Below are 72,089 nucleotides of genomic sequence, written 5' to 3'. Positions count from 1 at the left end.
TCAGCAGAATTCCGATAACAATGGGAGAGTTGCAAAGCATTTTTAAACTTCAGTAGAATTCCGAGAACAATGGGAGAGTTCCAAAGAATTTTTAAACTTCAGTAGAATTTCGAGAACAATGGGAGTGTTCTACGGACTGATTTTAAAAACCAATAACAATCAGAGAACAATGGGAGAGCTGCAAAGCATTTTTAAACTTCATCAGAATTCCGAGTACAACGGAAGAGTTCCAAAGCATTTTTAAACTTCAGCAGAATTCGGAGAACAATGGAAGAGTTCCAAAGGATTTTTAAACTTCAGCAGAATTCCGAGAACAATGGAAGAGTTCCAAAACATTTTTAAACTTCAGCAGAATTCCGAGAATAATGGGAGAGTTCTATATACTATTTTTAAACTTCATCAGAATTCCGAGAGCAATAGGAGAGTTCCAAAGAATTTTTAAACTTCAGTAGCATTTCGAGAACAATGGGAGAGTTCTACAGACTGATTTTAAAAAACAATAACAACAATCCGAGAACAATGGGAGAGCTCCAAAGCATTTTTAAACTTCAGCAGAATTCCGAGAACAATGGAAGAGTTCCAAAGCACTTTTAAACTTCAGCAGAATTCCGAAAACAATGGAAGAGTTCCAAAGTATTTTTAAACTTCAGTAGAATTCCGAGAACAAAGGGAGAGTTCTACAGACTGATAGAAATAAACAATAACATTCCGAGAACAGTGGGAGAGTTGCAAAGCATTTTTAAACTTCAGCAGAATTCCAAGTACAATAGGAGAGTTCTACAGACTATTTTTAAATTTCAGCAGAATTGAGAACAATGGGAGAGTTGCAAAAAATTTTTAAACTTCAGTAGAATTTCGAGAACAATGGGAGTGTTCTACAGACAGATTTTAAAAAAACAATAACATTCCGAGAACTATGGGAGGGATCCAAAGCATTTTTAAACTTCAGCAGAATTCCGAGAACAATGGAAGAGTTATAAAGCATTTCTAAACTTCAGCAGAATTCCCAGAACAGTGGAAGTGTTCCAAAACATTTTTAAACTTCAGCAGAATTTCGCCAACAATGGGAGAGTACTACAGACTATTTTTAAATTTCAACAGAATTCCGAGTACAATGGAAGAGTTCGAAAGCATTTTTAAAATTCAGTAAAATTCCTAGAACAATGGGAGAGTTCTACAGACTGATTTAAAAAAGCAATAACATTCCGAGTACAAGGGGAGAGTCCCAAGCATTTTTAAACTTCAGTAGAATTCCGAGAACATTGGAAGAGTTCCAAACCATTTTTAAACTTCAGTAGAATTTCGAGTACAATGGGAGAGTTCTACAGACTGTTTTAAAAAAACAATAACATTCCGAGAACAATGGGAAGGTTCCAAAGCATTTTTTAACTTAAGCAGAATCCCGTGAACAATGGAAGAGTTCCAAAGCATTTTTAAACTTCAGTAGAATTCCAAGAACAATGGGAGAGTTCTACATACTGATTTAAAAAAAACAATAACATTCCGTGAACAATGGGAGAGTTCCAAAGCATTTTTTAACTTAAGCAGAATTCAGAGAACAATGGAAGAGTTCCAAAGCATTTTTAAACTTCAGCAGAATTCCGAGAACAATGGAAGAGTTCCAAATCATTTTTAAACTTCAGCAGAATTCCGAGAAAAATGGAAGAGTTCCAAAGCATTTTTAAACTTCAGTAGAATTCTGAGAACAATGGTAGAGTTCTACAGACTGATTTAAAAAACAGTTATATCAGAGAACAATGGGAGAGTTCCAAAGCATTTTTAAACTTCAGTAGAATTCCGAGAACAATGGAAGAGTTCCAAAGCATTTTTAAACTTCAGCAGGATTCCGAGAACAATGGAAGAGTTACAAAGCATTTTTAAACTTCAGTAGAATTCCGAGAACAATGGGAGATTTCTACAGACTGATGTAAAAAACAATAACATTCCAAGAACACTGGGAGAGTCTAAAAGCATTTTAAAACTTCAGCTGAATTCCAAGAACAATGGAACAGTTCCAAAACATTTCTAAGCTTCAGCAGAATTCCGAGAACAAAGGGAGAGTTCTACAGACTATTTTTAAACTTCAGCAGAATTCCGAGAACAATGGAAGAGTTCCAAAGCATTGTTAAACTTCAGTAGAATTTCGAGAACAATGGGAGAGTTCTACATACTGATTTTAAAAAACAATAACAACAATCCGAGAACAATGGGAGAGCTCCAAAGCATTTTTAAACTTCATCAGAATTCCGAGAACAATGGAAGAGTTCCAAAGCATTTTTAAACTTCAGCAGAATTCCGAGAACAATGGAAGAGTTCCAAAGCATTTTTAAACTTCAGTAGAATTATGAGAGCAATGGGAGAGTTCTACAAACTGATTTAAAAAACAGTTATATCAGAGAACAATGGGAGCGTTCCAAAGCATTTTTAAACTTCAGTAGAATTCGGAGAACAATGGAAGTGTTCCAAAGCATTTGCAAACTTCAGAATTTCGAGAACAATGGGAGAGTTCTACAGACTATTTTTAAACTTCAGCAGAATTCCGAGAGCAATGGAAGAGTTCCAAAGCATTTTTAAACTTCAGTAGAATTCCGAGAACAATGGGAGAGTTCTACAGACTGATTTTAAAAAAACAATAACATTCCGAGAGCAATGGGAGAGTTCCAAAGCATTTTTAAACTTCAGTAGAATTTCGAGAACAATGGGAGAGTTCTACATACTGATTTTAAAAAACAATAACAACAATCCGAGAACAATGGGAGAGCTCCAAAGCATTTTTAAACTTCATCAGAATTCCGAGAACAATGGAAGAGTTCCAAAGCATTTTTAATCTTCAGCAGAATTTTGAGTACAGTGGAAGAGTTCCAAAGCATTTTTAAACTTCGGTAGAATTCCGAGAACAATGCGAGAGTTCTACAGACTGATTTAAAAAAACAATAACACTACGAGAACAGTGGGAGAGTTCCAAAACATTTTTAAACTTCAGCAGAATTCCGAGAACACTGGGAGAGTTCTACAAACTATTTTTAAATTTCAGCAGAATTTGAGAACAATGGGAGAGTTGCAAAGAATTTTTAAACTTCAGTGGAATTCCTAGAACAATGCAAAAGTTCCAAAACCTTTTTAAACTTCAGCAGAATTCCAAGAACAATGGAGAGTTCCAAAGAATTTTTAAACTTCAGTAGAATTTCGAGAACAATGGAAGTGTTCTACAGACTGATTTTAAAAAGCAATAACAATCCGAGAACAATGGGAGAGCTCCAAAGCATTTTTAAACTTCAGTAGAATTCCGAGAATAATGGAAGAGTTCCAAAGCATTTTTAAACTTCAGTAGAATTCCGAGAACAATGGGAGAGTTCTACAGACTGATTTTAAAAAAACAATAACATTCCGAGAGCAATGGGAGAGTTCCAAAGCATTTTTAAACTTCAGTAGAATTTCGAGAACAATGGGAGAGTTCTACATACTGATTTTAAAAAACAATAACAACAATCCGAGAACAATGGGAGAGCTCCAACGCACTTTTAAACTTCATCAGAATTCCAAGAACAATGGAAGAGTTCCAAAGCATTTTTAATCTTCAGCAGAATTTTGAGTACAGTGGAAGAGTTCCAAAGCATTTTTAAACTTCAGTAGAATTCCGAGAACAATGGCAGAGTTCCAAACATTTTTAAACTTCAGCAGAATTCCGAGAACAATGGAAGAGTTCCAAAGCATTTTTAAACTTCAGCAGAATTCCGAGAACAATGGAAGAGTACCAATACATTTTTAATCTTCAGTAGAATTCCGAGAACAATGGGAGAGTTCTACAGACTGATTTAAAAAACAATAACATTCCGAGAACTGTGGGAGAGTTCCAAAGCATTTTAAAACTTCAGCAGAATTCTGAAAGCAATGGAAGAGTTCCAAAACATTTTTAAACTTCAGCAGAATTCCGAGATCAATGGGATAGTTCTACAGACTATTTTTAAACTTCAGCAGAATTCCAAGAGCAATGGGAGAGTTCCAAAGAATTTTTAAACTTCAGTAGAATTTTGAGAACAATGGGAGAGTTCTACAGACTGATTTTAAAAAACAATAACAATCCGAGAACAATGGGAGAGCTCCAAAGCATTTTTAAACTTCATCAGAATTCCGAGAACAATGGAAGAGTTCCAAAGCATTTTTGAACTTCAGCAGAATTCCGAAAACAATGGAAGAGTTCCAAAGCATTTTTAAACATCAGTAGAATTCCGAGTACAAGGGGAGAGTTCTACAGACTGATTTAAGAAAACAATAACATTGCGAGAACAGTGGGAGAGTTCCAAAGCATTTTTAAACTTCAGCAGTATTCCAAGAACAATGGGAGAGTTCTACAGACTATTTTTAAATTTCAGCAGAATTTTGAGAACAATGGGAGAGTTGCAAAGAATTTTTAAACTTCAGTAGAATTTCGAGAACAATGGAAGAGTTCTACAGACTGATTTTAAAAAACAATATCATTGCGAGAACAATGGGAGAGTTCCAAAGCATTATTAAACTTCAGCAGAATTCCGAGAACAATGGGAGAGTTCTACAGACAGATTTTAAAAAAACAATAACATTCCGAGAACAATAGAAGATTTCCAAAGCATTTTTAAACTTCAGCAGAATTCCAAGAACAATGGAAGAGTTCCAAAGCATTTTTAAACGTCAGTAGAATTCCGAGTACAATGGGAGAGTTCTACAGACTGATTTAAGAAAACAATAACATTCCTAAACTTCAGCAGAATTCCGAGAACAATGGGCGAGTTCTACAGACTATTTTTAAATTTCAGCAGAATTTCAAGAACAATGGGAGAGTTGCAAAGAATTTTTAAACTTCACTAGAATTTCGAGAATAATGGGAGAGTTCTACAGACTGATTTTAAAAAACATTATCATTCCGAGAACAATGGGAGAGTTGCAAAGCATTATTAAACTTCAGCAGAATTCCGAGAACGATGGAAGAATTCCAAAACATTTTTAAACTTCAGCAGAATTCCGAAAACAATGGGAGAGTTCTACAGACAGATTTTAAAAAAACAATAACATTCCGAGAACAATGGAAGAGTTCCAAAGCATTTTTAAACTTCAGCAGAATTCCGAGAACAATTGTAGAGTTCCAAACATTTTTAAACTTCATCACAATTCGAGAACAATGGCAAAGATATACAGACTGATTTAAAAAAACAATAACATTGCGAGAACAATTGGAGAGTTCCAAAGCATTTTTAAACTTCAGTAGTATTTCGAGAACAATGGGAGAGTTCTACAGACTGATTTTAAAAAAAATAACATTCCGAGAACAATGGGAAAGTTCCAAAGCATTTTTAAACTTCAGCAGAATTCCGAGAACAATAGAAGAGTTCCAAACATTTTTAAACTTCAGCAGAATTCCAAGAACAATGGGAGAGTTCCAAAGCATTTTTAAACTTCAGTAGAATTCCGAGAACATTTCGAGGGTTCTACAGACTGATTTAAAAAAACAATAACATTCCGAGAACAATGGGAGAGCTACAAAGCATTTTTAAACTTCAGCAGAAATAAGAGTACAATGGAAGTGTTCCAAAGCATTGGTATATTTCAGCAGAATTCTGAGAACAAATGAAGAGCTCCAAAGCATTTTTAAACTTCAGCAGAATTCCTAGAAAAATAGAAGAGTTCCAAAGCATTTTTAAACTTCACCAGAATTCTGAGAACAAAGGAGGAGTTCCAAAGCATTTTTAAGCTTCAGTAGAATTTCGAGAACAATGCGAGAGTTCTACAGACTGATTTTAAAAAAACAATAACATTCCGAGAACAATGGAAGAGTTCCAAAACATTTTTAAACTTCAGCAGAATTCCGAGAACAATGGGAGAGTTCTACAGACAGATTTTAAAAAAACAATAACATTCCGAGAACAATGGAAGAGTTCTAAAGCATTTTTAAACTTCAGCAGAATTCCGAGAACAATGGCAGAGTTCCAAACATTTTTAAACTTCAGCAGAATTCCGAGAACAATGGAAGAGTTCCAAAGCATTTTTAAACTTCAGCAGAATTCCGAGAACAATGGAAGAGTACCAAAGCATTTTTAAACTTCAATAGAATTCCGGGAACAATGGGAGAGTTCTACAGACTGATTAAAAAACAATAACATTCCGAGAACTATGGGAGAGTTCCAAAGCATTTTTAAACTTCAGCAGAATTCTGAGAACAATGGAAGAGTTCCAAAACATTTTTAAACTTCAGCAGAATTCCGAGATCAATGGGAGAGTTCTACAGACTATTTTTAAACTTCAGCAGAATTCTGAGAGCAATGGGAGAGTTCCAAACATTTTTAAACTTCAGCAGAATTCCGAGAACAATGGAAGAGTTCCACAGACAGATTTTAAAAAAACAATAACATTCCGAGAATAATGGAAGAGTTCCAAAGCATTTTTAAACTTCAGCAGAATTCCGAGAACAATGGCAGAGTTCGAAACATTTTTAAATTTCAGCAGAATTCCGAGAACAATGGAAGAGTTCCAAATCATTTTTAAACTTCAGCAGAATTCCGAGAACAATGGAAGAGTACCAATGCATTTTTAATCTTCAGTAGAATTAAGAGAACAATGGGAGAGTTCTACAGACTGATTTAAAAAACAATAACATTCCGAGAACTGTGGGAGAGTTCCAAAGCATTTTTAAACTTCAGCAGAATTCTGAGAACAATGGAAGAGTTCCAAAACATTTTTAAATTCAACAGAATTCTGAGATCAATGGGAGAGTTCTACAGACTATTTTTAAATTTCAGCAGAATTTCGAGAACAATGGGAGAGTTGCAAAGAATTTTTAAACTTCACTAGAATTTCGAGAAAAATGGGAGAGTTCTACAGACTGATTTTAAAAAACATTATCATTCCGAGAACAATGGGAGAGTTGCAAAGCATTATTAAACTTCAGCAGAATTCCGAGAACGATGGAAGAATTCCAAAACATTTTTAAACTTCAGCAGAATTCCGAAAACAATGGGAGAGTTCTACAGACAGATTTTAAAAAAACAATAACATTCCGAGAACAATGGAAGAGTTCCAAAGCATTTTTAAACTTCAGCAGAATTCCGAGAACAATTGTAGAGTTCCAAACATTTTTAAACTTCATCACAATTCCGAGAACAATGGAAGAGTTCCAAAGAATTTTTAAACTTCAGTAGAATTCTGAGAACAATGGCAAAGATATAGACTGATTTAAAAAAACAATAACATTGCGAGAACAATTGGAGAGTTCCAAAGCATTTTTAAACTTCAGTAGTATTTCGAGAACAATGGGAGAGTTCTACAGACTGATTTAAAAAAAAATAATATTCCGAGAACAATGGGAAAGTTCCAAAGCATTTTTAAACTTCAGCAGAATTCCGAGAACAATAGAAGAGTTCCAAACATTTTTAAACTTCAGCAGAATTCCAAGAACAATGGGAGAGTTCCAAAGCATTTTTAAACTTCAGTAGAATTCCGAGAACATTTCGAGGGTTCTACAGACTGATTTAAAAAAACAATAACATTCCGAGAACAATGGGAGAGCTACAAAGCATTTTTAAACTTCAGCAGAAATAAGAGTACAATGGAAGTGTTCCAAAGCATTGGTATATTTCAGCAGAATTCTGAGAACAATGGAAGAGCTCCAAAGCATTTTTAAACTTCAGCAGAATTCCTAGAAAAATAGAAGAGTTCCAAAGCATTTTTAAACTTCACCAGAATTCTGAGAACAAAGGAGGAGTTCCAAAGCATTTTTAAGCTTCAGTAGAATTTCGAGAACAATGCGAGAGTTCTACAGACTGATTTAAAAAAAACAATAACATTCGGAGAACAATGGGAGAGTTTCAAAGCATTTTTAAACTTTAGCAGAATTCCGAAAACAATGTGAGAGTTCTACAGACTGATTTAAAAAAACAATAACAATCTGAGAACAATGGGAGAGCTACAAAGCATTTTTAAACTTCAGCAGAATACTGAGAACAATGGAAGAGTTCCAAAGCATTTTTAAACTTCAGCAGAATACTGAGAACAATGGAAGAGTTCCAAAGCATTTTTAAACTTCAGCAGAATTCCGAGAACAATTGAAGAGTTCCAAAGCATTTTTAAACTTCAGTAGAATTCCGAGAACAAAAGGAGAGTTCTACAGAATGCTATAAAAAAAGAATAATATTCTGAGAACAATGGGAGAGTTCCAAAGCATTTTTAAACTTCAGCAGAATTCCGAGAACAATGGAAGAGTTCCAAAGAGTTTTTAAACTTCAGAAGAATTACGATAACAATGGGAGAGTTCTACACAGTGATTTAAAAAAACAATAACATTCCGAGAACAATGGGAGAGTTCCAAAGCATTTTTAAACTACAGAAGAAATCAGAGAACAATGGAAGAGTTCCAAAGCATTTTTAAACTTCAGTACAATTCCGAGAGCAATGGGAGAGTTCTACAGACTGATTTAAAAAAACAATAACATTCCGAGAACAATGGGAGAGTAACAAAGCATTTTTAAACTTCAGCAGAATTCTGAGAACAATGGGAGAGTTCCAAAGCATTTTTAAACTTCAGCAGAATTCCGAGAACAATGGGAGAGTTCCACAGACAGATTTTAAAAAAACAATAACATTTCGAGAACAATGGAAGAGTTTCAAAGCATTTTAAACTTCAGCAGAATTCCGAGAACAATGGGAGAGTTCCACAGACAGATTTTAAAAAAACAATAACATTCCGAGAACAATGGGAGAGTTCCAAAGCATTTTTAAACTTCAGCAGAATTCCGAGAACAATGGAAGAGTTCCAAAGCATTTTTAAACTTCAGCAGAATTCCGAGAACAATGGAAGAGTACCAAAGAATTTTTAATCTTCAGTAGAATTCCGAGAACAATGGGAGAGTTCTACAGACTGATTTAAGAAACAATAACATTCCGAGAACTGTGGGAGAGTTCCAAAACATTTTTAAACTTCAGCAGAATTCCGAGATCAATGGGAGAGTTCTACAGACTATTTTTAAACTTCAGCAGAATTACAAGAGCAATGGGAGAGTTCCAAAGAATTTTTAAACTTCAGTAGAACTTCGAGAACAATGGGAGAGTTCTACAGACTGATTTTAAAAAACAGTAACAACAATCCCAGAACAATGGGAGAGCTCCAAAGCATTTTTAAACTTCATCAGAATTCCGAGAACAATGGAAGAGTTCCAAAGCATTTTTAAACTTCAGTAGAATTCCGAGAACATTTCGAGGGTTCTACAGACTGATTTAAAAAAACAATAACATTCCGAGAACAATGGGAGAGCTACAAAGCATTTTTAAACTTCAGCAGAAATAAGAGTACAATGGAAGTGTTCCAAAGCATTGGTATATTTCAGCAGAATTCTGAGAACAATGGAAGAGCTCCAAAGCATTTTTAAACTTCAGCAGAATTCCTAGAAAAATAGAAGAGTTCCAAAGCATTTTTAAACTTCACCAGAATTCTGAGAACAAAGGAGGAGTTCCAAAGCATTTTTAAGCTTCAGTAGAATTTCGAGAACAATGCGAGAGTTCTACAGACTGATTTAAAAAAAACAATAACATTCGGAGAACAATGGGAGAGTTCCAAAGCATTTTTAAACTTTAGCAGAATTCCGAAAACAATGTGAGAGTTCTACAGACTGATTTAAAAAAACAATAACAATCTGAGAACAATGGGAGAGCTACAAAGCATTTTTAAACTTCAGCAAAATACTGAGAACAATGGAAGAGTTCCAAAGCATTTTTAAACTTCAGCAGAATACTGAGAACAATGGAAGAGTTCCAAAGCATTTTTAAACTTCAGCAGAATTCCGAGAACAATTGAAGAGTTCCAAAGCATTTTTAAACATCAGCGGAATTCCGAGAACAATGGAAGAGTTCCAAAACATTTTTAAACTTCAGTAGAATTCCGAGAACAAAAGGAGAGTTCTACAGAATGCTATAAAAAAAGAATAATATTCTGAGAACAATGGGAGAGTTCCAAAGCATTTTTAAACTTCAGCAGAATTCCGAGAACAATGGAAGAGTTCCAAAGAGTTTTTAAACTTCAGAAGAATTACGATAACAATGGGAGAGTTCAACACAGTGATTTAAAAAAACAATAACATTCCGAGAACAATGGGAGAGTTCCAAAGCATTTTTAAACTACAGAAGAAATCAGAGAACAATGGAAGAGTTCCAAAGCATTTTTAAACTTCAGTACAATTCCGAGAGCAATGGGAGAGTTCTACAGACTGATTTAAAAAAACAATAACATTCCGAGAACAATGGGAGAGTAACAAAGCATTTTTAAACTTCAGCAGAATTCTGAGAACAATGGGAGAGTTCCAAAGCATTTTTAAACTTCAGCAGAATTCCGAGAACAATGGGAGAGTTCCACAGACAGATTTTAAAAAAACAATAACATTTCGAGAACAATGGAAGAGTTTCAAAGCATTTTAAACTTCAGCAGAATTCCGAGAACAATGGGAGAGTTCCACAGACAGATTTTAAAAAAACAATAACATTCCGAGAACAATGGGAGAGTTCCAAAGCATTTTTAAACTTCAGCAGAATTCCGAGAACAATGGAAGAGTTCCAAAGCATTTTTAAACTTCAGCAGAATTCCGAGAACAATGGAAGAGTTCCAAAGAATTTTTAATCTTCAGTAGAATTCCGAGAACAATGGGAGAGTTCTACAGACTGATTTAAGAAACAATAACATTCCGAGAACTGTGGGAGAGTTCCAAAACATTTTTAAACTTCAGCAGAATTCCGAGATCAATGGGAGAGTTCTACAGACTATTTTTAAACTTCAGCAGAATTACAAGAGCAATGGGAGAGTTCCAAAGAATTTTTAAACTTCAGTAGAACTTCGAGAACAATGGGAGAGTTCTACAGACTGATTTTAAAAAACAGTAACAACAATCCCAGAACAATGGGAGAGCTCCAAAGCATTTTTAAACTTCATCAGAATTCCGAGAACAATGGAAGAGTTCCAAAGCATTTTTAAACTTCAGCAGAATTCCGAAAACAATGGGAGAGTTCTACAGGCAGATTTAAAAAAAACAATAACGTTCCTAGAACAATGGGAGAGTTCCAAAGCATTTTTAAACTTAAGCAGAATTTCAAGAACAATGGAAGAGTTCCAAGGCATTTTTAAACTTCAGCAGAATTCCGAGAACAATGGAAGAATTCCAAAGCATTTTTAAATGTCAGCAGAATTCCGAGAACAATAAAAGAGTACCAAAGCATTTTTAAACTTCATTGGAATTCTGAGAACAATGGGAGAGTTCTACAGACTGCCTTAAAAAAACAGTTATATCAGAGAACAGTGGGAGAGTTTCAAAGCATTTTTAACTTCAGCAGAATTCCGAGAACAATGGGAGAGTTGCAAAGCATTTTTAAACTTCAGTAGAATTCCGAGAACAATGGGAGAGTTCCAAAGAATTTTTAAACTTCAGTAGAATTTCGAGAACAATGGAAGAGTTCCAAAACATTTTTAAACTTCAGCAGAATTCCGAGAACAATGGGAGAGTTCTATATACTATTTTTAAACTTCATCAGAATTCCGAGAGCAATAGGAGAGTTCCAAAGAATTTTTAAACTTCAGTAGCATTTCGAGAACAATGGGAGAGTTCTACAGACTGATTTTAAAAAACAATAACAATCCGAGAACAATGGGAGAGCTGCAAAGCATTTTTAAACTTCATCAGAATTCCGAGTACAACGGAAGAGTTCCAAAGCATTTTTAAACTTCAGCAGAATTCGGAGAACAATGGAAGAGTTCCAAAGGATTTTTAAACTTCAGCAGAATTCCGAGAACAATGGAAGAGTTCCAAAACATTTTTAAACTTCAGCAGAATTCCGAGAACAATGGGAGAGTTCTATATACTATTTTTAAACTTCATCAGAATTCCGAGAGCAATAGGAGAGTTCCAAAGAATTTTTAAACTTCAGTAGCATTTCGAGAACAATGGGAGAGTTCTACAGACTGATTTTAAAAAACAATAACAACAATCCGAGAACAATGGGAGAGCTCCAAAGCATTTTTAAACTTCAGCAGAATTCCGAGAACAATGGAAGAGTTCCAAAGCACTTTTAAACTTCAGCAGAATTCCGAAAACAATGGAAGAGTTCCAAAGTATTTTTAAACTTCAGTAGAATTCCGAGAACAAAGGGAGAGTTCTACAGACTGATAGAAATAAACAATAACATTCCGAGAACAGTGGGAGAGTTGCAAAGCATTTTTAAACTTCAGCAGAATTCCAAGTACAATAGGAGAGTTCTACAGACTATTTTTAAATTTCAGCAGAATTGAGAACAATGGGAGAGTTGCAAAAAATTTTTAAACTTCAGTAGAATTTCGAGAACAATGGGAGTGTTCTACAGACAGATTTTAAAAAAACAATAACATTCCGAGAACTATGGGAGGGTTCCAAAGCATTTTTAAACTTCAGCAGAATTCCGAGAACAATGGAAGAGTTATAAAGCATTTCTAAACTTCAGCAGAATTCCCAGAACAGTGGAAGTGTTCCAAAACATTTTTAAACTTCAGCAGAATTTCGCCAACAATGGGAGAGTACTACAGACTATTTTTAAATTTCAACAGAATTCCGAGTACAATGGAAGAGTTCGAAAGCATTTTTAAAATTCAGTAAAATTCCTAGAACAATGGGAGAGTTCTACAGACTGATTTAAAAAAGCAATAACATTCCGAGTACAAGGGGAGAGTCCCAAGCATTTTTAAACTTCAGTAGAATTCCGAGAACATTGGAAGAGTTCCAAAGCATTTTTAAACTTCAGTAGAATTTCGAGTACAATGGGAGAGTTCTACAGACTGTTTTAAAAAAACAATAACATTCCGAGAACAATGGGAAGGTTCCAAAGCATTTTTTAACTTCAGCAGAATCCCGTGAACAATGGAAGAGTTCCAAAGCATTTTTAAACTTCAGTAGAATTCCAAGAACAATGGGAGAGTTCTACATACTGATTTAAAAAAAACAATAACATTCCGTGAACAATGGGAGAGTTCCAAAGCATTTTTTAACTTCAGCAGAATTCCGAGAACAATGGAAGAGTTCCAAAGCATTTTTAAACTTCAGAAGAATTCCGAGAACAATGGAAGAGTTCCAAATCATTTTTAAACTTCAGCAGAATTCCGAGAAAAATGGAAGAGTTCCAAAGCATTTTTAAACTTCAGTAGAATTCTGAGAACAATGGTAGAGTTCTACAGACTGATTTAAAAAACAGTTATATCAGAGAACAATGGGAGAGTTCCAAAGCATTTTTAAACTTCAGTAGAATTCCGAGAACAATGGAAGAGTTCCAAAGCATTTTTAAACTTCAGCAGGATTCCGAGAACAATGGAAGAGTTACAAAGCATTTTTAAACTTCAGTAGAATTCCGAGAACAATGGGAGATTTCTACAGACTGATGTAAAAAACAATAACATTCCAAGAACACTGGGAGAGTCCCAAAGCATTTTAAAACTTCAGCTCAATTCCAAGAACAATGGAACAGTTCCAAAACATTTCTAAGCTTCAGCAGAATTCCGAGAACAAAGGGAGAGTTCTACAGACTATTTTTAAACTTCAGCAGAATTCCGAGAACAATGGAAGAGTTCCAAAGCATTGTTAAACTTCAGTAGAATTTCGAGAACAATGGGAGAGTTCTACATACTGATTTTAAAAAACAATAACAACAATCCGAGAACAATGGGAGAGCTCCAAAGCATTTTTAAACTTCATCAGAATTCCGAGAACAATGGAAGAGTTCCAAAGCATTTTTAAACTTCAGCAGAATTCCGAGAACAATGGAAGAGTTCCAAAGCATTTTTAAACTTCAGTAGAATCATGAGAGCAATGGGAGAGTTCTACAAACTGATTTAAAAAACAGTTATATCAGAGAACAATGGGAGAGTTCTACAGACTATTTTTAAACTTCAGTAGAATTCCGAGAACAATGGGAGAGTTCTACAGACTGATTTTAAAAAAACAATAACATTCCGAGAGCAATGGGAGAGTTCCAAAGCATTTTTAAACTTCAGTAGAATTTCGAGAACAATGGGAGAGTTCTACATACTGATTTTAAAAAACAATAACAACAATCCGAGAACAATGGGAGAGCTCCAAAGCATTTTTAAACTTCAGTACAATTCCGAGAGCAATGGGAGAGTTCTACAGACTGATTTAAAAAAACAATAACATTCCGAGAACAATGGGAGAGTAACAAAGCATTTTTAAACTTCAGCAGAATTCTGAGAACAATGGGAGAGTTCCAAAGCATTTTTAAACTTCAGCAGAATTCCGAGAACAATGGGAGAGTTCCACAGACAGATTTTAAAAAAACAATAACATTTCGAGAACAATGGAAGAGTTTCAAAGCATTTTAAACTTCAGCAGAATTCCGAGAACAATGGGAGAGTTCCACAGACAGATTTTAAAAAAACAATAACATTCCGAGAACAATGGGAGAGTTCCAAAGCATTTTTAAACTTCAGCAGAATTCCGAGAACAATGGAAGAGTTCCAAAGCATTTTTAAACTTCAGCAGAATTCCGAGAACAATGGAAGAGTTCCAAAGAATTTTTAATCTTCAGTAGAATTCCGAGAACAATGGGAGAGTTCTACAGACTGATTTAAGAAACAATAACATTCCGAGAACTGTGGGAGAGTTCCAAAACATTTTTAAACTTCAGCAGAATTCCGAGATCAATGGGAGAGTTCTACAGACTATTTTTAAACTTCAGCAGAATTACAAGAGCAATGGGAGAGTTCCAAAGAATTTTTAAACTTCAGTAGAACTTCGAGAACAATGGGAGAGTTCTACAGACTGATTTTAAAAAACAGTAACAACAATCCCAGAACAATGGGAGAGCTCCAAAGCATTTTTAAACTTCATCAGAATTCCGAGAACAATGGAAGAGTTCCAAAGCATTTTTAAACTTCAGCAGAATTCCGAAAACAATGGGAGAGTTCTACAGGCAGATTTAAAAAAAACAATAACGTTCCTAGAACAATGGGAGAGTTCCAAAGCATTTTTAAACTTCAGCAGAATTTCAAGAACAATGGAAGAGTTCCAAGGCATTTTTAAACTTCAGCAGAATTCCGAGAACAATGGAAGAATTCCAAAGCATTTTTAAATGTCAGCAGAATTCCGAGAACAATAAAAGAGTACCAAAGCATTTTTAAACTTCATTGGAATTCTGAGAACAATGGGAGAGTTCTACAGACTGCCTTAAAAAAACAGTTATATCAGAGAACAGTGGGAGAGTTTCAAAGCATTTTTAACTTCAGCAGAATTCCGAGAACAATGGGAGAGTTGCAAAGCATTTTTAAACTTCAGTAGAATTCCGAGAACAATGGGAGAGTTCCAAAGAATTTTTAAACTTCAGTAGAATTTCGAGAACAATGGAAGAGTTCCAAAACATTTTTAAACTTCAGCAGAATTCCGAGAACAATGGGAGAGTTCTATATACTATTTTTAAACTTCATCAGAATTCCGAGAGCAATAGGAGAGTTCCAAAGAATTTTTAAACTTCAGTAGCATTTCGAGAACAATGGGAGAGTTCTACAGACTGATTTTAAAAAACAATAACAATCCGAGAACAATGGGAGAGCTGCAAAGCATTTTTAAACTTCATCAGAATTCCGAGTACAACGGAAGAGTTCCAAAGCATTTTTAAACTTCAGCAGAATTCGGAGAACAATGGAAGAGTTCCAAAGGATTTTTAAACTTCAGCAGAATTCCGAGAACAATGGAAGAGTTCCAAAACATTTTTAAACTTCAGCAGAATTCCGAGAACAATGGGAGAGTTCTATATACTATTTTTAAACTTCATCAGAATTCCGAGAGCAATAGGAGAGTTCCAAAGAATTTTTAAACTTCAGTAGCATTTCGAGAACAATGGGAGAGTTCTACAGACTGATTTTAAAAAACAATAACAATCCGAGAACAATGGGAGAGCTCCAAAGCATTTTTAAACTTCAGCAGAATTCCGAGAACAATGGAAGAGTTCCAAAGCACTTTTAAACTTCAGCAGAATTCCGAAAACAATGGAAGAGTTCCAAAGTATTTTTAAACTTCAGTAGAATTCCGAGAACTAAGGGAGAGTTCTACAGACTGATAGAAATAAACAATAACATTCCGAGAACAGTGGGAGAGTTGCAAAGCATTTTTAAACTTCAGCAGAATTCCAAGTACAATAGGAGAGTTCTACAGACTATTTTTAAATTTCAGCAGAATTGAGAACAATGGGAGAGTTGCAAAAAATTTTTAAACTTCAGTAGAATTTCGAGAACAATGGGAGTGTTCTACAGACAGATTTTAAAAAAACAATAACATTCCGAGAACTATGGGAGGGTTCCAAAGCATTTTTAAACTTCAGCAGAATTCCGAGAACAATGGAAGAGTTATAAAGCATTTCTAAACTTCAGCAGAATTCCCAGAACAGTGGAAGTGTTCCAAAACATTTTTAAACTTCAGCAGAATTTCGCCAACAATGGGAGAGTACTACAGACTATTTTTAAATTTCAACAGAATTCCGAGTACAATGGAAGAGTTCGAAAGCATTTTTAAAATTCAGTAAAATTCCTAGAACAATGGGAGAGTTCTACAGACTGATTTAAAAAAGCAATAACATTCCGAGTACAAGGGGAGAGTCCCAAGCATTTTTAAACTTCAGTAGAATTCCGAGAACATTGGAAGAGTTCCAAAGCATTTTTAAACTTCAGTAGAATTTCGAGTACAATGGGAGAGTTCTACAGACTGTTTTAAAAAAACAATAACATTCCGAGAACAATGGGAAGGTTCCAAAGCATTTTTTAACTTCAGCAGAATCCCGTGAACAATGGAAGAGTTCCAAAGCATTTTTAAACTTCAGTAGAATTCCAAGAACAATGGGAGAGTTCTACATACTGATTTAAAAAAAACAATAACATTCCGTGAACAATGGGAGAGTTCCAAAGCATTTTTTAACTTCAGCAGAATTCCGAGAACAATGGAAGAGTTCCAAAGCATTTTTAAACTTCAGAAGAATTCCGAGAACAATGGAAGAGTTCCAAATCATTTTTAAACTTCAGCAGAATTCCGAGAAAAATGGAAGAGTTCCAAAGCATTTTTAAACTTCAGTAGAATTCTGAGAACAATGGTAGAGTTCTACAGACTGATTTAAAAAACAGTTATATCAGAGAACAATGGGAGAGTTCCAAAGCATTTTTAAACTTCAGTAGAATTCCGAGAACAATGGAAGAGTTCCAAAGCATTTTTAAACTTCAGCAGGATTCCGAGAACAATGGAAGAGTTACAAAGCATTTTTAAACTTCAGTAGAATTCCGAGAACAATGGGAGATTTCTACAGACTGATGTAAAAAACAATAACATTCCAAGAACACTGGGAGAGTCCCAAAGCATTTTAAAACTTCAGCTCAATTCCAAGAACAATGGAACAGTTCCAAAACATTTCTAAGCTTCAGCAGAATTCCGAGAACAAAGGGAGAGTTCTACAGACTATTTTTAAACTTCAGCAGAATTCCGAGAACAATGGAAGAGTTCCAAAGCATTGTTAAACTTCAGTAGAATTTCGAGAACAATGGGAGAGTTCTACATACTGATTTTAAAAAACAATAACAACAATCCGAGAACAATGGGAGAGCTCCAAAGCATTTTTAAACTTCATCAGAATTCCGAGAACAATGGAAGAGTTCCAAAGCATTTTTAAACTTCAGCAGAATTCCGAGAACAATGGAAGAGTTCCAAAGCATTTTTAAACTTCAGTAGAATTATGAGAGCAATGGGAGAGTTCTACAAACTGATTTAAAAAACAGTTATATCAGAGAACAATGGGAGAGTTCTACAGACTATTTTTAAACTTCAGTAGAATTCCGAGAACAATGGGAGAGTTCTACAGACTGATTTTAAAAAAACAATAACATTCCGAGAGCAATGGGAGAGTTCCAAAGCATTTTTAAACTTCAGTAGAATTTCGAGAACAATGGGAGAGTTCTACATACTGATTTTAAAAAACAATAACAACAATCCGAGAACAATGGGAGAGCTCCAAAGCATTTTTAAACTTCATCAGAATTCCGAGAACAATGGAAGAGTTCCAAAGCATTTTTAATCTTCAGCAGAATTTTGAGTACAGTGGAAGAGTTCCAAAGCATTTTTAAACTTCGGTAGAATTCCGAGAACAATGCGAGAGTTCTACAGACTGATTTAAAAAAACAATAACACTACGAGAACAGTGGGAGAGTTCCAAAACATTTTTAAACTTCAGCAGAATTCCGAGAACACTGGGAGAGTTCTACAAACTATTTTTAAATTTCAGCAGAATTTGAGAACAATGGGAGAGTTGCAAAGAATTTTTAAACTTCAGTAGAATTCCTAGAACAATGCAAAAGTTCCAAAACCTTTTTAAACTTCAGCAGAATTCCAAGAACAATGGAGAGTTCCAAAGAATTTTTAAACTTCAGTAGAATTTCGAGAACAATGGAAGTGTTCTACAGACTGATTTTAAAAAGCAATAACAATCCGAGAACAATGGGAGAGCTCCAAAGCATTTTTAAACTTCAGTAGAATTCCGAGAATAATGGAAGAGTTCCAAAGCATTTTTAAACTTCAGTAGAATTCCGAGAACAATGGGAGAGTTCTACAGACTGATTTTAAAAAAACAATAACATTCCGAGAGCAATGGGAGAGTTCCAAAGCATTTTTAAACTTCAGTAGAATTTCGAGAACAATGGGAGAGTTCTACATACTGATTTTAAAAAACAATAACAACAATCCGAGAACAATGGGAGAGCTCCAACGCATTTTTAAACTTCATCAGAATTCCGAGAACAATGGAAGAGTTCCAAAGCATTTTTAATCTTCAGCAGAATTTTGAGTACAGTGGAAGAGTTCCAAAGCATTTTTAAACTTCAGTAGAATTCCGAGAACAATGTGAGAGTTCTACAGACTGATTTAAAAAAACAATAACATTACGAGAACAGTGGGAGAGTTCCAAAACATTTTTAAACTTCAGCAGAATTCCGAGAACAATGGGAGAGTTCCAAAGCACATTTAAACTTCAGCAGAATTACGAGAACAATGGAAGAGTTCCAAAGCATTTTTAAACTTCAGTAGAATTCCAAGAACAATGGGAGAGTTCTACAGACTGATTTAAAAAAACAATAACATTCCGAGAACAGTGGGAGAGTTGCAAATCATTTTTAAACTTCAGCAGAATTCCGAGAACAATGGGAGAGTTCTACAGACTATTTTTAAATTTCAGCAGAATTTCGAGAACAATGGGAGAGTTGCAAAGAATTTTTAAACTTCAGTAGAATTTCGAGAACAATGGAAGTGTTCTACAGACAGATTTTAAAAAAACAATAACATTCTGACAACAATGGGAGGGTTCCAAAGCATTTTTAAACTTCAGCAGAATTCCGAGAACAATGGAAGAGTTCCAAAGCATTTCTAAACTTCAGCAGAATTCCGAGAACAGTAGAAGTGTTCCAAAACATTTTTAAACTTCAGCAGAATTTCGACAACAATGGGAGAGTACTACAGACTATTTTTAAACTTCAGCAGAATTCCGAGAACAATGGAAGGGTTCGAAAGCATTTTTAAAATTCAATAAAATTCCGAGAACAATGAGATAGTTCTACAGACTGATTTAAAAAAGCAATAACATTCCGAGTACAATGGGAGAGTCCCAAAGCATTTATAAACTTCAGTAGAATTTCGAGAACAATGGGAGAGTTCTACAGATTTATTTAAAAAAACAATAACATTCCGAGAACAATGGGAAAGTTATAAAGCATTTTTTAACTTCAGCAGAATCCCCTGAACAATGGAAGAGTTCCAAAGCATTTTTAAACTTCAGCAGAATTCCAAGAACAATGGGAGAGTTCTACATACTGATTTAAAAAAACTATAACATTCCGAGAACAAGGGGAGAGTTCCAAAGCATTTTTTAACTTCAGCAGAATTCCGAGAACAATGGAAGAATTCCAAAGCATTTTTAAACTTCAGCAGAATTCCGAGAACAATGGAAGAGTTCCAAAGCATTTTTAAACTTCAGTAGAATTCTGAGAGCAATGGGAGAGTTCTACAGACTGATTTAAAAAAACAGTTATATCAGAGAACAATGGGAGAGTTCCAAAGCATTTTTAAACTTCAGTAGAATTCCAAAAACAATGGAAGTGTTCCAAAGCATTTGTAAACTTCTGAAGAATTCCGAGAACAATGGGAGAGTTCTACAGACTATTTTTAAACGGCAGCAGAATTCTGAGAGCAATGGGAGAGTTCCAAAGAATTTTTAAACTTCAGTAGAATTTCGAGAACAATGGGAGAGTTCTACAGACTGATTTTAAAAAAAAATAACAACAATCCGAGAACAATGGGAGAGCTCCAAAGCATTTTTAAACTTCAGCAGAATTCCGAGAACAATGGAAGAGTTCCAAAGCATTTTTAAACTTCAGTAGAATTCCGAGAACAATGGGAGAGTTCTACAGATGGATTTTAAAAAAACAATAACATTCCGAGAGCAATGGGAGAGTTCCAAAGCATTTTTAAACTTCAGTAGAATTTCGAGAACAATGGGAGAGTTCTACATACTGATTTTAAGAAACAATAACAACAATCCGAGAACAATGGGAGAGCTCCAAAGCATTTTTAAACTTCAGCAGAATTCTTAGAACAATGGAAGAGTAGAGATGAGCGTTGTTCGACTCGAACTGTTCGCCAATCTCAAATTCGAGCTGTTTTGGGCGGTGTTCGAGCCGTTCGGCAAACACGAACGATTTGAGAAAAATTCGGCTGTTCGAGGTTATGTTCGATAACTGTTCGTGCACCAAAATTATAACTGGATTTTTTCTCAGTAATGATGAAAATTAATGTTAATACGCTGTCTGAGTGTACAGCGGGGCGGGGGGAGGGGCAGGGGATGGATCTCTGCAGGAATAATGAAGATCTCCATTTTTGTTTTCTCTTTCCCGCATTTACAGTGGGGAGGTGCAATCTGTCAGCCTATCAGCAGCACACACACGGAGCGAAGTGCTTTTTTTCACACAAGCAAGGGCATGTGTCATTGGCAGTGTATGTCACATGTCCTTGCCCTATGAGACCCAGCCATTTTCCACGTCGCCACCATTTTCTCACTGCTGCAGCTGCGTGTTAGACGGCACCGCTGTTGCTGTGTGCGCTATACCTTGTTAATTTCAAACCAATTTTCGCACAAATCTACATATAGCTTGGGAGTAGGGAATAGTTGTGATTGCAGTCCTTTTAAGGACTAGGTTACAGCATTTCCTACGACTTTTATCAGGCAGGTCTGTGCTCTTAAATAGATAGATTGTGGGAGTAAAGACTAATTGTAATTGCAGTCCTTTTCAGGGCTAGGTTACATCAGTTCCAAGTTTTTTTCACAGCATTTGGGTGAATCTAGCAAAGCTAATCCTTTTTTGCCTATTGCAGAGTGGTGTTAGTCAGTGGAGTAGCCTATCTGTGTTGCAAGATATACCACCTGTGTATAGAATACCAATTTTTTTACTGCACCTAGTGAAGTCAAATCTTTTGGGCATAGCATCATTCTATTAGTCCATCTATATTGACCTCCATCAGGTTGCAAATTGAATATAATTTTTTTCTGCATCTAGCTCTGAAAAAATATTTGGCCTTCTAGCAGTGTGTGGGACTTGTTCTATTACTCCATCTATACTGACCTCCATCACGTTGCAAATTCAAAATAATTTTTTGTCTGCATCTAGCTCTGAAAAAATATTTGGCCTTCTAGCAGTGTGTGGGTCTTTCTCTATTAGTCCATCTATACTGACCTCCATCAGGTTGCAAATTAAAAATAATTTTTATCTGCATCTAGCTCTGAAAAAATATTTGGCCTTCTAGCAGTGTGTGGGACTTTCTCTATTAGTCCATCTATACTGACCTCCATCAGGTTGCAAATTAAAAATAATTTTTTGTCTGCATCTAGCTCTGAAAAAATATTTGGCCTTCTAGCAGTTTGTGGGACTTTCTCTATTAGTCCATCTATACTGACCTCCATCAGGTTGCAAACTGAATATAATTTTTTTCTGCATCTAGCTCTGAAAAAATATTTGGCCTTCTAGCAGTGTGTGGGACTTGTTCTATTAGTCCATCTATACTGACCTCCATCAGGTTGCAAACTGAATATTATTTTTTTCTGCATCTAGCTCTGAAAAAATATTTGGCCTTCTAGCAGTGTGTGGGACTTTTTCTATTAGTCCATCTATACTGACCTCCATCAGGTTGCAAATTAAAAATAATTTTTATCTGCATCTAGCTCTGAAAAAATATATGGCCTTCTAGCAGTGTGTGGGACTTTCTCTATTAGTCCATCTATACTGACCTCCATCAGGTTGCAAACTGAATATATTTTTTTTCTGCATCTACCTCTGAAAAAATATTTGGGCTTCTAGCTGTGTGTGGGACTTGTTCTATTAGTCCATCTATACTGACCTCCATCAGGTTGCAAACTGAATATAATTTTTTTCTGCATCTACCTCTGAAAAAATATTTGGGCTTCTAGCTGTGTGTGGGACTTGTTCTATTAGTCCATCTATACTGACCTCCATCAGGTTGCAAATTGAATATAATTTTTTTCTGCATCTAACCCAGCCAATAGTTTTGGCCTAATACCACAGTTTGGCCACTCAGCTCTGCTCGGTTCCAATCCATTGTATTTTTGTGCAAACAACTCCAGAGTTGTGAATTAGTTAACCACCAAAATGAGTGGAAAAAGGCCTGCTGCTGGTGGAAAGGGGAATAGGCGTGTTGGGAAGGGGAAAAAAGGTTGTGTCCGTGGGGTAGGTGTTAAAGCAACAGTAACATCTGCAGAAGAAAGACCATCTTCCAGCCAAACTAAAATGTCTTCCAGCCAAACTCAAAGATCCCTTTCTTACGGCCACGCCAATCGCTACAAATTCCAGATGAGGCACAAAAACAGCAGGTGCTTCAACGGATATCAAGTGTTCCTTTAAGTGGGCTCTCCTCCACATCAACTTCAACATCACAAATACTCCAGTCCTCAAAGATGTCACCCCAATCGCACTTGCTTCCTCACAGCTCCCAAATCTCCAGCTGCCCATCTGAGTATGAGGTAGAACAGATGGTTGAGTCTGCAGAGCTGTTTACTCATACTATAGCCTGGGAATCAGAGGTCGACTCCAGCGCTTCTGTGAATCCAGACGAGGAAATGATCTGCACTGATGCCCAGAATCTTTATGAGTCGGATCCAGGACCAGACGCAGAAGGTTCTGACCATAATGTAGACCCTCATTCCCAAACTGTAACTTCTGTTGGTGGAGACAATGAGGAAGACGATGATGAGACTCAAATACCTGATTGGAGCGACAACTTTAGTTTTTTGTCAGGGCAGGAACAGGTTGGCTCTGAGGACGACGGGTGTGATAACGCACAGGGTGATGATGATGAGGTTGGAGATCCCACTTACTTTCAACCCACAGTCAGCCAAGAGATGAGGTCAGTAGAGGAGGTGGAGGAGGATGCTAGTGACGACGAGGTCAGGTTGCGTCTTCCTGGACAGAGACGTAGTACTGTAAGCACATCAACAACTGCATCCTCAAACACAACTCTGCCTCTCACCACAAGGCGTGGTGGCTCTTCAGGTCGCATGGGTGCTAAGCCTTGCATAGCCTGGGCATTTTTTCAGATCGATAAAGATGACCCAACTTGTGTTATCTGTAACATTTGTCAGCAAAAGCTAAGTAGAGGCCAAAAAATACATAGTTTGAGTACTTCATTCATGAACCGGCACATGGACATGAAGCATAAGTTGCAGTGGGAAGCTCATTGTGCTACAATGCGGCCTAGCCGGCCGGGCCAACCACCGTCTGCCATATCTTGTGCATCCGCGGCCTCTTCATCCTCTGTGACTGGGGGGACAGCAGTCACACCTGTTTTGGGGCGCAGACCTGCCACCTCTTTACCCGCAACAGCCAGCGTGATTGGCAGGTCATCATTTTCTTTGGAGGTGGTAACAGCAGCTGGTGTTGAGCGCTGTCCGACATCGATAGCACCACCTTTGGATCAAGGCAACCTAACATGTCCGCCTGCATCTTCCTCACAGACCGGCAGTTTGCCGGGGACACCCTTATCAACCCCGTCTAAGCACAATAGCCAGCCCTCGGTCCCTCAGATGTGGACAAGTAAAAGACCATTTCCTCCTAGCCATGAGAAAGCTAAGAGGTTGAATTTCACCATCTGCAAGCTCTTGGCTACAGAAATGCTGCCTTTCCGCCTGGTGGACACAGAGGATTTTCGAGACCTTATGTCCGTTGCAGTGCCCCAGTACCAGATGCCCAGTCGGCACTACTTCTCAAAGAAAGGTGTGCCTGCGCTCCACCAGCATGTCGCACACAACATCACCGCTTCTTTGAGAAACTCTGTGTGTGACAGGGTGCATTTCACCACAGACACTTGGACGAGTAGGCATGGACAGGGGCGATACATGTCACTGACTGGGCACTGGGTAACTATGGTGACAGAAGGACAAGGGGCTGCTGTTCAAGTCTTGCCGTCCCCGCGAGTTGTGCATCAATCCTCTTTATCTCAAAGTTCCTCCACTGCTTCTGCCTCCTCAACCTCCTCTCGGTCCTCCACCTGCACCCAAAGCCTGTCTGGTCATGCCACAAGCTTTCTAACTGCGCAGAAGGGATCCTGCACACCTCCTTACTATGCTGGCAGTAGGGCTCAACGTCATCAGGCGGTTTTTACTTTGAAATGTCTGGGAAATGTGAGTCACACAGCTGAGGAGTTGTGGTCAGCTCTGGAGAACCAATTTCATGAATGGTTGTCTCCACTGGACCTGAAACCAGTGAAGGCCGTGTGCGACAATGCTGCAAACCTGGGTGCGGCCCTTCGCCGGGGCAATGTCACACACGTGCCTTGTATGGCTCACGTGTTGAACCTGGTTGTCCAGCAATTTTTAGCCCACTATCCCAGACTAGATGGCCTTCTGCAGAGGGCACGGTCGCTGTGTGCTCACTTCCGCCGTTCGCATCCCGCAGCTCAGCGACTTACATCTTTACAGAAGTCGTTGGGCCTGCCACTTCACCGGCTAAAATGCGATGTGCCTACCCGGTGGAATTCAACTCTGCACATGTTGCAGCGACTGTGGCAGCACCGACAAGCCCTGGTGCAATACGTTCTGACGTATAGCCTGGGCCAACGAGATCCAGAGGTGGGGCAAATCACGCTGGAGGAGTGGTCTCAGATCAGGGACCTATGCACCCTTCTGCACAGTTTTGAAATGGCGACGAAGATGTTTAGTACTGACGATGCCATTATCAGCATGACTATTCCGGTGATTTACATGCTGGAGCACATGTTAAACAGAATTCGGAGTCAGGTGGTGGCACAAGAGGAGGTGGAGGAAGTAGAGGAGGAGGAGTTGTATGCGGAAGGGCTAACATCTGCAAGGTCCAGACGGTCGGCAGCACCAAGGCGGCAGGCATGTGAGGGTGCGGGAGATGGTTTTACCAGGGCGCATGGTAGCAGCCAAACTAGTGAGGAAGGTGCAGGAACCCAGGAAGAAGTGGAGGACGAACTGATGGAAGACTCATCAGATGAGGGAGACCTTAATCACATTTCTGTTGTGCGAGGTTGGGGGGAGAGGACAGAGGAAGGAAGCATGATTGTTACCTCGCCACCAACACAACAGGAACTTGGTGCTCCTGGATGCGCAACACACATGAGTGCCTTCTTGCTGCACTACCTGCAACATGACCCTCGAATTGGGAGAATTAGAAATAATCCTGACTACTGGGTTGCCACACTGTTAGATCCCCGGTACAAAAGTAAATTTGCAGAAATTATTCCTGCCATAGAAAGGGATGCACGCATGCAGGAGTATCAGCAGAGACTGTTGCAGAATCTTACATGTGCTTTTCCACAAAATACCAGTGGTGCACGTAGTGAATCTCACAGTTCCAACTTGCCAACCGTGGGACCGTCGAGTGTTCAGCACTCAAACCGTAACAGAACCACAGTATCTGCTGGTAACATCAATTTTGCGGAATCATTTCACCACTTTTTTAGCCCATCCTTTGCAAGGCCACAGGAGACAAGAAGTCTGACACATAGTCAACACCTAGAGACGATGGTACAGGAGTATCTCCAAGTAAACATTGAAGCCATGACTGTGTCACTGGACCCTTGCTCTTTTTGGGCTTCCAATCTGGATAAATGGCCGGAGCTAGCCACTTACGCCTTGGAGATCTTGTCATGCCCCGCAGCCAGCGTTCTGTCTGAACGTGTGTTCAGCGCTGCTGGTGGTGTGCTGACAGATAAGCGCACGCGGCTCTCCACTGATAATGTAGACAGACTCACGTTCATAAAGATGAACAAATCATGGATCCGAAACGACTTTTCTACCCCTGTGTCATCCTGGGGAGAGTAAAAGCTTGATGATTGGTTAAAATCACCTCACCAACCGTTTTAAGCTTTCAAATTACTAATCATGTTTATCTGTATCTTGGCTGGAAAATAATTTGGGCTTTGTAGCAGTGGGCAGCACTGATTCTATTAGGCCAAATATAATAAGCTCCACCAGATTTAAAATTACTAATCATGTTTATCTGTATCTTGGCTGGAAAATAATTTGGGCTTTGTAGCAGTGGGCAGCACTGATTCTATTAGGCCATCTATACTAAGCTCCACCAGATTTAAAATTAATAATAATTTTTAGCTGCATCTAGCCCGGAAAATAATTTTGGGGCTCCGAGATGCGCAAGACACATAAGTGCCTTCTTGCTGCACTACCTGCAACATGACCCTCATATTGTCAGAATTCGAAGTAATCCTGACTACTGGGTTGCCACACTCTTAGATCCCCCAAACTTTTCGATCAACCTTTTCATTTTAATAAAGACCAAAAAAATGGTCATTTTTGAAATTATAAGCATTAGCAGGTTATTAGAAACTGAAATCAAACAGTTTTCAACTCAAAACGTTATTCTAGGTGATGTTACATTTTCACATAGGACCCCTTGTTCGAAAGGAGCTTCTGAACTCTCTCGTCCATTGAATTTGTCAGGTTTTGGATGGTTTCTGCTTCAATTGTTTTGCATGAGGACAGAATACTCTCCCAGAGCTGTTGCTTAGATGTGAACTGCCTCCCGCCATCATAGACACTCCTTTTGATGATGCTCCAGAGGTTCTGAATGGGGTAGAGGTCAGGGGAGCATGGGGGTCACACCATAAGTTTGTCCCCTTTTATGCCCATATCAGCCAGAGATGCAGATGTTTTATGTGCAGCATGAGATGGTGCATTATCATGCATAAAAATGATCTTGCTGTGGAATACATGGTTCTTCTTCTTGAACCATGGCAGGAAGTGCTGTTTGAGAAACTCCACATACATTATGGAGTTCATCTTTACCCCTTCAGGGATCCTAAAGGGGCCGACAATCTCTCTCCCCATGATTCCAGCCCAAAACATAAAGTGTATTCATTCAAATTAGAGAGACAATTTAAATTAAAAAGCTTAGAGCTGCCTCCACCACAGGGGGGCTCGCTCGACCCACCAGCGGACAGGCACCAGTATTGGGAGAGGGGGGCTGGCCGTCAGGGTTCACCGCGGCTCTGGCACAAACCCGGCGACACGGAGGTGGCACAGGCAGGAGCAGACTGGCCGTGTCGGCTTCTCACTTTTTGGATTTTAGAAGGGCATGACATGCCTATATCTGTGTCTCCCCCTCCTTTTACTCCTCCACCTCTTTTCTTTTCGCATGACTATATGTACTTGTCACTTTTCCATGTGTTAGTTGTGTCTTCTGAGCAGTTTGTCAGCTTTTGGACACCTTTGAAGGTGTTTTCTATGTGTTTCTATGTGTTTTTGTTTGCCTGCCATTGGTTTTAACGGTGTTCGAAGGTGTTCGACGAACAGTTCGGCGAACCGAACCGAACTCGAACACTACAGGGGTGGCTCAACACTACTCATAATCTAAATTCCCTATCAGTATTAGAGTGTGAGAGGAAACCAACGCAAAACAGGGGAGAACATACAAACTCCTTGCAGATGTTGTCATTGGTGGAATTTGAATCTAGGACCGCAGCGCTGCAAGGCTGCAGTGCTAACCACTGAGCCACCATGCTGCGACTCAGATAAATATGTACATGTACATAGACAGAGCATGCACATTTATATACATACAAAAGCTGCTACATATACACATTTGCATACACTATGTATATAATAACCCACTTTGCAGTTTCTTACTGGTCATGTGAAAGGTCCTGGAGCTAGTCAGGTGGAACGTTCTTTGGCTGCTCCCTCAGGACGAGCAGCCTCTGTACAGGTCCCAGTATCTTCCTCTCCTGCGCATCACTGATCACATGGATCAGTGTGGGGCAGGAAGAGAGAGAGGTTCTCTCAGTGATCGGAAAGGACACTGTTTCAGCGTTTTCTTCCATCATTTTCTTCCATCACAGGAAGCTGCCTCTAGACCATAAGAGGCACTCACTAATTAGCAATAATTTTTCGTGTTTAAAGTGCATCTAATAGTCAAAAAAATGCGAGAAATTCCAAAGTAATTTCCCTTTCTCGTTTAATTTTACAACTGTCTGTTATGTTTTTTGTACAATTTGTCAATAAAATATATAGTTTCTCCCAGTGTGCGTTATCTTTGATGTTTAACACATTATGTTTTATAGTAAATAATTTTTCACATTCCAGGTATGATAATGGCTTCTCCCTGTTTGGGATTTTAGCTGTTTAATAAAATAGCATTATTGTTCAAAACATTTCCCACATTCTTAATATGAACATTGCTTCTCCTCTGCGTGAATTTTCTGGTGATTATCAAGACTTGATTTATCTGCAAAACGTTTCCCACATTCTGAACGTGAATATGGCTTCTCACCTGTGTGAGTTCTCTGGTGATAAAGAAGAACTGATTTTTGTACAAAACATTTTCCACATTCTGAGCATGAAAAAGGCTTCTCCCCTGTGTGAGTTCTCTGGTGAATAACAAGATAAGATTTATGCACAAAACATTTCTCACATTCTGAACATGAAAAAGGCTTCTCCCCAGTGTGAATTCTCTGGTGATTATCAAGACTTGATTTATCTGCAAAACATTTCCCACATTCTGAGCATGAATATGGCTTCTCTCCTGTGTGAGTTCTCTGGTGTCTAACAAGCGATGATTTCTGTGAAAAACATTTTCCACATTCTGAACATGAAAAAGGCTTTTCCTCTTTGTGAGTTCTCTGGTGTGTAAGAAGATATGATTTCTGTACAAAACATTTCCCACATTCTGAGCATGAAAAAGGCTTCTCCCCGGTGTGAGTTCTTTGGTGAATAGCAAGATAAAATTTCTGTACAAAACATTTCCCACATTCTGAACATGAAAAAGGCTTCTCCCCGGTGTGAGTTCTCTGATGTGTGATAAGATTTGATTTATCTGTAAAACATTTCCCACATTCCAAACATGAAAAAGGTTTCTCCCCTGTATGAGTTCTCTGGTGACTAACAAGATCTGATTTCTGGTTAAAACATTTCCCACATTCTGAACATGTATGTGGCTTCTCCCCAGTATGAATTTTCTCATGCCTAACAAGATCTGATTTCTGGTTAAAATATCTCCCACATTTGGAACAAAAAAAATCATTCTCCTCTGCGCAAATTTTTCGATGTTTAACAAAAGATGTTTTGAGGGGAAAACTATTTCCATATTCTGAATGTGTAATTGGCTTCTTTGCTTTAAGAGCAGTTTGTTTTTCTATGCCTCTTTTCTGACTTTTATTTTTCTTCGTAGTCTGTAATGAATTAGAAGATAGGACCTGTTTCATAGGATCAGATGATAGGTCTTTGCTGTGAAGGGATGATGGTGTATCTGGAGTAATGACATTCACTTCAATTGCATCCTGTGTGATCTCAAGGTCATCTGATTTAAAAATTGAAGCTGTCAGCTGTCCCTCTGATCTCCTGTCACTGTCATCTACCAAGAATAAAACCAATTATTAAATAATAAAATATCCTTGAAATGTATATTTTTGAACATTTCTACTGAAAATGTCCAGAAATGGGAAGTTAAGTAGCAAAATTAAATTATTCACTAAGACAATGACAGTTCACAGTCTAATAGAAGACCTCAGAGCATGAACCAGTAGAGCGTGGTGTTCAACTGTTTGTTCATTATGCCTTATTTTGGAATAAAAAGCCACCAAAAAATTTTTATGTAGGCGAAAATGATACTAATAAAAACTTCTACTCATGACGCAAAAATCAAGCCACTCAGCTGTCAAAATAGTCACTACTTCTATAGATTAATTCACTGATGGTTATAATTTAGAAAATGGAGTCACTTTATGGGGTTTACTTCTGCTTTAGTTTTCTACCATTCTGCAACATTGGGGCTATTGCAAATAGTGTGTCACATCTCGTCTGGGATCTGCTCTTGTGATGTCTGCTTCTATCACCAGTTGCCAACATCATTCATTCTGTGGGTGGAGTCGGTGATGGAGGAGACATTGTGACCAGAATCTCTGGTCGCAATTTTTAAACTTTTAATTTTTATGCCCTTAAACCAGAGATATGTCACACAAAATAGTTAATAAATAACATTTCCTACGTGGCCACTTTAAATCTGCACAATTTTTTAAAAAATATTATTTTTTTTGTTAGGAAGGTAGAAGGGTTAAAGTTGACCAGCAATTTCTAATTTTTCCAACAAAATTAACAAAACTATTTCTTTAGTCACATCACAAATGAAGTGATTTTAGCGGGCCTAAGTGACAGAAAATATCCGAATGAACATTTACTTTTTATTTTTCACAAAAATTTTACTTTAGTCTCAACTTTTTTATTTTCACAAGGGTAACAGGAGAAAATGGACCAGACAATTTACTGTGCAATTTCTCTTGAGTATACCGATACACCATATGTGGGGAAAAAGTACTGTTTGGACTCAGGGCTCGGAAGGGAAGGAGCATAGTTTGAGCTTTTGAGCGCAAAAATGGCTAGAATCAAGAGCGGATGTCATGTCTTGTTTGGAGAGCCCCTGATGTGTTTAAACAGTGGAAACAGTGGAAACCCACACAAGTGACCCCATTTTTTAAGCTAGACCCCTCTCAAGCAAAGAGTGCCATTTGACATTTTTAACACAAAATTTTCTGGAATCATTAGCAGATGGCATGTCACGTTTGGAAAGCCCCTGATGTGCCTAAACAGTGGAAACCCCCCACAAGGGACCACATTTTGGAAACTAGTCCCCTCTACAAAAATATCTAGATGTGTGATGAGCACCTTGAACTCCCAAGTGCTTCATAGAAGTTTATAACGTTGATCTGTGAAAATAAAAAATCCAATTTTTCCAACAAAAATGTTCTTTTAGCCCCAATTTTTTATTTTCACAAGGTTAACAGGAGAAAATGCACTATACAATTTGCTGTGCAATTTCTCCTGAGTATGCCGATACCCCATATGTGGGGGAAAACTACTGTTTGGACGCACGGCAGGGTTCGGAAGGGAAGGAGCGTTATTTGACTTTTTGAACGTAAAATTGGCTGTAATCGTTAGAAGACGCCTTGTCGGGTTTGGGGAGCCCCTGATGTGCCTAAATAGTGGAAAACCCCGACAAGTGACGCCATTTTGGAAACTAGAACCCTCATGGAATTTATCTAGATGTGTGGTGAGCAATTTGAACCCCTACGTGCTTCACAGAAGTTTATAATGTTGAACTGTGAAAATGAAAAAAAAAATTGTTCTCGCAAAAATGTTGGTTTTGCCCCAAATTTTTCATTTTTGCAAGGGTAACAGGAGCAAAATGGACCATACAATTTGTTGTGCAATTTCTCCTGAGTACACGGATACCCCATATGTGGCTGAAAACTACTCTTGAAGCACATATTGGAGTTCATTTTTTGCTGGAATGGTTTGAGGGTGCCATGTCACATTGGCAGAGCCCCTGAGGTGCCAGAACAGCAGAAACTCCCTATAAGTGACGTAATTTTACAAAATACACCTCAATGAATTTATCTAGGGGTGCAGTGAGCATGTTTACAGCACATGTGTCTCACAGAAAGTTATATCATTAGGCGGTGAAGAAAGAATAACTGCATAGTCAGCACTTAAATGTTGTTTTAGCCCCAAATTTTTACATTTTTAAAGGCGAATATAAAAAAGGACCTCACAGTTTGTTGTGCAATTTCTCCAGAGTACACCAATACCCTACATGTAATCAGGAACTATTTTCAGGCACAGTGCAATACTCAGAAGGGAAGGAGTGCCATAATTATGTGCAGATTTTACTGTTATGGTTTGCGGGTGCCATTACCCACTAGCAGAGCCCCTGACATGCCAGAACAGCAGAAACCCCCATAAGTGACCCCATTTTACAAACTACACCTCTCATCACCTGAATTCATCTAAGGGTGCAGTGATCATATTGACACCATGGGTATGTCACAGAATTTATACCATTGGGCAGTAAAGAAAAAATAATTACAATTTTACCTCAAAAATTTAGTTTTAGCCCCAGATTTTCACAAGGGAAAATAGATAAAAATGGCAACAAAATTTGTCACATAATTTCTGCTGAATGTGGAAATACCCCATATGTGGCTGTACAGTACTGCATAGCCACATAGGGAGACTCGGGGGGACGGAATGTTATTTGCCTCTTGGAGAGCAGATTTTCCTGGAATAGTTTGCAGACTCCATATACAGAGTCCCTAAGTGATGGAAGAGCAGAATGCACCCCTCAAGTGACCCCATTTTGGAAAATTATACCCCTTTTGGAATTTATCTACAGGTGTAGTAATGATTTGACTCCATGGGTGATTTCCAGAAACAACCAGCAGTGGATATTGCTGAGTGAAAATTGCAAATTTGCTATTGTAATGCCCGTACATTATGCCCAGGTTGTGCTTCTGGAGACATGCACCCGGAAATTAAGCGGGCTCTCATCGCTAAAAAAATACCAAAGATGTGGATGCTAAATGTTGTTTAGGCACACTGTGGGTCTCAGAAGGGAGGGGGCATTTGGATTTGGGAGTGCTGAATTTGCTGGATTTCTTTTGGGGGGGGTGAGGAGCCATAGCGCTTTTCCAGAGCCTTTGTGCTACTAGTACCATGGAACCCCCTATATTTCCGTTAACAGATGATGGACCTGAGTGGGGGCTTGTTTTTTTGTGGATTGAGTTGAAGCTTTTATTGGCAACATTTTACATAACATTTGGGATCACATTTATTCAGCGCTCTACGCTGAGCACTTACATCGGGGTTTCGATCTAAAATCGCCAAGTGACGTGATTCAGATGAAACCCCTGAGGGATCCATTCCCTTTAGTGAGGCAGCAGAGTTACTCTGGACTCCGTCTGGCCTCTGTTTAGCGGTGTCCTTCTTTTCAGAGATGCACAAAACTGTGGCCTACGACAATTTTATGCAAGCTTAAAAAGATGGACACAGCCGGATCATAAGCCAAACAACATCCAAAGTCACTCCATCTTCCTCATTATAGGGAATCTTCGACCGGGGTTCCGTCTGAATCACGTATTTCAGAGATTTACATGGAAACTCCGGTGTCAGAGCTCAGGTGTCAGAGCTCAACGTAGAGCACAGAATAAATATGATCCGAGCATTACTGAGATCTTTGGGAGGCAAAATGAACAAATCAGCAGCCGTTCCTCATGTGGTATAAGTGATTAGACGACTTTATTCTTTGGGTCAGTGCGATTACAGCGATACCAGCTTTATATCAGGGTTTTTTGTTCGGCTGCTGGGTTTTTTTGTTTTTTGGTGCAAAAACGCATTGTCATATTTTGAGAGCTATAATTTTTCCATATTTTGGCTGACAAAGTCATGTGAGGGTTTGTTTTTTTTGTGAGAGGAGTTGACGTTTTTATTGGTACCATTTTCGGGCACATGACATTTTTGATCGCTTTCTATTCCGATTTTTGAGAGGCAGAATAAACAAATACGAACAATTCAGGAATTTTTTTATGCCGTTCCGTATGTGGTAAAATTGATAAGGCAGCTTCATTCTTCGGGTCAGTACGATTACAGCGATACCACATTTATATCATTTTTTATATTTTGCCACTTTTACACAATACAAACTGTTTTACAGAACAAAGAATTCTTTTTGCCTAAACAGTGGAAACAACCCACAAGTGACCCCATTTTGGAAACTACACCCCTCAAAGAATTTATTTAGAGGTATATGGTGGACCTTAAATGGACTCATTTATGGTGGACTACTGGAGCTCCTAAGAGTTCTGATCAGAAAAGTAGAGAAGGTATTAGTGCGCCACATTACAGGAGCGATTGTGCAGTAATCTGAATTCCTTAGTATCAAAAACATAATGGAAATAATGACATGGAGTGAAGCCATGAAACCAGGGTTCGAGCCATGCCAACAGATGTCCTGCAGACGTGAATAAATGTATATTACAGCCATCAGACACGCACAGCTTAGAGATATACCATGGCACAGGTGTAATGTTTTTTGTGTAGTTTATTACAATTCTCTTTAAAGTTAGTTGGTTTTAAAAGGAATTGAAATTCAGGATAAAGGGAAACTCTGTTTTATTGTGCAGAAATTCACACTTGGCCCTCACTGCACAATTCATGTTGTCGGTCATAAAAATGAAGTTTGGCCATAAAGACTGGACCTGGTCTTGTAGGAACCATATGAGCACATTCAGCAGCCAGAAGGGACAGAAAATAGGTTCATACAATAAGATATTGATGCCATTAAACCAGGGCTTGAGCTATGCCAATACATCCCCTGCAGACGTGAATAAATGTATATTACACCCTTCAGCCCCGCACAGCTTAGAGATATATCATGGCACAGGTGTGATGTTTTTTGTGTAGTTTATCGCAATCCTTTTTGAAGTTAGTCAGTTTTAAAAGAAATTTAAAAGTCACGATAAAGGGAAACTCTGTTCTTATTGTAGAGACATTCACGCTTTGCTCTCACTGCACATTTAAATTTGCCGATCATAAAAGTGAACTTTGGCCACAAAGACAGAACTTGGTATTGTAGGGACCACATGAGCACATTCAGCAGCACAGAAGAGAAGGTAGATTCATCCAATAAGATATCAGGATTCTAGGAAGGTAACAGCATCATTACCCTCCACTTTCTCTTAGAGGCCCATCATAATAATTTTTTTAAAGTGATTTTCTATCTTGTCAGCACCTTCTACGTGCACTGTCATTTGGCTTTGTAGCTTTCAGATCTGGGCAGATAAGAGTCAGCATCTTCTGATTTCAGGGGGTAAGTGGACCCACAATGTTTTATAGAAGAAGGGCTTTCAATGCCCAAAATAAATTGAAAAGTTTCAAGTGGAGGCACATGCATGGGTCTAACAGCAGAATGATGATCACATGCTTGTGATATCTCCGGACTACACCGATGATAAAGCAGTGAAAGCTGAAGACTGAGAAGAATCTGTGACTCTGCATTTAGTGGTTACTACTCACCTGTGCTGTCATCTGTAAGAATCTCCTCTTTACACCACTCATCACCACTCACATATGTTTCTGTAGTATCGATATGGGTCAAATCTTTACCCTGAAACACATATTGTAAAAGTCACAGACAGATGGAGAAGTCACATCTATGATCAGCTCTAATCCTGCCATCTCCACAGATCTCATTACACAAGTATAAAACATATAATAACGGGGGATAAAACAAGACTGAACACAAGACCTTCACAGCCGTCTACACATCATATGGGAGATCTCATGACACCTTCTCTCCATCTACCTGATGATCCTGAGGAACAGTGGGATCTTCTTGTTTACAGTCCTGTGGAAGAAGAGGACGGGGACATCTCTCTGGTGTTGTCCTCTTACTAAATAGATCTGGAGGAAACACATACAGGGAGTGAATTTATTCTTTACATACAGATAATTATAGGCAGTGTGTATTTAGTCTGTCTATTACCTGGTGATGTGAGGGGCTGGGGAACCTCCATCATGACGTTCTTGTACAGATCTTTGTGTCCTTTTATATACTCCCACTCCTCCATAGAGAAATAGACGGTGACATCCTGACACCTTATAGGAACCTGACACATACAATGATACCGTCATCCCCCAGATCCCTTCATAGCATTATTGTATAATGTCCCAGCATTCCCAGTAGTGTCACCTCTCCAGTCAGCAGCTCAATCATCTTGTAGGTGAGTTCTAGGATCTTCTGGTCATTGATGTCCTCATGTATCTGAGGTGGAGGCCCCATGATTGGGCTCAGGGTTCTTCCCCATCCCTCAGAAACAGGGGCCTGACAGCGCTCACTAGAGGTCTTCTTCACTACTGTGTAGTCCTGGTTATGGAGAGACACATTAATAAATCTCACTACAGACATATCCCGAGTCCTCACCTCTCAAGTTCTGTCCATCTGTTATTCCCATAGATAAGAATGATGTAATGTGACATCATCAGAATCTCTCACCTCTCCAGTAAGCCGAAAGAGGATCTCTAGGGTGAGGTGTAATATCTTCTCCACCATTTTGTTCCTGTCAGTATCCATCCTTGATGGGTAAATCAGAAAAATTCTCTAAATATAGAAGATTTCCACTGAGAAGATCCGATATTAAAGTGACCCGAATGTGAAGAAGATGAGCCGATGTGACATTATAAAGAATCCTATGTAATAATACAATTATGGGAGATAAAGTAACGAACAAAAGGGTAACAATGTACAGTATTGAACTTTTGACTTTCGGGCTCCATATCTCACTAAAACTACTGCTTCGATCATGGGGCTAACTTCATTTTATACACAATCATCTTAGCTATCTCACATATAAATTTGACTTGCAACTATTTAGCATATGATTAGTTAGGCAGGTTCTTGTCATGTCACTATAAGGGAATACATATAATGCAAGAGATTCATATAAATTACTGCAGATATTTAAATATCCTATTAAGAGCTAAAATAGAAATAATCAGAATCAATATATATAGTTTCAATCTCTGTACAAAAGCACAAAATAGGCAGATTAGTATAATGTAGATACATATATCAGTCAGTACAATATTGGAAGCATGAGTGTGTGGAATAATAACTGGGGCTCACAAAACAGTAGATATCACCTGTGGTGTACACCATGATAAGAGGTGTCTAGCAATGCAAAACTTGGCTCTCTTGTATGGAGCCAGAAGTAGTGTAACTGGCTTACAGTAGAAATTCCCATATATAGATCCTAAATAAAACCACCAAGGTCATCTGTTCATTCAATCACGTGGGGGCGAGAGAGTCCAAACGGAAAATCCATTGGCATTCTATTTGGAGGATTAGTTTATTCCAGTCTCCTTTCTGACAACCTCTAAAATACAAAAAAGAGATCGCTTTGTTGTCACTATGATGGTACTCTCTAATTTGTCTAGCAATGGGTTATCTCTTATGTCTGATGTCTCCGAGGTGTTCACCGATTCGTCTTATAAATTCCCTTTTCATTTTTCCCCCAAAATCTATATATAGTGACATTCTTACTAAAATTTTAGACGAGGGTCTTGTTAAAAAAACAATCTCAAAAAATAAATTTGAAGGCACCTAATTTTCCTACTATTCCCATCTTTTATGCTCTCCATAAAGTTCACAAAAGGATAGACCCACATAGAGGATGACCTTAGTTTCATGAGTAAATTCCATTAGTCAGTACACAGGGATCTACAGTAAATAGACAAGATACACCTCCCCTTTGTCATTTTGATGCTTTCACATGTCAGGCATACAGCAGATCTCTTGGTGAAATTGGATGATACAACGCTGGTGGGTGTGGAAGAACTGAGCAACGAGCCAGGCTTATACTGGTGGGGCATGACTACCGGGTATTCACTAGAGCCTCTGATGGTGAGGATAGGCTTGGCCGCAGATAGTCACCAGGTTCTACTCATGGGCAGTTCCCGGGTCTGCAGCAGCTCTTGGGTAAGAGGTTCAGGAGGGTGAAGGCAAAGATGTGGTCAGACAATTCAAGGTCAGGGTGTTGGCTTTATCTTGGCTGGTTATCAAAAATAATGTGGTCAGACAATCCAAGGTCAGGGCAGGCAACACAGGTTCGATACACGTAGTCAGGGCTGCCACCAGCAATTTCGGGCCCCCTTGAGACTCCGCCCATGCTCCACCTCCCCCAACTCCGCCTCCACCCCTTGAACCTTCCACAGTCCCACCGGCCACTCTTGAAAAAACTCCACTTCTGCACCACATCCTCACCAAACACACATTAACAGTTCCCATTGAACATCATATCACACACATAACCATCAGCTTTTGTTTTGGCCAAAAGATGTTTTAAGCCGCCACCAGGACAAGGAGACTCTTCTGGCAGGGCCCTACTCTACTCTAGCCTATTAAACATTTCTTATAATACCCAATACTCTTTTTAGGTATATTTTTATTTATTTTTATTTACGGGAATGTGTCACATACATTTTATAAAATGACCAATAATATCACATACAAGGAACAAATACCATCACACCATGACCAGACCACATATTACCACCACATAGTGACCGAATAATGCCACATACAAGGTACAAACACCGCCACACCATTACCAGACCACATATTACCATCACATAGTGACTGAATACTACAATACTAATCATTAATAAAAAAAAAACACAATACTATTATTACCATAAGTACAATTATACACAGGAACTCTGTACATAATATACAGTGGATAGTGTCAGTGTACAGATAACACACTGACTCACCTGTGACGTCTCTAGTTGAGGTCCTTCATCTTCGCTTTTCTTGTTCATCCAGCCAGGACTTGTCTTTGCGTAAAATAACATTTATCTAGAGCACTGCTTCCAGAGCACATTCCTCATTTTTTCCCCAACTTCTACACTACACCATATGAAGAAAAAAAGTGACATTGTGCCGCCCTGCACAGTAACAGGACCCCCTTCACTGAAAACAGTATCCTCAAAAATAAAATACATCACAGCAGTAATAATATCTATAATTAGCCCCTACAGTAATAATGTCCCACATCTTGCCCCAATGTCTCCATCCTGCCCCCATTGTCTCCATAATTAGGCCCTACAGTAGTAATGTCCTACATGCTGCCCCAATGTCTCCAGCCTGCCCCCATTTGTCTACAACCTGCACCCAATGTCTCCATTCTGCCTTTATCCTGTCCCCATTTGTCTCCATCCTGTCCTCATGTCTCAATTTGTCTCCATTCTGCCCACATTGTCTACATCCTGCCCACATGTCTCCATTCTGCCCCAATGTCTCTCCATTCTGCCCCAATGTCTCACATTCTGCCCACCATATTTCCATCCTGCCCCCATAGTGAGGCTTTTAAAAAAAAAATGGATGTCCCATCATCCAAAGCATGGTCGCTGGCGCATGACAGTGACATCATACGCCAACGACATGCGCGCTGTCATCAGGTGCCAACCTGTGATTGGCTGGCGGCTGTTAACTATTGCCGTGTGGGACGCTTCCCGCACAGCAATAGATTTAAAGTGAACGTATGTCCGAGGACGCACGTTCACACAACCGGAAGAATCCTGCCGCCGGGGCCCGGTGAACAGAAGAACGGGGGCCCTACCGGTCCCCTCTGTTCACCGGGCCCCATACGCCAGTAAGGGCAGTAATGCCCTGATGGCGGCCCTGAATGTAGCAGAGGTCAGGAGTAGCGATGGGCGAACCCGAAAGATAAAGTTCGGAGTCCGTGCATGGTCCCCGAACACTGGCTTCTCCCGGAAGTCCATGTTACTGTTCTGGTTCAGGAGCCCAAACAAAGCCTCTTGAAAGGCTGCAGTGCAGCCAAGCAACAGGCTTTTCCGGAGTGGGCCCTTTACTGGCCCCATCACAGCCATCTCATGTATTGGCATGGCTATGATTGGTCAGCGCACTGTGTTAAAAAAAAAATAATAATAATAAAAAAAAGAAGTGGGGTCGGCTCTATTCTTGATAACAAGTGCAGTCAAACCTGACAGCTGCGGCCTGCATCCCTCCAATTTATCTTGGCTGGTTATCAAAAATAAAGGGATCCCTACGCTTTTTTTTTTAATTATTTAAATAAATCATTTTAAAAAACGGTGTCGGATTCCTCCATGGTTATTGACCCTCCCCAGCCTAAAAATAGTAGCCCGCAGCCACCCCAGAAAAGATGCATCCATTAGCTAAGCCAATTCTGAAGCTTTGCCCACTTTCCCACTTCCCATGGACATAAAACAGCTGACATCAACCCCAAAGCCATTACCCCTTTTGCCAACACACCAGGACAAGTGGGTAGAGCCAAGGCTAAGTGCCAGAACTGGCTCATCTAATGGATGCGCCATTTCTGGGGTGGCTGAAGGCTGGTGTTTTTAGTCTGGGAGGGGGCCAATATCCATGGCCCCTTCCCAGCCTATTAATATCAGCCCACAGTTCTCTCTTTAGCGTTTGCTTGTTTTTAAAAATAGAGGAAACCCCAAGTAATTTTTTTTGGGGGGGTCATCTTTTTTAATAATCAATAAAGGCTACACAGACAGCTATGAGCTGATATTAATAGGCTGGGAAGCTTCATGGATATTGGTCCCTTCCCAGAATAATAACACCAGCCCCCAACTGTCTGCTTTTCTTCAGCTGGTTATTAAAATAGGGGGAACCCCACATCATTTAATTTTGCAAGTACAGTAAAATACATGTAAGGGGGTGACCGGTCACGTGTCTCTTCTCTCTTCTTACCTCGGTGTGCACATGTTTAGGTATATTGTGTTTATCTGGTAAACATGTACATGATCTACTGACAGACATGTTAGTTACAGTGATAGGATTTAGGCAGTGCAGAGGTGGACACTTTAAGGAGAGAGTTAAGATAGGAAATAGTTAAAGAATTAGGAGCTACTCAGTGTGGGAGGAGCAGGACAGTGTGGACTGGGGGAAGTTCCTGTTTTAGAGCAGTAGTTGCAGGACCAGGGAAAAGAGCAGCAGCATGTTCGGTCCAGCAGCAGAGAACCGTCATCATGTAAATCGGACAAAGGCTTTCCTATTAAGCCCAGGACCTATGGTCCAGAAGAGGTAGCTGTGTGGCTTCCGTTAAGTCTTCCAAGAAGCGGAGGACTAGACGGACAGGGATTAGTCCCGAAAAGGCTGTGCAGGACTTACAAGGCTGCAGTGCCTCAGCTACTTTAAGGGTCAAAGTGGCCAGCTAAGAAAAGGGATAGATCAGGACAACCGGACGGTAAACAAGAACGCGTGCTGTGTAAAGAACTGTAACTCTGCCAAACTGACTGTCCTGTTCTGCTATGCTGAAGTTAAAAGTAAAGTTGTGTTTTCATATAAACATGGAGTGGAAGCCCTTTAATGTTCAAGTGACGGTCCCTGAAGTAAATGGACCGAGGATGGAACAGAACTACAAGCAAACCGTAAGTGCCATGCATCACAGTTACCACATGGGAAGTTTGGGAGCCGGTGTGAAGAACTGCAACATTCCCTCACCATCACAGTCACCCTAGGTCCTTTACATACACACCCAAGGTAACCTTAGTTCACAGCCTCCAGGTGTTCCAGCAGCTGGAAACTCCAGGAACCTTAAAGTTTCCCTTAAGGTTTCCGGGCCTCACAGCTGCTGGGAGACCTGGTGGCTGTGAGCTCTGGTAACCTTTAAGTTTTCCTGAGTTCATAGCCACAGGGTCTCACAGTAGCTCTAGTGCCAGATTGATGAGTGCCGGAATACGGAGTGCCAGACTCGCGGTCGTTCATCAGTTCGGCACTGGTGCTTCACAGCATGAGAACCAGCTGTTATGAGCTCAGGTGACCTTACAGTATCCCTCATGAGAACCGGACGATGTGAATGGAGATAAAGTTATTGATATTACCTCAGTTCCCAGCAGCCGGGTTTCGCGGAGCGGAGCATGACACCCGGCATTTGCTGCTGCTCCAGTGTATGGAGCTGTGTTCTTTGAATAGCGCTCCATACATTGGATGTAGCACAGCTGGATTTCATCGTGGGACATCAGCATTATGGATTATCAGTGGACAGGTGAGGATTACTTTGATTTTTCATTTTCATGTTAATAAATGGAAAAAAGGTGGGGATTTGCCTGGGAGTATTTTGTTCAATTAAAGGACTTTTTTCTGTGTGTCTTTATTGATTTTCACTACTGGGGGGCTACTAACCCCTGGGTTTGATATCAGCAGACATAAAACAGCTGACATCAACCCCAAAACCATTACCCCTCTTGCCAACGCACCAGGGCATGTGGGAAACCTGAGAATAATATAATAATAATAATAATCTAATGGATGCGCCATTTCTGGGGGGGGCTGAGGGCTGATGTTATTAGTCTGGGAGGAGGCCAATATCTGTGGCCCCTTCCCAGCCTATTAACATCAGCCAGCAGCTGCCTGCTTAGCCTTTCCTGGTTACTAAAAATAGGAGGGACCCCACGCCATTTATTTAAATAAATAATAAAAAAAAAAGGCGTGGCGTTCTCCTCATTTTTGACAATCAGCCAAGCTAAAGAAGACAGTTGGGGGACTGGAATTCTCAGGCTGGGAAGGTCCATGAATATTTAGCCCTCCGCAGCCTAAAAATTACAGCCCGCAGACACCCCAGAAATGGCACATCCATTATATGCACCAATTCTGGCTATTTATTCAGCTCTTCCCACTTGCCCTGGTGCGGTTGGCAAGCGGGGTAATATTTTGGGGTTGATGTCAGCTTTGTAATGTGACACACAGAAAAAGTCCTTTAATTGAACAAAACACTCCCCAAAAATTACCCTCTTTAACACATATATTAACATTAAAAAAAAAAAAAAAAAAAAAATTCGAAGTAATCCTCAGCTGTCCACCGATAATCCGTATGTCCCATGATGAGCTCCAACTGTACTACATCTGGATGCATTGCTGAGCGGTGACATAAGTCTCAGCACTTAATGACGTCACCACAGGTCACACAGAGCTGCGTTTTCACGCTAAGCCCATTGTGTCCTGGATGCCAGGCTGAGTGGTCGCATTGTGTCATTGTCACACATACTGTAAACCAAGAGCCACAAACAATTTACTCAAATGGGAAAGTCATCACCCTGTTACTCTCAAAAAGGGTTTAACTAAGGGACAATATATCCGTATTAGAAGAAATTGTTCACAAATTGATAACTTTAGGATGCAGACAATGGACTTAACCTCTTTACCCCCAAAGGCTGTTTGCACGTTAATGACCAGGCCAATTTTTACAATTCTGACCAGTGTCACTTAATGAGGTAATGACTGCAATGCTTCAACGGATCCCACGGATTCTGAGAATGTTTTTTCGTGACATATTGTACTTCATAGTAGTGGTAAAACTTCTTTGATATGACTGGTGTTTATTTGTGAAAAAATCTGAAATTTGGCAGAAATTTTACAAATTTCGCAATTTTCGAACTTTGAATTTTCATGCCCTTAAATCAGAAAGATATTTCACACAAAATAGTTAATAAATAACATTTCCCACATGTCTACTTTACATCAGCACAATTTTGGAACCAAAATTATTTTGTTAGGAAGTTAAAAGTTGACCAGCGATTTCTAATTTTTCCAACAAAATTTACCAAATAATTTTTTCAGGGACCACATCACATTTGAAGTGACTATGAGGGGCCTTTATGACAGAAAATACCCCAAAGTGACACCATTCTAAAAACTGCACCCCTAAAGGTGCTCAAAACCCCATTCAAGAAGTTTATTAACCCTTCAGGTGCTTCACAAGAATTTTTGGAATATGGAAGAAAATGAACATTAAACTATTTTTCGCAAAAATTTTACTGTAGACACAATTTTTTTTATTTTCGCAAGAGTACCAGGAAAAAAATGGACCTTAAAATGTGTTGTGCAATTTCTCGTGATCATGCAGATACCCCATATGAGGGGAAAAAACACTGTTTTGGTGCATGACATGGCTAAGAAGTGTAAAATTTGCTTGAATAATTAGCGGATGCCATGTCACATTTGGAGAGCCCCTGATGTGTCTAAACAATGGAAACAAGAAACACAATTTTGGAAACTAGATACCTTATGGAACTTATCTAGATGTGTGGCGAGTACTTTGAACCCCCAAGTGTTTCACAAAAGTTTGTAACGTAGAGCAGTGAAATAGAAGATCACAAAAAAATCTTTTAGCCCAAATTTTTTTATTTTCACAAAGGTAAAAGGAGAAATTGGACCCCAAAAGTTGTTGTGCAATTTCTCCTGATTATGATAATACCCCATATGTTGGGGTAAATTATTATTTGGGTGCACGGCAGGGCTGAGAAAGGAAGGAGTGACATTTTGGAACACAGACGTTGATGGAATGATCTGCGGGTGTCATATTGCGTTTGGAGAGCCCGTGATGTGCCTAAACAGTGGAAACCCCCCACAAGTGACCCCATTTTGGAAAGTAGACCCCTCAAAAATTTTAGTTAGATGTGTGGTAGGCACCTTGAAGCCACAGGTGCTTCACAGAATTTTACAACGTGGATCTGTAAAAATTAAAAAATATTTTTTTTTTCCCACAAAAATTTAGTTTTAGCTTCCAATATTTACATTTTGAGAAGGGTAGCAGGAGAAAATGGACCCCAAAACACTACATGGGTGTTTTCCAGAAACAAGCAGACGTGGACGCTTCTGAGTGAAAATTGCAAACTGCCGTTGTAGTGACCAGTACGTTATGCCCAGCTCATGCTTCTGGAGACATGCACCCATAAATTAGGCGGGCTCTCATCGCTACAGAAATGCCAAACATGTGCAATCTAACTGCGGTTTAGGCACACTGTGGGGCTCAAAAGTGAGGTGGGCATTTGTATTTGGGAGCACAGAATTTGCTGAATTTCTTTTGGGGGGCAAGGACCATTTCGCTTTTCCAGAGCCTTTGTGCTACTAGTAACGTGGAAGAACCCTATATTTCCGTTAACAGATGACAGACCTGAGTGGGGACTTGCTTTTTTTGTGGATTGAGTTAAAGCTTTTATTGGTAACTGTAACATACCTGGCGGCGTCCTTGCATGGTGGTCCATCTCCCACTGTGCAAGAGCGCGCACTTGATCTCCAGTCCAGAATGTCTCTCTGGCTTCCCTCCATGCTGTCTGTTTGTGTCTGTTTCTGCTGCTTAAGGACGGCGCCCGATCACTTCCTGCTTTTTGTACCTGCTGTGGGTCACACCCCTTGTGCGTCCTCAGCCTATTGCTGTCTGTCACCTGGTATATAGCTCAGCTGCTCCCATCTATCCCTGCCTGAGCATAGTGTTTCATTCAGTGTGTGCTTTCACTCTGAAGGTGCCAGGTCCCGTTCTTTGTCTCCTGCCTTGCGGTATCAGTTCCCGTGTCTGAGCTGAGTCCTGTCTTTGTCTCCTGCCTTGCGGTATCAGTTCCCGTGTCTGAACTGAGTCCTGTCTGTGTACTCTTGCCTGCTGCCTTTCCTGGAGGCTGTATTTCCAGTCCTGTCTGAACACGCTCCTAGCCTGTTCCTCCGCCTTCTAGGGGCCGATTACCTAGATCCGTTCCTGTATCTTGTCTGTCCTGTCTGAACACGCTCCTTGCCTGTTCGTCCCGCCTCTCTGGGGGCCGATTACCCAGACCTGCTCCTGTATCTTGTCTGTCCTGTCTGAACACGCTCCTTGCCTGTTCGTCCCGCCTCTCTGGGGGCCGTATTCCCAGACCCGCTCCTGTGTCCCGCTCCTGTGTCGGTCTCGTCCGTACACTCAGTTCCAGTCTGTACTCTCTCCTATCTTTCATCTGTCTTTTCTCTATGTCTGTTCCTTTCCTTTTTCTGCAGAGTCTGAACTCGTACCTAACTCCTGCCTGTAGTCTCTGTACTCCCGTTTGTGAGTTTGTGGTCCACTCGCTACTTCACTGCAAGTACCCTGTGGGTATCTGGCTCTGCCTTTCCCTTCCTGTCTGTTCCGTGTGAACAGAGCCCTGTCCCCCCTACTCAGCCTTGCCTGCTCTGACTCCTTTGCTCACCGCTCCGGCGGTTCTAGCCTGCTCTGACTCCTTTGCTCACCGCTCCGGCGGTTCTAGCCTGCTCTGACTCCTTTGCTCACCGCTCCGGCGGTTCTAGACTGCTCTGACTCCTTTGCTTACCGCTCCGGCGGTTCTAGCCTGCTCTGACTCCTTTGCTCGCTGCTCCGGCAGCCTTGCTCCGCTCTGACCCTTTTGCTCGCTGCTCCGGCAGTCTCGCTCCACTCTTGCTCACCGCTCCAGACGGCCTCGTCCTGCTTTACTCTTGCTCACTGCTCTAGCAGTCTCGCTCAGCTCTGATCCTTTGTTCACCGCTCCTGGCGGCCTTGTCCTGCTCTACTCTTGCTCACCGCTCCAGGCGGCCTTGTCCTGCCCTGTTCTCGCTCACCTCTCTGGGCGGCCTCACTCTGCTGTGTTTGTCCGCCACATCTGTGGTTCTGTTCCTGAGTCCCAGTGTGTACTGGGTCCTATCCCGCCAGTGTCCCTACCTGCTAGTGCCTCCCTGTCTCCACTCTAGCTGTGCTTGCCTGTACCCGCCTGCCTGCATACCCGCCTGCCTGCATACCAGTCGTGCCTGCCTATACCCACCAGTCTGTGTGCCAGCCTACCAGTCTGTTCCTGTATTCCCCTGTGTGGGTCAACAGCCGTGTCCGGGGTCTGTCCTGGAGTAGCACCTGGTCCCTCTGCTCGGTTCCTCCTTGGTGCACTGGCGTCGTATGCCGTCGTGCGACCCTGGTCGGATCGGGTGAATACCTAGTTAAGCCCCTCCAGGCATTCACTCTCCGGCACGGTCCAGTGGAATCACTACAATCACACGCACACGCCGCTCAGCCCGGGCGTGTGCATAACAGTAACATTTTACTAGTGTTGAGCCACCCCCTTAGTGTTCGAGTTCGGTTCGGTTCGTCAAACACCCGTGTGTTCGCCGAACTGTTCGTCAAACTGTTCGTCGAACACCTTCGAACACCGTTAAAACCAACAGCAGGCAAACAAAAACACATAGAAACACATAGAAAACACCTTCAAAGGTGTCCAAAAGCTGACAAACTGCTCAGAAGACATAAATAACACATGGAAAAGTGACAAGTACATATAGTCATGCGAAAAGAAAAGAGGTGGAGGAGTAAAGGAGGGGGAGACACAGATATAGGCATGTCATGCCCTTCTAAAATCCAAAAAGTGAGAAGCCGACACGGCCAGTCCGTTCCTGCCCGTGCCACCTCCGTGTCGCCGGGTTTGTGCCAGAGCCGCGGTGGACCCTGACGGCCAGCCCTCCTCTCCCAATACTGGTGCCTGTCCGCTGGTAGGTCGAGCGAGCCCCCCTGTGGTGGAGGCAGCTCTAAGCTTTTTAATTTAAATTGTCTCTCTAATTTGAATGAATACACTTTAAATCCTTTTACAAGGATCTATTGGAGGGCAAGTCTCATGCCAGCAGCCGCGTAATTCCAGCTCCAGTAGCGTCCACTAAAGCTGCTGCAGTTAAAAAGCTTTTATAAGGATCGAGCTCGGCTGTCCACCGCAAGGCGTCCTACCGCCAGTCCCAGCCCCTATGCCTTGGGGTGCCTCCTGATGCTCTTCACTGAGTATTCCGTGGTCCCGAAGCATTTCCTTTGAAAAAATTAAGTGTCCAAACTACAGGTGGTGTAGCTTGCTTAACAGCCGGGATAATCCGCTGACCAGCAGACACTGCTACTAGGTACAAAGTATTTCCTGGGCTAGATGCAGTTAAAAATTTGTAATTAGATACTCTCGTTGGATGCTGAGAAAGCATTCCATAGAGTCTCCTGGCACGCCATATATTATTCTCTTAAAAAGCTTGGGGTAGGGGTCTAGGGGACCCTTTTATAGCGAAAATCACGGCCCTGTATCACAATAAGTCACCTAGGCTGAAGATACATGGAACTGTGGCACCCTGAGGGCTCGGTTGCTACAGAGGTATTGCACCTCACCCAGAGGTGTGATATCTCTCTCTCAGGTAAGGATGGTGGAGTGTGGATCAGGACCCGACACCTGCATGCATTACACCACATTGCCGTGGGGCAGGGCGACCAATATGCCCCTGAGATGGGCACGACAGTCCCTGTCCCTGGCTGGAGTGGGGGGAGGGAACACTGAGGAAGGGGAACCCTGTAGTGCAGGAGCAGGGAGGAAGCAGTTCCTGGGTGCATTGAGAAGGGAGTATAAAAGGTGGGCACCATCTTAGTTCAGTGCAGAGAAGTATGAGCAGAAGTGACAGGGAGCAGGGGCTCTGCATGAGATCTGCTCCGGAGGCGGGCCTAGTAACAGAGGCCCAGGCCTGGAAGAGGGAGAAGGAAGGAAGAGGAGAGGAGAAAGCTCCAGGAACGAGGAATGAAGGGATCCCAGGGGTGCGGACGGGCGAGTCACCACCGCACGCCCGAATCCACCTGCGTGGAGGGGTCAGGCCAAAGGGGGAGACCAGTCCCCGAAACTAGTGGAGGCGGGATACGACCCTCAGCTAGAAACCGGAGGCTATGACATTTTATGTGGCGCAGCCCCTCGCTACACCCGCTAGGAAGGCACCACATAGGGTCAGGGAAACTGGCGCCAAGTTTACCAAGAGGAGGCCCGAGGCAGCCGGACAGAAGGGTTGGTAAGAAAGGCCAGACAAAGGACACACAAAGGGGGTCCTGTGAAGTGCTCCAAAGATATCTGGGAGTTGTCTGAGCCCCTCACCTGGTGAGAACAGTACGACGTGGGCAGCCGTTACCTGCAGAAGTGGTCTGGATAATAAGAACTGTGAGTAAAGGCCCTGGACTGCATCACTGACTCCGTGTCATTACTGCTGCTGCCCTGCACCATCACTCCCATCATCCGCATACACTGCCCTGAGGCAATACTCCTCCCGCGGGGAGTTATGCTACACTCTGCTGCACCCACAACACCAGCCTCAGCGGTCTGCCCTGCAGCGGCGGATCAGTCTGACCGCAATTCACGGGTGGGGTAGTCAGACATTTAAACATCAAAACCACATAAATAGTTCCGCCACTGGCTTGACCGCCCTGAGCCACGGAACCGGGTCGCCACCAAGGAGACTACAACCACCAGCATCCACCAAAAAAGGTCCGGCTCCGGGTGTCCCAAGGCCCAGGGGGCGCGTCAGAACATTTTCATCACCTTTCATAATCACCAATGGGACAAGGCAGGGATGTCCTCTGTCCCCTCTCTTATACATCCTAGTGACGGAGCACCTGCTCTCATCAATTCGCCATAACCCCAATATTAGGTGGATTGAGGTGGGAGGCACCGAGTACAAGTGCTCTCTATTTGCTGATGATGTCCTAGTATATATCACTCAATCACATATATCCATCCCTGTTGCTATGGATGAAATAGATCACTTTGTTACATGGTCAAATTTTAAAATCAATGCAGCGAAGTCTGAGGCCCTCGATGTCTCCCTCCCCAAATCCATACAGGATTCCATCCAGTCCAACTTTCCCTTTGCCTGGCCCTCACAGGGTATCAAATACTTAGGAATTCCTATTCATAGAGACCTCTCCCGTCTATGTTATCTTAATTTTGGGCCCTTTATTGAACAACTCCATACAGACCACGGTTGGCAAGGTAGAACTGTAAGATTCACTACGTGAACCACTGGTATTTTGTGGAAAAGCACATGTACACTGTGTTCCAAATTATTATGCAAAAAGTGTTTAGGAGTGATAAGGGAAGAATTTGTTTGTTTGTCAGTTAAACTCATTGATGGTGATGTGTGTCAGGGCTCTTTATATCACTGTAAGCAATTGCAGACACCTGTGCTAATTAGTTTGGCAAGTGTGTCCAATGAAAGGCAAGACTACTTAAGAAGGCAGTCCCACATTATTAAGCAGCCTACATTTTCTGCCAAAATGGGAAAGAAAAAGGATGTGTTGGCTGCTGAGAAGCAACAAATTGTGGAGTGTTTAGGTCAAGGCATGACTACAATCAACATTGCCAAGACACTTCATCCTGATCATCGCACAATCAAGAAGTATGTAGCTGATTCACAGTACACACGTGTGCGTGCTGATAAGGGCAAATTGAGGACTCTTTCCTACAGGCAATTACGTCAGGTTAAAAGAGCAGCGGCAAAAAAGCCTTGTCATAGCAGCAGACAAGTTTTTGAAGCTGCTGGTGCCTCCAACGTCACCCGAACAACAAGATGCAGGGTCATTCAGAGGTTTGCAGCTGTGCGTACACCATCCTGTCGACCTCCTCTATCCACTGCACACAAGCAGAAACGGCTCCAGTGGGCCAAACAATACATGAAGACTGACTTCTAAACTGTTTTGTTCACGGATGAGTGCCGTGCAATGCTCGATGGTCCAGATGGAGTGGAGTGGAGGATGGCTGGTTGATGGACACCCCATGCAAACACGGCTACAGCGCCAACAAGGAGGAGGTGGAGTAATGTTTTGGGCTGGAATCATGGGGAGAGAGATTGTCGGCCCCTTTAGGATACCTGAAGGGGTAAAGATGAACTCCATAATGTATGTGGAGTTTCTCAAACAGCGCTTCCTTCCATGGTTCAAGAAGAAGAACCGTGTATTCCGCAGCAAGATCATTTTCATGCATGATAATGCACCGTCTCATGCTGCACATAACACATCTGCATCTCTGGCTGATATGGGCATAAAAGGGGACAAACTTATGGTGTGACCCCCATGCTCCCCTGACCTCTACCCCATTCAGAACCTCTGGAGCATCATCAAAAGGAGTGTCTATGATGGCGGGAGGCAGTTCACATCTAAGCAACAGCTCTGGGAGGGTATTCTGTCCTCATGCAAAACAATTGAAGCAGAAACTATCCAAAATCTGACAAATTCAATGGACGAGAGAGTTCAGAAGCTCCTTTCGAACAAGGGGTCCTATGTGCAAATATAACATCACCTAGAATAAAGTTTTGAGTTGAAAATGGTTTGATTTCAGTTTCTAATAACCTGCTAATGCTTATAATTTCAAAAATGACCATTTTTTGGTCTTTATTAAAATGAAAAGGTTGATCGAAGAGTGTGGGGGATCTAAGAGTGTGGCAACCCAGTAGTCAGGATTACTTCGAATTCTGACAATCTGAGGGTCATGTTACAGGTAGTGCAGCAAGAAGGCACTTATGTGTCTTGCGCATCTCGGAGCCCCAAAATTATTTTCCGGGCTAGATGCAGCTAAAAATTATTATTAATTTTAAATCTGGTGGAGCTTAGTATAGATGGCCTAATAGAATCAGTACTGCACACTGCTACAAAGCCCAAATTATTTTCCAGCCAAGATACAGATAAACATGATTAGTAATTTGAAAGCTTAAAACGGTTGGTGAGGTGATTTTAACCAATCATCAAGCTTTTACTCTCCCCAGGATGACACAGGGGTAGAAAAGTCGTTTCGGATCCATGATTTGTTAATCTTTATGAACGTGAGTCTGTCTACATTATCAGTGGAGAGCCGCGTGCGCTTATCTGTCAGCACACCACCAGCAGCGCTGAACACACGTTCAGACAGAACGCTGGCTGCGGGGCATGACAAGATCTCCAAGGCTTAAGTGGCGAGCTCCGGCCATTAATCCAGATTGGAAGCCCAAAAAGAGCAAGGGTCCAGTGACACAGTCATGGCTTCAATGTTTACTTGGAGATACTCCTGTACCATCGTCTCTAGGTGTTGACTATGTGTCAGACTTCTTGTCTCCTGAGGCCTTGCAAAGGATGGGCTAAAAAAGTGGTGAAATGATTCCGCAAAATTGATGTTACCAGCAGATACTGTGTTTCTGTTACGGTTTGAGTGCTGAACACTCGATGGTCCCACGGTTGGCAAGTTGGAACTGTGAGATTCACTACGTGCACCACTGGTGTTTTGTGGAAAAGCAGATGTAAGATTCTGCAACAGTCTCTGCTGATACTCCTGCATGCGTGCATCCCTTTCTATGGCAGGAATAATTTCGGCAAATTTACTTTTGTACCGGGGATCTAACAGTGTGGCAACCCAGTAGTCAGGATTATTTCTAATTCTCCCAATTCGAGGGTCATGTTGCAGGTAGTGCAGCAAGAAGGCACTCATGTGTCTTGCGCATCCAGGAGCACCAAGTCCCTGTTGTGTTGGTGGCGAGGTAACAATCATGCTTCCTTCCTCTGTCCTCTCCCCCCAACCTCGCACAACAGAAATGTGATCAAGGTCTCCCTCATCTGATGAGTCTTCCATCAGTTCGTCCTCCACTTCTTCCTGGGCTCCTGCACCTTCCTCACTAGTTTGGCTGCTACCATGCACCCTGGTAAAACCATCTCCCCCACCCTCACATGCCTGCCGCCTTGGTGCTGCCGACCGTCTGGACCTTGCAGATGTTAGCCCTTCCGCATACAACTCCTCCTCCTCTACTTCCTCCACCTCCTCTTGTGCCACCACCTGACTCCGAATTCTGTTTAACATGTGCTCAAGCATGTAAATCACCGGAATTGTCATGCTGATAATGGCATCGTCAGCACTAAACATCTTTGTCGCCATTTCAAAACTGTGCAGAAGGGTGCATAGGTCCCTGATCTGAGACCACTCCTCCAGCGTGATTTGCCCCACCTCTGGATCTCGTTGGCCCAGGCTATACATCAGAACGTATTGCACCAGGGCTTGTCGGTGCTGCCACAGTCGCTGCAACATGTGCAGAGTTGAATTCCACCGGGTAGGCACATCGCATTTTAGCAGGTGAAGTGGCAGGCCCAACGACTTCTGTAGAGATTTAAGTCGCTGAGCTGCGGGATGCGAACGGCGGAAGTGAGCACACAGCGACCGTGCCCTCTGCAGAAGGCCATCTAGTCTGGGATAGTGGGCTAAAAATTGCTGGACAACCAGGTTCAACACGTGAGCCATACAAGGCACGTGTGTGACAATGCCCCGGCGAAGGGCCGCACCCAGGTTTGCAGCATTGTCGCACACGGCCTTCCCTGGTTTCAGGTCCAGTGGAGACAACCATTCATGAAATTGGTTCTCCAGAGCTGACCACAACTCCTCAGCTGTGTGACTCACATTTCCCAGACATTTCAAAGTAAAAACCGACTGATGACGTTGAGCCCTACTGCCAGCATAGTAAGGAGGTGTGCAGGATCCCTTCTGCATAGTTAGAAAGCTTGTGGCATGACCAGACAGGCTTTGGGTGCAGGTGGAGGACCGAGAGGAGGTTGAGGAGGCAGAAGCAGTGGAGGAACTTTGAGATAAAGAGGATTGACGCACAACTCGCGGGGACGGCAAGACTTGGACAGCAGCCCCTTGTCCTTCTGTCACCATAGTTACCCAGTGCCCAGTCAGCGACATGTAACGCCCCTGTCCATGCCTACTCGTCCAAGTGTCTGTGGTGAAATGCACCCTGTCATACACAGAGTTTCTCAAAGAAGCGGTGATGTTGTGTGCGACATGCTGGTGGAGCGCAGGCACACCTTTCTTTGAGAAGTAGTGCCGACTGGGCATCTGGTACTGGGGCACTGCGACGGACATGAGGTCTCGAAAATCCTCTGTGTCCACCAGGCGGAAAGGCAGCATTTCTGTAGCCAAGAGCTTGCAGATGGTGAAATTCAACCTCTTAGCTTTCTCATGGCTAGGAGGAAATGGTCTTTTACTTGTCCACATCTGAGGGACAGAGGGCTGGCTGTTGTGCTTAGAAGGGGTTGATAAGGGTGTCCCCGGCAAACTGCCGGTCTGTGAGGAAGATGCAGGCGGACATGTTAGGTTGCCTTGATCCAAAGGTGGTGCTATCGATGTCGGACAGGGACAGCGCTCAACACCAGCTGGTGTTACCACCTCCAAAGAAAATGATGACCTGGCTGTTGCGGGTAAAGAGGTGGCAGGTCTGCGTCCGAAAACAGGTGTGACTGCTGTCCCCCCAGTCACAGAGGATGAAGAGGCCATGGATGCACAAGATGTGGCAGACGGTGGTTGGCCCGGCCGGCTAGGCTGCATTGCAGCACAGTGAGCGTCCCACTGCAGCTCATGCTTCATGTCCATGTGCCGGTTCATGCTTGAAGTACTCAAACTATGTATTTTTTTACCTCTACTTAGCTTTTGCTGACAAATGTTACAGATAACACGAGTTGGGTCATCTTTATCGATCTGAAAAAATACCCAGGCTATGCAAGGCTTAGCACCCATGCGACCTGAAGAGCCACCACGACTTGTGGTGAGAGGCAGAGTTGTGTTTGAGGATGCAGTTGTTGACGTGCTTCCAGTACTACGTCTCTGTCCAAGAAGGCACAACCTGACCTCATCGTCACTAGCATTCTCCTCCACCTCCTCTGCTGACCTCATCTCTTGGCTGACTGTGGGTTGACAGTAAGTGGGATCTCCAACCTCATCATCATCACCCTGTGTATTATCACACCCGTCGTCCTCAGAGCCAACCTGTTCCTGCCCTGACAAAAAACTAAAGTTGTCGCTCCAATCAGGTATTTGAGTCTCATCATCGTCTTCCTCATTGTCTCCACCAACAGGAGTTACAGTTTGGGAATGAGGGTCTACATTATGGTCAGAACCTTCTGCGTCTGGTCCTGGATCCGACTCATAAAGATTCTGGGCATCAGTGCAGATCATTTCCTTGTCAGGATTCACAGAAGCTCTGGAGCCGACCTCTGATTCCCAGGCTATAGTATGAGTAAACAGCTCTGCAGACTCAACCATCTGTTCTACCTCATACTCAGACGGGCAGCTGGAGATTTGGGATCTGTGAGGAAGCAAGTGCGATTGGGGTGACACCTCTGAGGACTGGAGTATTTGTGATGTTGAAGTTGAGGTGGAGGAGAGCCCACTTAAAGGAGCACTTGATATCCGTTGAAGCACCTGCTGTTTTTGTGCCTCATCTGGAATTTGTAGCGATTGGCGTGGCCGTAAGAAAGGGATCTTATCACATTGTCCGCTAAAAGAAGTAGACATTTTAGTTTGGCTGGAAGATGGTCTTTCTTCTGCACATGTTACTGTTGCTTTAACACCTACCCCACGGACACAAACTTTTTTCCCCTTCCCAATACGCCTATTCCCCTTTCCACCAGCAGCAGGCCTTTTCCACTCATTTTGGTGGTTAACTAATTCACAACTCTGGAGTTGTTTGCACAAAAAAACAATGGATGGGAAACGAGAAGAGCTGAGTGGCCAAACTGTGGTATTAGGCCAAAACTATTGGCTGGGTTAGATGCAGAAAAAAATTATATTGAATTTGCAACCTGATGGAGGTCAGTATAGATGGACTAATAGAACAAGTCCCACACACTGCTAGAAGCCCAAATATTTTTTCAGAGCTAGATGCAGAAAAAAATTATATTCAATTTGCAACCTGATGGAGGTCAGTATAGATGGACTAATAGACCAAGTCCCACACACTGCTAGAAGCTCAAATATTTTTTCAGAGCTAGATGCAGAAAAAAATTATATTCAATTTGCAACCTGATGGAGGTCAGTATAGATGGACTAATAGAACAAGTCTCACACACTGCTAGAAGCCCAAATATTTTTTCAGAGCTAGATGCAGAAAAAAATTATATTCAATTTGCAACCTGATGGAGGTCAGTATAGATGGACTAATAGACCAAGTCCCACACACTGCTAGAAGCCCAAATATTTTTTCAGAGCTAGATGCAGATAAAAATTATTTTTCATTTGCAACCTGGTGGACGTTAGTATAGATGGACTAATAGACCAAGTCCCACACACTGCTAGAAGCCCAAATATTTTTTCAGAGCTAGATGCAGAAAAAAATTAGATTCAATTTGCAACCTGATGGAGGTCAGTATAGAAGGACTAATAGAATGATGCTATGCCCAAAAGGTTTTACTTCACTAGGTGCAGTAAAAAAATTTGTATTCTATACACAGGTGGTGTAGCTTGCAACACAGATAGGCTACTCCACTGACTAACACACTCTGCAATAGGCCAAAAAGGATTAGCTTTGCTAGATTTAGCCAAATGCTGTGAAAAAAACTTGCACAGCACTGGCACAGACCTGCCTGGCAAAAACTGATAGGAACTGATGTAACCTAGTCCTGAAAAGGACTCCAATTACAATTAGTCTTTACTCCCACAATCTATCTATTTAAGAGCACAGACCTGCCTGATAAAAGTCGTAGGAAATGCTGTAACCTAGTCCTTAAAAGGACTGCAATCACAACTATTCCCTACTCCCAAGCTATCTGTAGATTTGTGCGAAAATTGGCTTGAAATTAACAAGGTATAGCGCACACAGCAACAGCGGTGCCGTCTAACACACAGCTGCAGCAGTGAGAAAATGGTGGCGACGTGGAAAATGGCTGGGTCTTATAGGGCAAGGACATGTGACATACACTGCCAATGACACATGCCCTTGCTTGTGTGAAAAAAAGCACTTCGCTCCATGTGTGCGCTGCTGATAGGCTGACAGATTGCACCTCCCCACTGTAAATGCGGGAAAGAGAAAAAAAAATGGAGATCTTCATTATTCCTGCAGAGATCCATCCCCTGCCCCTCCCCCCGCCCCGCTGTACACTCAAACTGCGTATTAACATTAATTTTCAGCATTACTGAGAAAAAATCCAGTTATGATTTTGGTGCACGAACAGTTATCGAACATAACCTCGAACAGACGAATTTTTTTCAAATCGTTCGTGTTCGCCGAACGGCTCGAACACCGCCCAAAACAGCTCGAATTTGAGATTGGCGAACAGTTCGAGTCGAACAACGCTCATCTCTACATTTTACATAACGTTTGGGATCACATTTATCCAGCGCTCTATTTTGAGCAATTACATCGGGGATTGGATTGAGTAGAAGCTTGAGTAGAAGCTTTTATTGAGATCCAGAATGTTATGTAAAATGTTCCCATTTATCCTGTGCTCTAAGCTAAGCACTGATATAGGGGTTTCCATTTAAATCTCCGAGTGACGTAATTCAGATGAAGCCCCCGAGGGATCCATTCACTATAATGAGACAGCAGAGTTAATCTGGACCCCGTCTGACCCCTGGTTAGCGGTGTTCTTTTTTTCAGAGGTTTACAAAATTGTGACCAACGGCACTTTTATGCACGCCTAAAAAAAAAAACGGACACCGTGGGATCACAGGCCACAAGGTGTCCATGGTGCCTCCATCTGTCTCATTACAGGAAATCTTCCACCGGGGGCTCCATCTGAATCACATATTTCAGAGGTTTATACGGAGACCCCAGTGTAAGCGCTCAGCACAGAGTGCAGGATAAGTGTGAGCCAAGCCATACTGCGATCTTTGGGAGGCAGAATGAACAAATCAGCAGCAGGTGAGGAATAGGTTTTATTTAATTTTTAGGCCTTTCGTCATGTGGTATAAGTGATTAGACAACTTTACTCTTATGGTCTGTGTGAATACAGCGATACCGGATTTATATATTGGGTTTTTATGTTTGGCAGCTGTCACACACTAAAAAAAGCTTTTTTTGTTGTTGCAAAGACTAGTTTTTCCATCGCCATATTTTGTGAGCTATAATTTTTCCATATTTTGGCCGACAGAGTCATGTAAGGGCTTGTTTTTTGCTGGACAAGTTGACGTTTTTATTGGTACCATTTTCGGGAACATGACGTTTTTTGATCGCTTTCTATTTCGATTTTTGGGAGGCAGAATAAACAAAAAACAACCATTCAGGAATGTTTTTTTAAGCCATTCCATGTGTGATAAGATTGATAAGGCAGCTTTATTTTTCGGGTCAGTACGTTTACAGTGATACTATATAAAAAAAATATATATATATTCTGGCGCTTTTACACAAAACTATTTTATTAAAAAATATTTTTTTGTATCGCTTTATTCTGAGAACTATAACATTTTTATTTTTCGGCTGATGGAGCTGTATGGCAGCTTGTTTTTTGCGAGACAAGATGACGTTTTCAGCGGTACCATTATTATTTACATTTGTCTTTTTAATCATGTTTTAATCCACTTTTTGTTCAGCGGTATGATGATAAAGAACCGTTTTTGCTTTTTTTTTTTTTTACCGTGTTCACTAAAGGGGTTAACTAGTGGGACAATTTTATAGGTCAGGTCATTCCGGAAGCGTTGATACTAAATATGTGTACTTTTATCGTTTGCTTTTGTTTTTTTCATAATAATATTTATTTATGGGTACAATATATATATACACTAGCTATTGAACCCGTTCTAAGCATTTTTATTAGTATATGGTCTCCCATGCTGGTATGTGCTGCCCCTCTCCTGTCCCCTCCATCCTATCCTGGTATGCATGGCACCCCTGATCCCTATCCTGGTATGCAGGGCACCCCTCATCCCCATCTTGGTATGCATGGCACACCTCATCCCTATCCTGGAATGCATGGCACCCCTCATCCCCATCCTGGAATGCATGGCACCCCTCATCCCCATCCTGGAATGCATGGCACCCTTCATCCCCATCCTGGAATGCATGGCACCCCTCATCCCCATCCTGGAATGCATGGCACCCCTCATCCCCAATCCTTGCATGCATTGCACCCCTCACCCCCAATCCTGGTATGCATGGCACCCCCAATCCTGGTATGCATGGCTCCCTCATACCCAATCCTGGTATGCATGGCATTCCTCATCCTTATCCTGGTATGCATGGTACCCCATCCCTATCCTGGTATGCATGGTACCCCTCATCCCTATCCTGGTATGCATGGCACCCCATCCCTCATCCTGTTATGCAAGGTACCCCTCATCCCTATCCTGGTATGCATGGCCCCCCACATCCCAATCCTGGTATGCATGGCACCCCTCATCCCCAATCCTAGTATGCATGGCACCCCTCATCCCCAATCCTAGTATGCATGGCACCCCTCATCCCCAATCCTGGTATGCATGGGACCCCTCATCCCCAATCCTGGTATGCATGCCCCCCCTCATCCCCAATCCTGGTATGCATGGCACCCCTCATCCCCAATCCTGGTATGCATGACACCCCTCATCCCCAATCCTGGTATGCATGGCACCCCTCATCGACAATCCTGGTATGCATGGCACCCCTCATCCCCAATCCTGGTATGCATGGCACCCCTCATTCAAAATATGGTATACATTACACCCCTCATCCCAATCCAGGTATGTATGGCACCCCTCATCCCCCAATCCTGGTATGTATGGTACCCAATCCCTCATCCTGGTATGCGTGGCACCCCTCATCCCTATTATGGTATTTATGGCACCGCTCATCCTCCAATCCTGGTATGCATGGCCTCCTCATCCCCCAATGCTGGTATGCATGGCCTCCTCATCCCCCAATGCTGGTATGCATGGCCTCCTCATCCCCCAATGCTGGTATGCATGGCCTCCTCATCCCCCAATCCTGGTATACATGGCACCCTCATCCCCCAATCATGGTATGCATGGCACCCTCATCCCCCAATCATGGAATGCATGGCACCCTCATCCCCCAATCATGGAATGCATGGCACCCTCATCCCCCAATCATGGAATGCATGGCACCCTCATCCCCCAATCCTGGTATGCATGGCACCCTCATCCCCCAATCCTGGTATGCATGGCACCCTCATCCCCCAATCCTGGTATGCATGGCACCCTCATCCCCCAATCCTTGTATGCATTGCACCCCTCACCCCCAATCCTGGTATGCATGGCACCCCCAATCCTGGTATGCATGGCTCCCTCATACCCAAATCTGGTATGCATGGCACTCCTCATCCCTATCCTGGTATGCATGATACCCCATCCCTATCCTGGTATGTATGCTACCCCTCATCCCTATCCTGGTATGAATGGCACCCCATTCCCCATCCTGTTAAGCATGGTACCCCTCATCCCTATCCTGGTATGCAAGGTAACCCTCATCCCTATCCTGGTATGCATGGCCCCCCCACATCCCAATCCTGGAATGCAAGGCACCCCTCATCCCCAATCCTGGTATGCATGGCACCCCTCATCCCCAATCCTGGTATGCATGGCACCCCTCATCCCCAATCCTGGTATGCATGGCACCCCTCATCCCCAATCCTGGTATGCATGGCACCCCTCATTCAAAATCTGGTATACATTACACCCCTCACCCCCCAATCCTGGTATGCATGGCACCCTCACCCCCCAATCCTGGTATGCATGGCACCCTCACCCCCCAATCCTGGTGTGCATGGCACCCTCACCCCCCAATCCTGGTGTGCATGGCACCCTCACCCCCCAATCCTGGTGTGCATGGCACCCTCACCCCCCAATCCTGGTGTGCATGGCACCCTCACCCCCCAATCCTGGTGTGCATGGCACCCTCACCCCCCAATCCTGGTGTGCATGGCACCCTATCTCTTATCCTGGTATGTATAATACCCTCTTTCCTATTCTGCTATGTATAGTACCCCTCATCCTGGTATGCATGGCACCCCATCCCTCATCCTGGTATGGATGGTACCCCGCATCCCTATTCTGGTATGTATGGTACCCCTCATCCTGGTATACATGGCACCCCTCATCCCAATTCTGGTATGTATGGCCTCCTCATCCCAGAAACCTGGTATGCATGGCACCCAATCCCTCATCCAATCCTGGTATGTATGGCTCCCTCATCTCTATTCTGGTATGCATGGTACCCCTCATCCTGGTATGCATGGCACTCCATCCCTCATCCTGGTATGTATGGTACCCCACATTCCGATCCTGGTATGCATGGCACCCCTCACTCCCTAATCCTGGTATGCATGGTCCCCTCACCCCCCAATCCTGGTATGTGTGGCACCCCTCATCCTAGTATGCATGGCACCCCGCATCCGCCAATCCTGGTATGTATGGTCCCCTCACCCCCCAATCCTGGTATGCATGGTCCCCTCACCCCCCAATCCTGGTATGCATAGTCCCCTCAGGCCACAATCCTGGTATGCATGGTACCCCTCATCCACCCAATCCTGGTATGCTTAGCACCCCTCATCCCTTTTACGCTGCACACATACAAAAAAATAAACACTTAAACTCACATTTCTTCCCTGTGCTCCAGTGCTGCTGTGTCCTATTCTGCCGGGGGAGGAGTGCGACGCTGGAGTACGCACGTGCCCATACCGCGCTGCCATTTTGCTTAAGACACACTGCAAATGTGTCTTCGGTAAAATGGGCCGGATAGCGCTATGCGAATGCACAGATTCCGGCACCTCACTCATGCCCCGGTGTCCCGCGAAGAGAGGGGCCGCGGCAACGCTCCTCCCGGTCAGGTAAGTATGGCGCCGGAGATTGCGGAATGCGTTCAGTGTCCACGCATACCGCGATCTCTGGCGCCATACACATTCCTCTTACCTGTAACGGCTCCATGCGTGCTTCTGTCTGGAGCTACACTGCGCAGGCATGTTCCGCTTGCGCAGTCTATAAAGGCTTCAGACAGAGACACTTATCTACAGTTATATTATAGATATATATATATATATTTTATTATTTTAAATATTTTTACAACTTTGTTTTACTTTTTTACTTAGTTCCACTATAGGACTTTCACTTTCTGCAGTCTGATCACAGTAATAAGGTATAACAGTGCAGGATCACTGCTATACCTTATAGATATCAGCCCTGCAGACACAAGATAGTTTGATCATGCACTGCGCATGATCAAACTAACTTGCTAGTGCTTGGTTACCTGGATATCATCATAACAACATCGGGTCACCATGGCAACGATCGGGACCCCGCAATGACGTTGCGATGTGTCCAATCCAAGAGCAGAGCGGATTTTGTCCCTCTGCTCGCTCGCTAAATGCTACGATTGGAGCATTTAGAGGGTTAAAGTGCCAGGAGCAGTGTGGCATCACTCCTGGCACTGAGTGCAGGGTGTCAATTGTCAGAATCAGTTGACACCCGGCGACTATCGCGTCCACACAGCCTCTGTGCAAGCGTGATCGCTGAGATGTAATAATACGTATCTGGTCATTAAGGCCCAGGGAACAGGAAGGTATTATTACGCCTCACGTAAGAAAGGGGTTAAGGAGTAGATTCATCCAGAGAGGGTAACCCAAAACAACTTTGGATTCAGTTTTTTTTTTTATAATGCTCTTGATCAGGATAGACAATCACTCCTACACCCCAGGAAAAGAGGGGACAATAAAAGAATAGTAAGGATCATAGGAGTTCGACAATCAATCAAATCAGGTCTATCTGATAACTACAAAAACATAGAGACATACTTCGATCAGATCCGGATGTAAGGAATATCATTCTAACGAACCCAAGTATCACCTACAGAAAAGGGTCGATCTTTCAGGGACCGAGTAGTCCCCAGTTTTAATAAAAAACGGACATCTAGTAATTTATGTAGGAGTGTGGGGAACGTTAAGAACCCACAATTGCTTCATAAATTTTTATAATGCTGGGTCATGAAAATGAAAAATTAATTTTTTTCCCCACTAAAATGTTGTTTTAGGTCCAAATTTTTCAATTTCACAAAGGATAAAAATGGACTCCACAATTTGTAAAGAAATTTGTCCCAAAACCTGAGGTCAGAACCTCCTGTTTGTGCGCATGGCTCGGAGGGGAAGATTTATTATTTTACTTTTGGAGCAGTAATTTGGCAGTCCTAGATTGTGTGGGCCAACTGCAAAGCCCCCGAGGTGTGTGACCAGCAGACGACCCCCAAAGGTGACCCCATTTCTGACACTATACCCGTCAGGGAATTCATCTAAGCAGTAGTGTAGCTACTGGGGGGGGGGGGCATCACCCCGGGCCCAGTCACATGAAGGGGCCCACTTGGACTCAGGGCCACTTCTGTCATTAGTCAGAAGGCAGCGCTCTGAGATGACAGACACAGGGCGGCAGAAAGCCTGCTCCCTTGTCTGTGTGAGACTTTGCACACTGCACAGCTGCTGACCGCAGTCTGTGCAATGTGTGGTGCATGCTGCAGCTGAGCTGAGCTGACAAGCTTCTTTCTAGTTCCAACAGGCCGGCAGCGCTGCATTTAGCTCCACCCCATGCATGTACTCTGCTTGGTCCACAAACGCTGGACTTCCTCTGGGTCCTAGTGACCACCGTGGGTTGCATGAAGACACTTTCTGGTCCTGACCTTTTTTTATTCCATCACTGCCACCCACCAAGCTTTGAATGGGAAATTGCTATCTATTAAGCTTGTAAGGACTGCTGGAATTACTATTATTATGTTTATTAAATTCAAGTATTTGAATTGTAGGAATGGGGAGAATGTGAAAGAAGAGTGGGAGCTGAAGGGGAGTAGTGGGGGTGGTGCTGGGGGCTTTATTACCATACTGCTTAGTGTTAGGAGATTATATGCAATCTCATGTCATATTTGCTGACTGGGGAGGGTGGAGATGGGGAGGTAGGGGGCTTATTATAATCCCCAGCCTGTTAGTATTAGAAGCCCCTATACAGTAACTATGGCATGAGCTGAAAGGTATTGTACTATATAAGACTACAAGTCGCTCGATGTCACTCAATGACTTGTGAATCATCACATCACGTGTACTGCATGCTGTGAGGATTCGCCATTCCCGGAAGCGTGCACTACAAGTATGTGCTATATGTGGCGCCCCTGAGGGTTCGGTCGCCACAGAGGTACTGCATCTCACCCAGAGGTGTGGTGTATCACTCTCAGGTTACGAAGGAGTACAGCTCAGGACCCTAACACCTGCATTCATTACACCACACTTCAGAGGGCAGGGCGAAATTGCTCCTACGGGAGAGCACAGTCCCTGGTCCCTGGCTGGAGTGGGGGGGGGGGACCTAGTAAAGGGGAACCACGTAGTGGGTGTGGGTGGAGGACGTAGTTAAGGGGAGCACATAGAAGAAAGATATAAAAAGAGAAACCATCTTGGAGAGTAGAGTTCAGTCAGAGGAGGAGTAGTGACAGGAGCAGAGGCTCTGTACGAGCTCTGCTCCAGAGGCGGGCCTGGACAGTGAGGCCCAAGTCTGAGAGGAGAAGGAGAGAAGAGAGGAGAGGGAGAGGAGAAGCTCCAGGAACGGAAGAAGGGACCCTAGGGGTACGGGCCGTGCAGAAGGCCACCCGTACGCCCGCATCTACCGGGAGGTGGAGAGGTCAGGCTGCATACAGGGTACCGGATCCCTCAACTAGCTAAAGATTGCACATCTTAACTAGAAACCGGAGGCTGCAGTATTTCAGGTCCTGTAGTCAATATTCCATACCAGTCTCACCAGGATGGTAGCTATATAGGGGGGCGCAACAGACGTCGCCCGCCAAGGCCCGCAGATACTGGACTAGGACACTTGGTATGAGGTTCAGGGAGAGAGCCAGAGAGAAGACACAGAAGGGGGTCCTGCTAAGTACTCCGGAGATATCTGAGGGTGGACTGAGCACCTCACTGAGTAAACGCAGCACGACGTGGGCAGTTATACTGAGCTCTGTAACTTGGACTGCAATAACCGTGAGTAAAGACCTTGAGGACTGCACTTCCTTGTTTCTGTGTTTCTTGCTGCTCCATCAACCCCTTCACCTCAACGCCCAGTACAACCTACAACAACATCTACACTGCCCTGGAGCTAGCTCATCCTGTGGAGAGCCACACCATCCCTGCTGCAGTAACATCAGCTTCAGAGGACTGCTCCGCAGCGGCGGCTCCCTTTAGCCGCATTCCACAGGTGGCGTCACGAACTCTATAAAAACTCTATAAATCCCCTATATATAACCCCTTTTATTGACCGCCCTGGGTCACGGACCGGGTCACCGCCACTGTGCATTCCCCCAGCATCCACCGGCCCGGCACCGGGTACCCCACGGCCCAGGGGGCGCGTCATATACATACTACCGGACATGTACTGATAGGGTGGGCACAGCCTTGCTCAATGCACGTGTATTGAGTGAGGTTGGAAACTGAAGCTGGAATGTCGCCGGGGGTATATATATCATATACTTGTAGTCACGTGCCTGCTCGCTTCCGGCAACAGCGAATCCTCACAGGACGCATTACACGCGATGTGAGGATTCACAACTCTGCGGTCACTAGAGTGAATTGTAGTATTAGACTGGACAACCCCTTTAATAATTTCAGAATAAGAGACTAATTATTTGTATAAAGTTCCTAAAGGGAACCTGTCACCAGGGTTTCCCCACATAAAGTAGGGCCATCACATTTCAACCCTGGTGCAGCACTACAGTATGTTATATGCAAGTCTCCAATCCCCTCTGCAAGTCACAAAAAAAGACCTTCTATTATATTCACAGATGACGTGGTCTGGTCTGATGGGCGTCTCTGGTCTTAATCTGGTGCCTCCTCTCTTCTTGCAATCGCCATCCACCTTCCCTGCTTCATGTGGATGACGCATCCTACGCCATTCACAGTCTCCTCCATCGCACTCCTTCGCAGTCATTCTTCTCTCTGCCCTGGCGAGGGCAAAGTACTGTAGTGTGCATGCGCCAGCTTTACCTATGGATAATCGGTGGTCTTTAATCTTTCCCTGTGCATGCGAACTCCAGTACTGTGCTCCGCAGGACAGAGAAGTGCACCTGTATTGGAGCACAATGGAGGACACTGTGGATGACGTCAGATGCGTCATCCACACGAAGCAGGGAAGGAGGACAGAGATCGTAAGAAGACAGGAGGTGCCGGATAAAGATTAGAGACGCCCAATGGACCAGACCGTTCCATCTGTAAGTTTAAAAAAAAGTGTTTTTTGTGCCTTGCAGAGTGGATTGGGGACTTATATAAAGCATACTAGTATACTGTAACAGAGGGCTTACATGTGATGGCTGTACTTTAGATGGAGAAGACCTAGTGGCAGGTTCCATTTAAAGTGATTATCCGGGCATGGAATAAAAGTCTGCAGTCATGACCTGCTATAATGAGTTCCCAAAATCAATGATGCGATTAGGCGGTCATGTGACCACATGTATGTTATTTGCTTGTGTCGCCTAGATAAGTTTGGTTTTTCTCAATACAATAGAATTGAGAGAAGCCAAAAGAGTCTAGTTGACATATGACCACAAGCTGCAGACTTGCAGTTACATGACCGCCTGCTCACATAATGTCCGATGCTGGGGACTCATAGGCCATTATTACTGTACATGTGGGGACATGGAGGACAATATTAAATGTTAAGTGGGCACTTAAGAAGCATTATTGCAGAACTCAAGAGTAGTGTGACCCTCAAAGGTGCACAGGGGGCATTATCAGTTTGCAGACAGTGTTTAGGGATTTGCACAGGGTATTAATAGTTTCTAGGGATCAGTTTTACCATCTAGAGAGCACAAAGGAGGCATTATTACTATGTAAGGGGCATAGTAGTTGCATTACTATGTGGAGCAGTAAGAGGAGCGCTGTTATTGTACCACACAGCAGGTGCAGTAATAGGGACTAGTGTTGAGCGAGTATGTTCTGTTCCGAGTATGCTCGAGCGAGCACCGAGTAGTTACAGCTGCTCGGTGATATGTTTGAATCGCTCCCGTGTGCATGATTTGCAACTGTTTGACAGTTTTATTACATGTGAGGAATGTGTAAGAAATAGACATTCCTCACATGTATTAAAACTGTCAAACAGTCGCAAATCATGCACACAGGAGCGATTCAAACATATCACCGAGCAGCTGTAAATACTCGGAGCTCGGCCCGAGCATACTCGGAACAGAACATACTCGCTCAACACTAATAGGGACACGGGGGGGGGCGTGTCTGGAGGCCGAAGGAGACAGACGTGTGAAGCCACGCTCCTGCTGGCACCAGCGTCTTTTCTCGGCCATACCCGGCTGTTTACTGCCTTACCTACCGGGAACAATACCGGGTTGAAGTCGGGAGTCAGCGGAGACGTCGGGTGTGGGTCCGGAGCCCTTGAGGTGTTGTGGAACACCGCGGAGTCGGCCGTCTGGTCGGGCGGCCTCCTGGATCACCGCTTCCGCCCGCTCTTTCCCCGGAGTGGTCCGACACTCGGTGAGCTCTGCAGTCTCTGAGAAGCTCAGCAGCAGCGGGGAGGACCACGGAGACACGCACCGGAGTCCTGTGATCGGAGTCGGTGGTGAGTGGGAGAGATAGCTGGGAGGGAAGAAGGGACGGCGGCCATCTTACTGATTCCCTCCCCTCTGGAAACGGAGAGCAAAGTTTGCAGCATTCCGCTCCTCATTCCACAGTAAAGGCTAAACGGGCCAGAACTGTAATGGTGTTTTAACCCCACATGGGTTGGAACCCACATTATTTTCTTATACCGTGACTCCATTCCTGTGCAGACAGCTACGTGGAGTCACCTAAGATACAAACTATAGCCTCCACGCTGCTGCTGTGAGATTCTTCTTCTCCTGTGTTTTCTAACGCAAGTCGGCCATCTGCTGGATCTTCTGGGAAAAGTAGATAACACCAAGCTATTCCTAATATACAGTAACATGACTATGTCCGGTGCTTAACACACTATGTTAACCACAAGATGAGGTGACTCCTATTGCATAGACTTCAATAAAAGCGGCACAGCACATTTCTACTCACAGAGAACAGTGAAGCTAAGCTAATATTCCAAGACAGAGAACACGCTTAATACTGTTATATTTTGATCCCATTAATAAAACCAAAATGACCAGGGGCAGACCTCGCAAAACAGCGTCCCCTACTAAACTAACTGAATTTTTCTCACGAGGAGCAGCACAAGACACATCCAATTTGAGCGAATCCCAGCGAGTCTCCTCACCACCTTCTGGTCGCTCCTCCCGTGAAAGTTCAACTATGGGAGAAGACCCAGGGTCTGCAGATGCTCCGTTAACCAAAAATATGATGCAAGAACTACTGAGCACTCTGCGTAAATCTCTAAAAGAAGACATGAAACAAATGGTGAGTGCCTTGAAAAAAGATGTGAGAAACCTGGAGGAGCGTACCTCACGGTTAGAGGACAAAATGATGGATTTTGCGGATTCTCATAACTCTCTGGTTGATGCATACTACGAACTAAAAGATACTTCAGAATATCTCAGAAATAAAATGGGAGACCAGGAGGACAGGTCTCGTAGGAATAACGTGAGACTTCGTGGGATTCCTGAAAGTGTTAAAAACTCTGATTTATCCCAATTCTTTCACAATCTGCTGCAGTTCGTACTCCCAGATGCATCTAACTCTGAGTTGGTAGTGGATAGAATTCACAGGGTTCCTAAACCTAAACATGTGAATCCTTCACTACCTAGAGACACTCTAGCAAGGATTCACTTTTTCACCATCAAAGAAAAATTTCTACGCTGCATCAGACCTAAACCAGATCTGCCTGCTCCGTTTCAAGGGATCACTATTTTTCAAGATCTATCAGCCGCCACTTTAACAAAACGCAAAGAGTTTGCTCCTTACACAGCAATTTTGAGAAACGTCGGCATTCCCTACCGCTGGGGATACCCAGTCAAACTGTTAATCAGTAAAGAGGATGACGTGGTGGTCTGCCTAAAACCGCGACATACAGAAAAACAACTCGGCAAATGGAAGCTTCTTCCGGAGGGGTTTGTTTCACCTCTCCCCACAGAGCAACAATATGAAAAAATTCCAACTGATTGGATCACTGTAAATTCTTGAGTTCTGCAATCTTTCTTTTTTAGGAGTTCACCTCTAATCTCTGAATCTGTATTTGCTGTTTCCTTCTGTTGCCTTCCGGCATGGGAGTACGGTCCTGACGACCTCGGTCGTCCTCTTCTGTTACGTCCGTACTCTTTGAATACCTCCACTCGATAGTGCATACCCAGATGGTTCGCTATCATTTGGACATTTGTTCCATATATGTGTTTTTAGCTGTTTTATTTTATCTTTTCCCTAAAAATGTTTATGTTTGGTTAATTAACCTTCAACCATTGGGTCCCTATTCTCCAAATGCATGATATTGTATTGTTCTACCTCTCTCCATGACAGGAATATGTATTGATGTACAAATGTCTTATTCTTTGATCGTACTCGAGAACTTTTAACCCCACCATGGGTATTAAGATCTTATCTCTTAATGTAAGAGGTTTAAACTCCCCCTTTAAAAGGTCTCTTCTTTGGAAAGAGATAGGATCATCCAAATGCGAAGTTATTTGCTTACAGGAGACTCATTTGCTTTCCCAAGACGCACCTAGACTATCCAATATTCACTTCCCCACAATAATTCAGGCTAATGCCCCACATAAAAAAGCGGGTGTTGCGATACTCATAAAACATACCATATCATACTCCATGTTGTCCCTTTACACTGATCCCAGAGGGAGATATATAATCTTATCTTGTTTACTAAATAACTCCCAATACACGATTGTGACCTTATATAGCCCTAATAATAAGCCCAAAATTTTGTTCTCTAAAGTTCTTAAAAAAATTTGCTCCGTCTCTCAGGGACCATTGATAATTTGCGGAGATTTCAATGCCCCTGTATCTAGAGATTTAGATACGGACTCAGATCGAAATACAGGTCGGGAGGATTTAAAAGGTATTATATCAGAAGAAGACCTCCACGATGTTTGGAGATATCATCATGCCAATGAAAGGGACTTTACATACTTTTCTCCTAGATTTTCATCACTTTCTCGAATAGACTATTTTCTAGTAAATAAAACAGCCTTATCATTATGTAAATTCTCACATATAGGTTCGATAACCTGGTCTGATCATGCCCCAATTATATTAGAACTCACTGATGGAGGTGCTCCACCCTCTGCATTTACCTGGCGTCTGAATACTTTTCTTTTAAAATCTGCTTATAATGGGGAATATCTTTCTAATGAACTAAAAAAATTTCTCGAAATTAATGACAATGGAGAAGTTTCTGATGAGACTTTATGGTTATCGCAAAAAGCATTTATGAGAGGTTTATGTATAAAATTAGCTTCACGAGAAAAGAGACGCAGAGAGTGCGAAGTACAATCGGTCATAAATAAAATTAAAATTTTGGAAAACAACCAAAAACAAAACAAATCCCTGGCAGTTAATAATGCTTTAATGGAGAGTAGAAATGACCCTCGGAAACTCTTATTATTCAACTATGAACATAATTTAAAACGGGTTAAAGCAAAATATTATGCTATGGGTGATAGAGCAAGCGCTGTATTGGCCTGTAGAGTGAAAAAACTGACTGCTAAGGGGAGGATTGACCATTTGCTCCAGCCGAAAGGGGATAAAATTTATGACCCAATAGAGATAGCCAACACATTTGCGGACTATTATTCACATCTGTACAATCTGAACATGGATCAGACCATCTGTCATCCCTCGCCCCCACATATAGAACAATTTCTAAAATCTATAAACTTACCAAAAATCTCACAATCCCAACTTGAATCATTGAACTCGCCTATACAGCTTGGTGAAATAAAGAGTGCAATTAAAGCGTCTAAGTTACACTCCACTCCAGGGCCAGATGGCTTTGCTAACAAATTTTATAAATTGCTCTCGGAGCAGCTATCCCCATACTTGCAGCGACTATTTTTACATTGGAGAGACAAGGGTAAAATTAACCCATTATTTTTGGAAGCGACTATCGCTACCCTCCCAAAACCAGGCAAACCCCCAAATAAACCTGAGAATTTTCGACCTATTTCACTACTGAACTGTGATCTTAAATTGTACTCTAAGATCCTAGCTCAAAGAATTAATACGGTCCTCCCTTAGCTGGTAGCACCAGATCAAATGGGTTTAGTGCCAGGGAGGCAAACCAGAGACGCAACTCGACGGGTTCTAAACCTGATCCACAGAGCAGAAAAATCTGGGGTCCCCAGTGTGCTCGTTTCGTTGGACGCAGAAAAAGCGTTTGATCGAGTACACTAGGGATACCTCCAAGCAGTCTTGACTAAATTCAGGTTAATTGGACACATACAAAAAGATATAATGGCATTATACTCCTCCCCGAGTGCGAAGGTATTAGCAGCAGGCTTTAGTTCAGACCAGTTTCATATCTTGAATGGAACCCGCCAGGGGTGCCCGTTATCGCCTGCAATTTTTGCATTGGTAATGGAACCCTTGGCGCAGGAGATTCGCACTTGTAAAGATATCTTTGGAATAAAAATAGGGTCCGTGGCTCACCCAGTTGGTCTGTATGCGGATGACGTAATTATCTCTGTAACACACCCCGAGACTTCCCTTCGAGCACTGCTATCCATTCTCTCTCGGTTCTCAGGAGTATCCCTTTACAAACTGAACTCAACAAAATCAATGGCCCTTCCAATTGATTGCCCCCCAGAACTAATTTCTAGTTTAAAAAAATCTTTGCCATTTACATGGGCTAAAAACTCCGTTATTTATCTAGGAATTCACCTAGTCTCTCCCTCAAAAAACTTAGTCACTAAAAATATTTCAGAGCTACTAAATTCAATCAAGCCAGAGCTCAAAAGACTGAGCACTTTAGAACTTTCTTGGAAGGCCCGTATACAAACGTGTAAAATGACCTTTTTACCTAAAATCCTATACCTTTTAAGATGTATACCACTTCCCATACAAAAAAAACTACTAGACGAAATCCAAACTTTACTACTTCGCTTTATATGGGGTGGCAAAAAATCCAGATTCCAGAGCTCCTTGCTGTATTATAAATTGGGAGAGGGAGGCTTGGGACTACCGAATATCTACCTTTATTATAGAGCATGCACGATTGACACTCTTAGAGAGTTGTGGGACACTAAGTCCAATCTCTCCTGGGTTCAAATGGAAAAATCGGACACCAAATTTCATTCCACTAGACTCATGTTGGAAGCGGAATTCCTACTTCCGAAGTCTCAATCTTGCTCCCTCCCGACAATGATACATGCCCTTAAAATGTGGAGAGAGCTGATTTTTAAAAAGATTATACACATTCCGTTGAAATATATCTCGCTTAGGAGCGTTGATTTGGTGGTCCCATTCTCCTTCTTCCGCCGTTGGGAAGATTACGGCATTTCTAATTTGCAATCTATTTTTTCAGCTAGTTCTATCATGACGTTTGACGAATTATCCTCCATATATCAACTCCCCGGTAATCTTCACTTTTCCTATCTTCAACTGAAGAGTTTTCTTTCTTCCTCTCCAGCAATTGTGTCACGGCTAGCTCCATCCACAATACAACACTTTGTGTTGGGGAAGAAGGGATTCTCTAGGGGTGTTTCGGTGGCATATAATTTTCTCAACTCTCCCCCTAATAATACTAAACTTCCGTACATGGTTAAATGGGAATCGGATTTAGGCACTTTGTTTACCCTTGATCAATGGCAATTAGCCTTATCGTGGCCCCTTAAAAGTTCATCATGCATAAACCACTTTGAAATTGCAAAAAAAATTCAACTCCGTTGGTATTTACCACCAAACAGTATAGCTCACCTATCCCAAGATACATCCCCCTTATGT

At 42.3% G+C, this 72,089-nt stretch overlaps 1 protein-coding gene across 1 annotated transcript; it reads right to left on the bottom strand.

Moving 5' to 3' along the window:
* Positions 1-28,563: 28,563 nt before the first annotated feature.
* Positions 28,564-45,198, bottom strand: LOC141271793 (uncharacterized). Its single transcript, XM_073681948.1, has 7 exons — positions 44,946-45,198; positions 36,431-36,509; positions 36,128-36,301; positions 35,921-36,044; positions 35,741-35,838; positions 35,452-35,542; positions 28,564-29,959 (listed from the first exon to the last, which is right to left on the bottom strand). The coding sequence occupies exons 1-7, from the start codon at positions 45,035-45,037 to the stop codon at positions 28,773-28,775; spliced, it is 1,845 nt and encodes a 614-aa protein (XP_073538049.1). The 5' UTR covers positions 45,038-45,198; the 3' UTR covers positions 28,564-28,772.
* Positions 45,199-72,089: the final 26,891 nt, after the last annotated feature.

The sequence above is a fragment of the Phyllobates terribilis genome, unplaced genomic scaffold (assembly GCF_046119375.1).
Source record: "Phyllobates terribilis strain yellow unplaced genomic scaffold, ASM4611937v1 Scaffold_5__5_contigs__length_657084704, whole genome shotgun sequence".
Classification (NCBI taxonomy): Eukaryota; Metazoa; Chordata; class Amphibia; order Anura; family Dendrobatidae; genus Phyllobates; species Phyllobates terribilis.
Note: the sequence above shows the minus strand (reverse complement) of the source record. Positions and strands in the feature narration are given on the sequence as shown.

Excerpts from the sequence above, each read along its gene's own strand:
- LOC141271793 (XM_073681948.1), bottom strand. The coding sequence starts at position 45,037 with ATGGAGGGAAGCCAGAGAGACATTCTGGACTGGAGATCAAGTGCGCGC. Across the intron at positions 36,510-44,945 it reads CCATGCAAGGACGCCGCCAG|GATGGATACTGACAGGAACA; the intron begins GTATGTTACAGT and ends TTACCCATCAAG. Across the intron at positions 29,960-35,451 it reads TCTTACAGATGACAGCACAG|ATGACAGTGACAGGAGATCA; the intron begins GTGAGTAGTAAC and ends TATTCTTGGTAG.